General features: G+C 37.9%; 1 protein-coding gene and 2 pseudogenes across 3 annotated transcripts; 2 read left to right on the top strand and 1 right to left on the bottom strand.

Moving 5' to 3' along the window:
• The first annotated feature begins 6,731 nt into the window (after window positions 1–6,731).
• Window positions 6,732–34,916, top strand: RESF1 (retroelement silencing factor 1). 2 transcript variants are annotated; one of them, XM_019736816.3, is made up of 6 exons: window positions 6,732–7,324; window positions 8,641–8,730; window positions 14,901–14,957; window positions 24,578–29,528; window positions 30,779–30,856; window positions 34,168–34,916. In XM_019736816.3, the coding sequence occupies exons 4-6, from the start codon at window positions 24,635–24,637 to the stop codon at window positions 34,332–34,334; spliced, it is 5,139 nt and encodes a 1,712-aa protein (XP_019592375.2). In that variant the 5' UTR covers window positions 6,732–7,324; window positions 8,641–8,730; window positions 14,901–14,957; window positions 24,578–24,634; the 3' UTR covers window positions 34,335–34,916. The 2 variants fall into 2 exon arrangements, with proteins under 2 accessions (XP_019592375.2, XP_019592367.2); XM_019736808.3 differs by lacking the exon at window positions 14,901–14,957.
• Window positions 34,917–42,786: 7,870 nt separating this feature from the next.
• Window positions 42,787–43,219, bottom strand: LOC109449705 (large ribosomal subunit protein eL32 pseudogene; annotated as a pseudogene).
• Window positions 43,220–44,592: 1,373 nt separating this feature from the next.
• On the top strand, window positions 44,593–54,917 carry LOC109449699 (putative ATP-dependent RNA helicase DDX52 pseudogene; annotated as a pseudogene). The gene is made up of 2 exons (XR_016021372.1): window positions 44,593–44,826; window positions 53,113–54,917. The product of XR_016021372.1 is annotated as a putative ATP-dependent RNA helicase DDX52 pseudogene (transcript).
• Window positions 54,918–72,089: the final 17,172 nt, after the last annotated feature.

Here is a 72,089-nt window from a genome sequence, read left to right on the forward strand (position 1 = left end):
TTCCGCATAACCCCCTCCAAGCCACACCTTGAACCAATCACCAGACTACACCTACCCCTTCCCTGACTCAAGGAAGTCCCCAACCCATAAAAACCTGCTCAAAACCTTGCTAGAGGCTCAGTCTTTTGGGAAGGATCCCGCTGAGCCCGCCGGGGTAATAAAGCTGACTCTCCTAACTCTCTGAGTGCTGGTTGGGTTCTCTCCGGTCTTGGATTCTGCTACACTTCAACTGTTCTTCTTCAGGATTGTATCCAATGTTCTGGGTGTTACTGAACCCAAGTTTATGTGCTGACGCTTTGAAAGGCCAGAACTCAAAACATGAGGTTTTGGAGTAAGAAAAAGCTCATTGACTGAGAAGGCGCCAACTGAGAAGATGGGAAATCTAATAGTGCCTCAAATCCATCTTTCTCATTGGAATAGGTTAAGTGTTTTTAAAGCTTTTAGGGGGAACAGGTATGCCAAAGTGCTCGTGGGGCAAGTTTTAATTGGAGGACTTTAGAACTTGGCTATTTATGGTAAAGGAGGTCAGCATTCAATCTTCCTAGACAACCGACCCTTTGCTTCTGAAAGGTTTACAGTGTTCAAGTTCTGGTTATGTCCCAGTCCTTTGGTTGTGTGTGTGGGAGGTAGGGGGGTGAGGGGTGGTGCGGATGTGAGATTTTGGTTCCGAGTGCAGCTGGAGGTCAAAGTTTTCTGCTCTGAGCATGCTTTGGCTGCATGACATGCAGTTTTGGTCTGTTATCTCTGAAAAGCAACTCAGTATCTTGTTAAACAGGATAGGACCATTTTGAGCTGGTTCTGCCGTTACATTAGTCCGCTGTATTCCCAGGCTCCAGTCTCCAAATTATCCCCTTTTTGTCAAATCCAAAGGGTATTTTCAAGTTTACTCTTACCTGATCTTTAACAGGACTGAACATTTTTTGCTCATGTGAACTATTCTCTTTCCTTGCCTTCTGTGATACCATTCTTCTACTTTTTCTTCTGTCTTTTTGGATATTTCCTCCTTCCTTGCCATTAAACATTGGAGTTTTTCACAGCTTGGTCCTGTGTCTCTTGTCTTATTCTACACTTTGTATAAACTAATACTTTCATATTCAGAGCTTTAATCAACTTTTAAAAGATAGACATGTACTTCTTCTCTCAGTAATAGTCTAGCTGGTTCAGGCTTGAGGAGAGCTTGTCTTTTTAGATATTTCAGTATCTAGTTTCCTTCCATTTTGTTCCTTAAACATTCCCTTGGGCAGGTGTTATAATCTGGAATCCATTATATTAGTTTTCCATTGCTGATGAAGGGAACCAAAGTTTTGCCACCCTGAAGCTGCCTTTTGGGATATTGATTTAAGCTGGTTATTAAGAAACAAAATATTCAGAAAGAAATTTTGACCCTGTCTACTTTCTGCCCAAGAGGTCCTGATAGAAAAATCTGCTTCAGGAAGGCAATCTTAGGATGTTCGTCTTAGCCTAATTTGAGTTAAGTATTGTAAGTAGGAGGGCTTTAGGCAGTGGCTTGTTAGCTAGATACCCCCCAGCATCCCATTGATTCTGAGTTGCCTAGCAAGAATCTTACCATGTGTGTTCACTCTTCCTTAACTATCTGTAAATCACCCATTCTTACTTCTGAAATCTAAGAACCCCCCTCCTTTTCTCCTTTGTCTAAAATATCATTTATAACCAATGTTTCCTCACTGAATTTTGGAATTTTCATGCTTATGTGAATTCCCCATGTGCATGTATTAAAATTTGATTTTCTCCTGTTAATCTGATTATTATTTCAGCTAGAACTCTGAAGATGGGAGGAAAAGTACTAATTTTTTTTAGCCCCCACACTGACATGATACATTACCACAAACTGAGCTGCTTAAACAACATTTACTTATTATTTTACAGAGTTCATTTCCAAGCTCATTCAGGTTGTTGGTAGAATTCATTTCCTTCTTATGCTTTCTTTCCATTCAGGCCCCTCCACATTCAGGCCAGCACCATTGAGTCAAGCCCTTCTCATGCTTTCAATCTCAGACTTGCCCCTCTGCCCCATTGCTCTGGCTTCCTCTCCTATCTTTCTCTTCTGCTTTTAAGGGCTCCTATGTTTTCCTTGAGCTGAGTCCACCTAGATAATCCAGGCTAATCTGCCCATATTAAGGTCAGCTGATTACTAATCTTAGTTATCTCTGAAGTCGCTTGTATATTTAAATAACACAACCATGGACTAACACCAGGAGGTAAAGGTCACAGGGACCAAAATTCAGCCTACCACATCTATGGATCAAATTCAAGAATACTAGAATTTGGATGGCAAAACAATTAACTCTATTTTCACTAACATGTTACTGAAATGTACTACGGACTTCCTTCAATTATGGGTGTTGGCAATAAAGCCACAGTAACATAGCAGTATTAACAGTAAACTTTTCACCCTAAAAATCAAAGGTATTTTTATTATAAGTAATGTAGATAAGCTTGAAATATCATTTATGTCCATCAGTTTCAAAATCAAAGTTATTAGATCTGCTACTAGATCTTATTTATTGTGTTAATAAAGAAATAGATTTATTTAAAAAACATTTTGGAGGCTGGCCTAGTGGCTCAGGTGATTGGAGCGCCGTGGTCCTAAATATGAGGTCACGGGTTCGATTTCCACGTGGGCCAATGAGCTGCGCCCTCTACAGCTAAGATTATGAACAACAGCTGTCCCTGGAGCTGAGGGGCTATGAGCTGCTGTGGGCTGTTGTGTGCTGCCGTGTGCTGCCAGGAGCTGGCCAGCAGCCATTGTGAGCAGCCATTGTAAGCAGCAATCGTGAGCCGCTGTGAGCTGAGCAGCCAACTGACGACTTGTTACCAACTTCCTCGGCGGGGCTGGGTGGGGTGAGGGGGGAGGTGAAAGAAGGGGGGAATATTTCAATAACTTTCATAGTGAATTAACTTCCATTGTAATCTTACATATTTTATTCTAAGCATTCCAAAGCATTATTCTAAAAAGGGGTCTATTGGCTCCACCAAACTGTCCAAGAGATTTACGGCATAAAAAAAGGAAAGAATTATCTTGGAAATTATCTTCCTTGGTGTGGTTGAAATCAGGTGACTACCATTTCTGTTACCATGCTAAAGGTCTGGCTGCTCGCTGCAAAAAAGCCAAAACTCAAGAGGCGAGATTGATGGAAAGAAAAGCAGGTTTATTAAAAATGCCAGCATTCTGAGAGGATGGGGGACTCCTGTCCAAAGGCCAGCCCTCCCGCCCGCCCCCCAGCATGGCCAAAAGGTTTTATAGGCATGTAGGAAAGGCCGAACAAAAGAAAGGGGAAGTTGGTCAGACACTTCCTGGAAAAAGGCGCTTCCCAGAGGCTGGTTTGTTTCAGGGATAGGAGTGGATCTTATGCAGATGTAAAAACTTCTTTCAAGTCAGTGTCCTGGAGGTTTTCTTGAGGAACCACGGTCATTGGAGCCTGGTGTGCATACAGTCTGGAGTAAACAGAACCATTGAAACTGGTATGCATAGTAAATGTATAGTAAACAGAATCATTAAGGCTTGGCAGGAAAGGAGGGAAGCAAAGAAAAACACTTTCAAAAAGTTTTTGTTGAATCAAATTATATTAGAGGTTTAAATCTCAAAGTAGAAGATATAGTGTCACCATTACATTTCTACATTCCAATCCAAACAAGTGAAGAATGATAGAGGAATTTCAGGGTAAGGCATTCCCTAAGGCTGATGTTGCATACAATATTTCTTTCTGCTCATATGTCATTTTGAAAACTGAATCATGACAATACTTAGCTGCAAGGGAGGCTTGGGGAATCTACTCTCTGATGAGACAGGTAGAGTTAACAGGAGCGAGCTTGTGGGTTAGGAGGAACAAGCTTAAAAATTAACCTCTTGGCTCTGAATCCCCTAACTAGCTGTGGTAACAGAATGGTTCCCAGAAGTCAACTGTAACAATAATCCCCTGTAGGCTGACAAACACCATACGTCCTGCATAGAAAAATATGAAACTTCCATATTCCTTCTCATCAGTGCAACTGTCTACTCTAGACTCTGCCCCTGGCAAGTACTCTGAGAGTATTTCTCTTCTTAAATAAAATTTCTGACTTCTACCCCTTTGTGCCTTGTGAATTCTTTCATAACCCATGAGCGACCATGACAATCTCAAGTGACCTTGTCTCCAGCTAACTATTACTAACATGAAAGGGGAACAGAATATAGGGGATAATCAAGAAAAGAAAAGACTTCATTTACAACTTACAATTATTCATTTACAATGAATAATACGCATCTTTTGTAAGCCAGCATAATTTTGTTAAGTTATAAATAAAAGGTCAACATAAGAGATGACAAACATTCGAATCCAAAAGAATACCTCTTTGGGAAGCACTGATTCAGGAAGAAACTCAAACAAGTGTTCTGGCTAGGAAGGCAAAGGGTGTTTATGAAAAAGGGAAGGGGAACAATTGCATGAATAGAAGGAATTTCTGTAGGTATAGATAAGCTAACATAGTGATGCTAATTATAATGAATGTCTAATTTTCAGCCTGGTAGTCAGGGCTGCTTTCCTATTATCTTTGCAAACAGTTGTTTAGGCCCAATCCAAAGGTTATTTTGCCCAGTTCTAACATTCCAAATGTGTGAGGAGTAAGACTTACAAGATAGTTCCTCTGGGATAGCGGTCCTGACTCCATTTTGAAGTGTCTCCATGTTATTTTTCAGTTTCTTACTATAGCTATGCTAATAATATCATGCACTTTTCTAAACATGTTTGTTTTATAAGTTTCAGAGTTAACAAGCCTTAAGCTACCGAGTTTCCCCCAAAATAAGACCTAGCGGGACCATCAGCTCTAATGCGTCTTTTGGAGCAAAAATTAATATAAGACCTTATATCATATTATATTAATTATATATATTATATTATATTATATTATATTATATTATATTATATTATATTATATTATATTATATTACCCTGCTGTTCGGATGACGAAGGTTCTTTGTCACACTGAGTTGTAAATGCCAGAATGAGAAGGCAATGTAAAGCCCAGCCATTGATTAAACTTACTCCGGGATACTGTGTCCGCCCTTTGCAAGTCTCCTTGCTGGTGACTCCTCAAGGCTTCTATATTGACGAATGTGTTAATGGAAGAATGTCCAAACCCGTTGAGAATTTTTGTTTATTTCAGCCAACCTGATGACACATTAAATGCTCCAGAGAATGAGAGCTTTGCAGTTCTTTTTATACATTTGGAATTAAGGAGGGAATGTAAGTACAATTACAGGAACGTGGGAGAAAGTATGGCAGGGAAATCTCTGTAATTGAACTACAGGACAGTTAAGATCATCTGCTCCCTGGAGGGTGGTTACAAGAATGTCTGGAAAAGAGGATTACTTTTGGCATTTCAAAGGTATGTTAACCTAGATGCACAAGAGCAATGGCCAGGGCTTGCTTACGGCAAAGATAAACCTTCTATAAGCCTGGGGGGTGACTACGTACCATGACCTGTCCAATTAGGAATTTAGGATCATATCATCCTGTGAGGTTACTTCCAGTCACTGAATTTGTCAGATTTATTACATAGCCTCTTTTCATTCACAAATGTCAGTAGCATGTTAAGATTGGTGAAAAGACCAAAAACTTTTGGAACACCAGACAAGCTTTACTTATCTAAAGGAGACAGGAGAAAGTCAGCACAAACACAAACAAAGATACATGGTAGAGAGATCAGCAACATTATTCCAAATAGACTTGAAGTTTCCTGGGCATTAAATCTTACTAGGCATTAAGCCTTCCTAAGGCTCTATAGGAGTGGGGTCCCTATCAAACTTTCTGGCAGCAAAACTCCCTCTCCCTGGGGTTCATTTCTGCTTGCTGACCTGTGTGGCTTAGGTTCTGGAAAAACTCATATCTGAGCCAAGTGCACCAGCCCATGTTCCAGGATCTGCTCTAGGTTATATATCAATTCATTTCACTATCTCAGCAATCATATGAGGTATTAGTGTTATTCTCATTTTACAGATAGGAAAACTGGGCAGATACAGATTGCTGTGAGTGGGATGTGACTATCAAAGTAGCAGTCTCACACACGTTTGTGTCTTTCCACAATGTCAGATTTTATTAGAATAAAGCCATGGATTTAGTCCTACTGACTCGGTTTACCACGGGCATTAACCAAGGTTCTGGCTAGAGGATTGCCTCCAATAGTGGAGGCAGAGTGGTTTCACACAAGAGGGTCACACAGGTTTGCAAGCAATAGGGGTAAGCAAGGTGAACAGAGTCTCAAGAAAGAAGGATGAGAGAGAAAGAGTCCGATGTTCAGAGAGAGTCCTGGTGGTGCTGGGGTACACAGTGTTGGGCCTCAGGCCTGGCGGGTGAGACCATCAGGAAGCAAAGGCTTCAAAGCGCTCCTTCTGGGAGGAACGCAGATGCAGCTGTAAGCTTCTCCGTTGAGGTCTGAGTCATGAGCTGTCAGAGAGCTCCGATTTTATGCTCAGGACTGGGTGCGGTACACCCATCTGCAGTCGATAAAGCCATCCAGCTGGTCAAACTCCACCCTGCTTTTAGTTATCTGGTTAGGGCGTTCGCTGGGTACACCTTTCACGTGATGCTCTGGCATGATTGTCACTTTGTGACTGACGTAACTATCAGTCATAATTAATGCTCTAGGCACAGGTTAAGTAATTTTCCCAAGGTTGTATGTCTAGTGAATGGCAGAGCCAAGAACTGAACCTCAAGGGCAAAGGAATATCCTGCCCTCCCTATGGCAAGAACCAAACATCTCTCTTTTTTCTCATTCTTAATCACTCGTACAGGATTCTCTTGTTACTTCCTCCTATGAAAACCCTCTTGTAAGAAAGGCCTATTTTTTTTGAGAAGGTTCCTCTGCTGAATGGACGTTCTCCCTACTGAATTTGGATCTATTGAATCGATAATTTTGCAGGCAGGCGGTGGTGCTTTTCAATCCCTTTTTAACAAGCCACGCGCGCTCGCGCGTCCCGCAGGGCGCCACCCGGAGCTCGGCTGGCCTATCCCGATGCAAGTTAAAGGCAGAGAATCACTCACTGCTCGAGAAGTTTTCTCCATTGGTTTAGTGAAGGTGTTTTGCAAACAACGGCATGATCCACTGGGGGGCGAGCCTGGCTGCAGCGACTACTTATCCGGCCCGCACTAGGACCGCGGCAGCGCAGGCCTCGGAGCGGCCGCTGGGGCGGGGCCCAGCTGTTCCGGGAGCCCGGGTCTCGCAGCTGGACCCGCCCCTGAAGGCGGACCGGAGTTGACTTAAACTCTGGGGCCCGGGAGGCCGGCTGGTCCTCCTCTCTTACCCCGCCCGGGTTTCGCGCCTGTGGGTAAGTGTAGGACTGGATACCCCGCTGTCCTCATTCGCCTCCTCGGGTCTCCGGCGGAGTGGTGGGTGCGGGCAATCCAGGTGCCCGCGGGCAGGGGCAGGGCGCGCGCCCGACGAGCGCTTTTGTTCTGAGGCGGGGACGGAGTCGCGCGGGCTGCGGGCGCTGGGGCGGCTCCGGGCCTGGATCCCCGCGCGCTCGCGCGTCCCGCAGGCCGCCACCCGGAGATCGGCTGGCCTGTCCCGTGCGCTGCCTTGCTCGCGCTGCGAGGACCGGCTCCGGCCAGCCCCGGACGCCGAGCTGGAGCCCGAGGGCGCCGCCTCACCGGGTGTTTTCCTTAAATTGCCTTACCTTACTGTGGAGGTCGCGGGTGGCGTCAGCGAGGACACATTTTGTTAAACTACGGGTCGCTTGGTTAGGCGGTTGGGTGTAAAAGTAGCTTCTGTTTTTAATTATTTCCTGTCGCTGGCGTGAAGAAAAAAAAAATCTTTGTTTTGCATTTAGTGTTTGTCAAGCGTTCCCTTCCTCCCCGCCCCCATTATGCTGTTCCTCCCCGAAACAAATACTCGGCTTGCATCTCTTAAGTGGCCCGCGAACGCCTTGGTACCAGAGACGTTTTCTGTTCCTCAGCAATAGTTCGTTCCTAGAGGCGTTTTTAAATGCACAAATGCGTACCGGTTTTAGGTGTTCTTGAGGGACGCAGATTCCCTAAATACGTGTCCTTAGGGTCCTGAGTTCAGCTGCAAGCTTTTGGAGAATCAGTGAAGCCAATTTATTTGCAATACTTTTCAGTGCCTGTCTTCAAAATAAAGAGAACAGCAGGGGATATTGTATGAGCTTGGGGTGCGTTTTAATGGGCAGGTCGCATAGCTTGTTTGCGGATTTTCTGCTTAATGTGTTAGCTGTAAATCTTTTCAGTTTTATTCAGCGTTAACATGCACGAATGTTACTTTTTTTTCCTGTATAGTTGGATTCACTTACTAATCTTAACAAAATTGCCAAAGTAAAATATTTTTGTTTAGGATGAAAGAACAATAGTGGATCTGGAGGAGGTCACATTAATTGGAATTCTAAGTTGAAAAATGAATGGTATTTTAGGCCAGATCTAGTTTCTATTTTTGTTACTTTGCACACTTAAGAATTCAGTAAACTTAGTATGTTTTTGGTGCAACCAGAAGTAACAGTTTTGCACAGCATTGCCATACCAAGTAAACAGATTAGCATGTACTTTTATTATAAATTTAATATAAATAAAAGTGACGTAAACTTTATGTTAAATAATTATTACATAATGTTTCAATATTCCTTGCTGTCCTTAGGACCAAAGAAGTAAACATTGGAGGGACACTGACGTGTTTGGAGGGAAAGGGAACATATACAATAATGAAAGAGTAACTTCTTATTTAAAGGTAAGTATGTCTGTCACCTCTCTAAGTAGCCTACTCCAATTTATCTATTATGGAACAAAATTATTAAGTGAATCAGCATTGATTAAAAATTAAACTGTAGGACACAATGGATTTGATGACAGTTTAGGGAGACATAATGTGACTGGTTTAGCATGGAGTATTCTAGTTCATCTTTGCAAGATTCAGAAGAGGAGATTTTTCATGGCGATGTAACTGGGGTCCAAGTTACCAAGGCAGAGGTCTACTTAAGATTATTCTCTACATGCTCTGTTTCTTGTTTGATTGTTTTTATTTTAGTATTTCTGGCACATGGTGTTGGGGGGAGGCAGCACAGCACAACTCTGGAAGAACCATTCCTGTGATACCAACCTGTAACGCCAAAGTGATCATCTCCAGGGCTACCATCTTATAAACACTAAGTGTTAGGAAACTTTATGTAATGATTAAGAGCATGGTCTGTGCAATCAGACTGCTGATCTTCAGATCTTGGCTCTATCACTTACTGTCTATACAAACTTGGGGAAATACTTAACCTCTCTGCCTTAGTTACCTCGTCTGTAAAAAGGAGATAACAGTAGTACCTACCTCATAGGATTGTCGTAGTAATATAGCACGTTTGGAACAGCTCCTGGCACATAGTAAGTGCTCAATAAATTTTGACTATTGTCATATTACAGGAAATATATTTTATAGCCTAAGACAACACTATGTCTTACACGAAATTCAGTGTGCTAATTAGTGCTCTAAATCAACTTACCAATTTTGTATTGATTAAACTTTCCTGTAGATCCTGTTGTAGGTTCTGTTTTTGTAAGGAAATACCAGACACGACTCTAGTTTTTACCTGCAGTCTTATTTGAAATCAAGAATGCCACCATTTAATTCTCTACCCAGGGCAAATTTTCCTCAAAGCTTTGCTTTTCCATATTACTTCTGTGATGCGCTAGAAGCTCTCTTCCGTTTAGGTTATCAAGGTCTTGGACACAATTGGAGCATAAATGTTTAGAGAATTAATCTAGCTTATTGTTTAAAAGTGTTATAAAGGTGAATTTCAAGAAGATTTTTTTTCTAGCCAGGTCTTCTCCACTCACCTCCATCCTCCCACTGGAGGCATACTCTGCAAAATAGACAAAGTATGAGATAAAGAGGCAGCAATTTACCAACCATGTTTATAGAAATGCAACTTAAAATTTAATTTGTAATAAGCTTTGTAAAGAAAGACTCTTGTGGACCTTGAAGAATTCTAAATGCTTTGTTGGGAGGCAGCTATGTAGTATGTGTATTCTTAATATCCTAAGTGTTGCTTGTAAATTGAAGAGCAATGTTGGAGGCAGGCCTGTTGAAGGAAATGTCTCAAGTGAGACATTTGCTCAGTTACAATAATTGCAGAGATTTAATGACAATCACTAAGATTCTCTCAAGATAAATTACAAGACTTAATTTGTAAATTAACTTGTGGTTAAAATTGCAAACTGTAATAAAAACTTACATTGTCCACCTAAGTTTTAAGAAGTGGAAATCATAAGCAGATCATTATTTTTTTAAGGCCCAAAGAATTTATTTCCTCATATAATTCAAAAGTTCATGTAGCTTGACTGGGTCCAGCTTTAGCTGGATCCAGCATCTGAAAGAAAGTCTGAAAGACGTGAGACACTATCTTTGAGCTCTGATTTTAGCATTTGACTTCATTCTCAGGCACACCTCCCTTCATTGGGTGGTCCTAGTATCTCTAGGTATATTATCTGTTGACATGAAAACATCCAAACCTATTAAAATTTTTATGAGTTTATTAGAATTTATTTGAGCCAAATTGAGGAGATGCTTGGAAGCAAGGTCTCAACAATGGACTGAGAAAATGCTCTGGAGAATGGCAATTTTCCAGTTCTTCTGCATTTGGAATCAAAAGAGGGAAAGTAAGGAGGATTACATGAAATCCATTGGTGTTAGATTATGGAAGCTGGAGAAAGCAAGGCAGGAAAATCACTGATTGGATAAAAAGTAAAATGGAGAGACACATACTTCTTTTATATTGGTGGGTACAGGATAGTTCACATTTACAGTAAGTAGGGATGGAATACGGGCAACAAGATCATGTGCTCCCTTGAGGGTGGTTACACCTCCCAGGGGTCTGGAAAAGATTACTCTGGGATTTCAAAGATTTGTTAACCTAGATGCACAAGAACAATCATGGACAAAGCTTGCTTAAGGCAAAGATAAACCTTTTGTTAAGGAAGTCATAGGCCTGGGGCGTGACTACCCACCTTGACCTGCTCAGTTAGGAATTTATGATGACATCATCCTGTGACAGTTACCTTGGTCACTGAGCCTGTCAGATTTATTACATGGGCCTTTTGTTCATTTATCTAATCAGTTTTAACTTGCATGCCTTTTTTCTGGTTGCTCTATCAAAAGTCTATAAATAAATTTCATTGGCTCTCAGTGAGTCATGACTGCTAATAACAGGGAAATGCTGTTTGGTTTTTTGATTTTCGTTTGGTGTTTTTAAACCAGCTTAAGAGATGTAATTCATATACCATATTCATGTAATTCAATTCACCCATTTACAATGTACAATGGTTTTAAGTATATTTACATATAGGTATATTTGTGCAACCATCACAATTTTAGAATATTTTCTTGGCCCTCAAAATGATGTAGGATATTCCTTAGTGTATGCCGGGTTCATAGTCTTGTGGAGCCAAAAAATGGATACACGGACCAAGGAGAGGCAAAGAGTTACAGGGAGACAGTTTTTTATAGCAAGCAAAGACTTACAGCTCCAGAACGGGCAGGGGTACCTGAAGCTGGATGCCCATTAGCTAAGGCAAAAAGCTTGTGTTTATATACCTTTATTTCTACCTGGGAGGGGGATGCTGGAATGTTTGTGCTTATGGATAGTGCTTCTAAGACTTGCTGTACTGCTCAGCCTGGGGGAGACCTTTATAAAATCTAGTTGCCCCAGAGCATGACTGATGATGTTTTTGCTCTGGTGTGGTTGCCCTGGTACAGTTGCCCTGGTACGGGTAAGTTATTCAGTGTTCTGTGTTTGCTCAGTCTACCAAGGAATTTCTAACTGCCTGATTCAATACTAACTAACCTGCCTCAAAACGAATCTCCGTACTCATGTGCAGTCACTCCCCATTATCTCCCAACCCACCCATCCACAGGCAACTATTAATGTAGTTTCTGTCTCTTCCAGATGTGTGTATTCTGAATATTTTGTGTAGATGAAGTCATGTGTATGGTCTTTTGTTGCTCTCCTCTCACCTAGCACAATGTTTTCAAGGTTCATCCATGTTGAAGTATATATGTACATCACCCCTTTTTATTGTCAAGTAATACAGGTATTGTGCAGAGATGCCACGTTTTGTTTTATCCTTTCATAAGTTAGCACACATTTGTATTGTTTCTACTTTTTGGTGCTGTGAATATTCAGGTACAAGTGTTTGTATGAACATACATTTTCAGTTCTCTTGTATACATACCTAGGAGCGGAACTGTTCTATCATGATATTTGACCTTTAAGAAACTATCAGACTGTTACTCAGAGTAGGTGAGCCATTTATATTCCAGCAGCAATGCATGAGTTCTGTTTTGTCCACATCCATACCAACACTTGTCTTTTTTATTATAGCTGTCAAAGTGATGTGACTGAAGTGGTATCTCACTGTGGTTTTGATTGCATTTCCCTGAGAATTAATGATGTGAAATATCTTTCATGTGCATATTTGCTATTTGTATATCTATTTTGGAAAATGTCTATTAAAAACCTTTATAGACTTTAAATTTGAGTTGTCTTTATTGTTGAGTTGTAAGAGTTATTTATATTTTCTGGATTCTGATTCCTTACTAGTGACCATAAATGTGAGGGTTTGTTTCGTTTTCTATCACATTGATAAAGGTCTATCCTGTATCAATACCACATGGTATTGTTTACTGTAGTTTTATAGTATTAAAAAGTAAAATTAAACAGTAAATTTGAAGATCTAATTGGATTTATTGAACGATTCATGAATCAGGTAGCATCCCGTTTAGTAAATAGAGAGGTGCTCCAAGAAGTTATGCCAAATTAATATAATAGTGTTATATGTCAGCTATAAATGAAAAATTAAAGAAGTGCAAAATGGAAGGATTTTATAGCAAACTGGGGGGAGGGTGGCAGTGGTCTTATCAGGCAAATTACCTCACTAACTTTGATCAGGAAATTCCAGCTTAAATTTTACTCCTAGGAGGGGCTGAAAATGCAGTTAATTCTTGGTTTGCTCTCTTGGGGACAAGTGATCTCACCTTTGGCCTGTTTTTCTTTTAACTACTAGTCAGTTTTAAAATTGGGAAGTATGAGTCCTCTAATTTTACTCTTTTTCAAAATGAATTTTAGGATCTGGTTCTCAATTTATGCAAAAAAATATGAGATTTTGGTAAGGATTACACTGAATCTTTAGATCAATTTGGGGAATATTGCTACCTTAACAGTAGTAACTAAATTTCCAATCCATGGATGGGTTTTCTTCCCCCCAGTTTTTCAGCTCTTCAATTTCTTTTAGCAATGTTTTGTAGTAGTATTCACAGTAAAAAATTTACACTTTTGTTAAATTTATTCAGTTTTTATTGATGTTACTATAAATGAAATTTTTTTTCTAGATTAAATGTTTTAGAGAAATACATTTGGTTTTTGTATATTGAGCTTTGTATTAGGCAACTTAGCCAAATTAGTTTGTTAGTTCAATTAGTTTTTTAGTGGATTCTTTACAATTTTTTTATATACAAGATGATGTCATCTCCAAGTAGAGATAGTTTTACTTCTTCATTTCCAGTCTGGATGTCTTTTCTTTTTTCTTTTTTGCCTAACTGCCATAGCTAGAACTTCTAGTATAGTGTGAATAGAAGTGGCAAGAACAGACATCCTTGTCTTTTTCCTAATCTTAGAGGGAAAGCATTCAGTCTCACCATTAAGTATGATGTAAGCTGTGGGGTGTTTTGTGTGTTTTTTTATAGATGCCTTTTTATCCAGTTGAAGTTTCCTTTTTCTAGTTTGAATGTTTTTATCATGAAAGGTACCGGATTTTAAGATACATTTAATTTCGGTCACATTACATCTTGACTTCACTGGCTGAGATGATCATGTGAGTTTTGCCCTTTAGTCTGTTGATATGTTCTATAACATTGACTTTTTTTTAAAAATGTTGGACCAATTTTGCATTGCTGAAATACATCCCACTTGGTCATGGCATACAATTTTTATTTGGTTGCTAGTATTTTGTTGAGGATTTTTACATCTATATTCATAACAAGTTGATCTGTAGTTTTATTGTGATTTCTTTTCCGGTTTTGGTGTTACAGTAATATTGGCCTCGGAATTGAGTTGGGAAGTATTCCCTCTTCTTTTCTGTTTTTGAGGAGTTTGTAGAATTGGTTTTAAATCTTTAAATTTTTGGTATGATTCTCCAGAATGCCGTCTGGGCCTAACCATTTCTTTTTGGGTAGTTTTTGTTAATGCAATCTTTTTATAGGTCTATTTAGATTTCCTATATCTTCTTGAGTCAGTTTTGGTCAGTATGTCTTTGGGGGTGTCTTTTGGGGTTCTATACCCAATTCCAATGTGTGTGTACGGGGAAAAGAGGTTTACCCTCACACCAATAACAAGCAATTATTTGGGGACAGATTTCGTAGGTTAAGGGCTGAGTCCCACAAGGTTGCCCACCACACACACACTGTAGATGCCTGTGACACGACCATGTTGTTATTTGTGCTTTTGACATACCAACTGCAGATTGAAGGTCCCACAACCCGCTCCTCGGACTTCAGATGCTAGTCACAAGTTCAGGTTATTACCTGTACTTCCTGTCAACTGGCTATGGATGATGGTTTTCAAAACCCCGTCCTTGGATTTGATTAATTTGCTAGAGCAGCTCACAGAACTCAGAAACATTTTACTTAGTAGATTACTGGTTTATTGCTAAGGATAGAATCGACAGCCCGATGGAAGAGATGCATAGGGTAAGGTATGTGGGAAGGGACTTCCATGCCCTCTTCCAGCAAGCCATTCTCCTCAGATGTCCATGTGTTTAATCCTAAAGCTCTGAACCCTGTCCTTTTGGGTTTTTCTGGAGGTTTTATTATGTGATCAAGATTGATTAAATGAAGACACCTTTATTACTCTCATCACTTAGGAAAATACAAGGGTTTTAGAAGCTCTGTGCCAGAAACGGGGATGAAGATCAAATATGGTAAGTCCAAACTTAACGTCGATAGGGTGCTGCGACTTAAATGACTGTAATGAAACTGATTTTATCATAGGTTAATTGGTATAAACAACGTTAAGTTTCTAAGACACCTTATCAATGGTATAATGAAACGATGTTATTGGAGGACCTCCTGTATATATTTCTTACCAGTATCACAGGGGGTTTGCCCTTTTTATCCAAATTATTGAATATGTTGGCATACAGTTCATAATATTCTCTTTTTTTAATGTAAGCTTGGTATTAACGTCCCTATTTCATTGCAGATTTTAGTAACTTGACTCTTTTCTTGGAAGAAAAGGCGCTGTTGAGGTTCTTGCAACCCTCTCAACAGAACCTGGGACCACCAGAGTAAACCCTGGGATGTGGTCTGTAATAACGGGTAACTAACAGGGAATAACACTTTTATCAGATTTCTCTTCAGAGGCGTTTCAGTGTCTTTTATAGGAGCTGATCGGTTTTACTCAAGGAATGTTTTTCCTCTTAGGAAACACAGAATTGGCTCACTCTTTTAATAAGTGATACTTAAACTCCTAATACAGTTTGTGTTCTGACAGAATACTGCATATAGCTTATACTTTCCTGGTAAACATTAATCGTGTACTTGAGGCAGTTGTCAGAGATGTCTAGATGTTTGAGACCACCACCCCTCTAATGGGTCATGTTTCCTTGATGTGGGTACCTAAAGGGCTCTAAAATGAGTTGTTAGGCAGACCGCCAAGCGAGGATAACTGACTTCTTCATGTGTACTCTATGATCTTTAATTCCCACTTTAGGGAATAACACAACTAGAAAAGATGGTCTGAAATTTGTCTTGACACGTCTGGAAACACAACAAACCACAGTTGACCCGTGAACAACATGGCTCTGAACTGTGAGGGTCCACTTATACATGGATTTTAGGTTTTCAATAAATACATAGTACTGTAAATGTATTTTCTCCTGTTCATGATTTTCTTACCATTTCTCTAACTTTGTTGTAAGAATATAGTATGTATACAATAGAACATACAAAGTATGTGTTGTTTTATGTTATTAGTAAGGCTTTCCATCAACAAGTCGTTACGTTTTTAGAGAGTCGAAAGTTATGCTCAGGTTTTTGACTGAACGCGGGGGCTGGGAGGTCACTGCCCCTAACCCCTGCTTGTTTACGGGTCAACTGTAGTGTAAACTCTCTAGTGTCAGGATGGGATACATGGGATTACCAGCACCCCACGCTATACCTGGATTAATCAATCAGGAAAAACAGCATTTTATTTCCCACTACCCTGTTCTTCGTGGGGCTGTCACTGGTGATGCCATCTGGTACATACTTAGCTGGCTTCACACGGAAAGCCCGATTGTCGCCTGCCCTCCAAAAGGCCTGATCATCCTGCTGGGAGCACAGTCTAGTCACTCAGACCCGGTATTATCTAAGAGAAAGTACAATTTGATAGATTGGCCAGTGCTTCTGAATACATTTTGTAGCTGGATACATGAAAAGCAGGAGAATAGAGGTCTAGGTGAACAGCTTTACCATGGTCCCCTTCTCTCTTCTCATAGGCTGCAGTCAGTCTCAGTGTGACCCACACCCTGGCAGGACGCACTGCAAGTCCTCCTAGAACAAAAGTTGATAAACAGACTGGAGAGATAGCCACACGGCTTTTTTCTTGTCTGTCTTCCTGGTTTCAGTTGAGCACAGAACCTGACCACCTCCTCCCTTCCCTTTGGGGTGTAGCTGCAGGCTATACAATGGCGGTAGTCGGCTCCTTAGCAGCCTTGTCTTCTCCACCTCCATATCACCTCCTGGGACTAGGGACACCGATGGTTTTGCTGTTTGAGGAAGCAACACACTGAATCCGTTTCGTCTCGTCTCTTTTCTAACTATATGGCAAGTGTGCAGAACCAACATAACTGTGATGATAGGACTTCCAGCCCTGCTAGCCATGGTGCCGCCACTTAGGGAAGACTGCTTGACTTCATGAATTTGTCGTGATGGTTAAATGTGAGAATGTGTTTAGAGCATTCAGCATAGTTCTTGACATAGAGTGAATTCTCACATGTTAAGCTATCATTATTTATAGAGTTGTATTATAAATAATGAACTAGAGTTGTCTTATAATTAATGTACAATGTAGAATCTATTCTTGAAAGCCTATTTCAAGGACTATTAGCCTTATTTCTTCTATGACAGGATACAAAAAGCCAGAGCTAGAATAGGTTCAATGAATCATAATACTTTTAGAATTACTGAAAAGTGGCTTTTACAATGAGGTGTTGGTGTTTGTGGTTTTGTTGTTGTTTTTTTAATAGAAATATCTATAGCTTTTTCCAATACGAATGAGTTTTCAAATGAAAAATGCTGGCATTCCTCAATTTAACCACATCTGTAGACACGCTCTAAATAAACTTTGGCTTGTGGAACACATTAGAGGTGGAACTTATAAAGCCATAGGGAAAGGTCCAATTAAAAATGCCAAAGCAGGTTTGTTTTTGTTTTTTTTCAGGTATGAGAAGAGTGTTATTCATACATAAGTGTATATGTCTGTGTATATGTATATATATGAGTTTTTAAAGAAGTCTTGCATTTTTGAGGTACTAAAATGCTTAGGTGAAATTACATAATGTCCATAGCTGGCATAGATGTGAAGAAGGATGAAGCAGGACTTTTTCCCATCTATAAGTTTAAATAAGGACTTCTCTTTAATTTGGTGTTCAGCAATTACAGATAATGTTTATTCATTCAACAAACATTTATTGAAACCTGCGAGATATTGTCTAGGTACAGATCTTCGGGTTGTCTCAAGACAGTCTTTTTTTATGCCTATTATTTTGGCTATTTATAGCACTATCTTTCACTCTAATAATGTTCCAGTTTCTTTGGTAAAATAACGGTCACACTTGTATATAAAACAATTCTTGATATGGCAGTTTTTCCTTTCATGTTCTGTTTCTTACTATTTCATTTTGCCTATAGAAGGCCTGGCCATTGCCAGCCATAATATAATAGGTCCATTTTCATAGAGTTCTTTCTGTTCATGGATATATATACTCATGCATGTGTATTTAAGATACTAGTGTTGATTATTCCTCAAAGGTATGATTTTAGGTGATTTTTGGTTTTGTAATTTTTGTAGTAAGGCTGACTTATAAATAAAGGAAGCTGCTGGGTTGACAAGTTTTCAGTTAAAGTACATTCTTTGCATTATATGGCTATAGAATACTTTTACTTATTTATTTTTATTTTTATTTTTTTATTTGGGAATAGTGTGTTTTTCCAGGACCCATCAGCTCCAAGTCAAGTTGTTTTCAATCTAGTTGTGGATGGCACAACTCACTGGCCCATGTGGGAATTAGAATCGGCAGCGTTGGTCTTATGAGTACTGTGCTCTAACGAACTGAGCCAACCGGCCGCCCTAGAATACTTTCAAATGAAAAAAGTGACACAAGTATTTTCTTAACCATAGTGAGGTCTTTATGAAATTTTTATGTGAAATCCGCATGCACTCTTAGATTTATAGTAGATTTATAGCCTCCTGCAGCCATTCACTTCCTTTGTTTCCCCTCTGCTTCACAAATTAATTTGATTTTTGCATTTCACAACTTGTTACTCACAACTTCCCATACTTTGGATTTTTAGTGACTTGCTTTATTCCCAGTTTTCTCATAGGAGTAAGAGTAATAATATCATACAATATTAAAAGCCTGAAACAGTCAGACCTAAAAATAAACCCTGTCTGTCTCCAGGATGCAAGATGTTTTCCTAAATTCAAAATTTAAAAAGACTTTTCATGATGACTCACAGGAAACCTACATGGATTCTCTCTTTGGAAAGGAGTATATATGAATTATGTCTCTGAATTCCCCCAGTTTGGGCCACAGCACTTTATCAATGTCAACACACAAGGAGAGCTGCTTGCCTGCCAGTGAAGACTACCACGTTATTACCATGCACATATTAGTATTGTCTCTTCAGTGAACTGTAAAACCTACAGACAGATAGATGATGTCAGAGTAGAGCCAAACTTTGTGTGAACGACCGTGTTTCCCCGAAAATAAGACCTAGCCGGACCATCAGCTCTAATGCGTCTTTTGGAGCAAAATTAATGTAAAAATAAGACCGGGTCTTATATTAATTTTTGCTCCAGAAGATGCATTAGAGCTGATGGTCCAGCTAGGTCTTATTTTTGGGGAAACACAGTATATCTAGGATCACTATTTAGCGTTTGCTAATTTACCTATAGCCAGTTATAGCAAGGATGTTCCTAGGAGAATTCCCCACAACAGAATATAAGAATCCAGTCCTGGGGCCGGCCCAGTGGCTCAGGCGGTTAGAGTTCCATGCTCCTAACTCCGAAGGCTGCTCGTTCGATTCCCACATGGGCCAGTGGGCTCTCAACCACAAGGTTGCCAGTTCAATTCCTCGACTCCCACAAGCGATGGTGGGCAGCGCCCCCTGCAACTAAAACTGAACACGGCACCTTGAGCTGAGCTGCCACTGAGCCCCCAGATGGCTCAGTTGTTTGGAGCGCATCCTCTCAACCACAAGGTTGCCGGTTCGACTCCCGCAGGGGATGGTGGGCTGTGCCCCCTGGAACTAGCAATGGCAACGACCTGGAGCTGAGCTGCGCCCTCCACAACTAAGACTGAAAGAACAACTTGAAGCTGAACAGCGCCCTCCACAACTGAGATTGAAAGGACAACAATTTGACTTGGAAAAAAAAGGCCTGGAAGTACAGTGTTCCCCAATAAAGTCCTGTTCCCCTTCCCCAATAAAATATTTAAAAAAAAAAAAAATCCATTCCTTTGATGGTTTGGTGGTATCTGCTCGCATTACTGGGGTGCTTGCTGACCCTTTCACTATTTCACAAAAGTACTGGGACTATTAGATCCAGCTCACAGTAACTGCCGGAGAGGATAGAGCCATAAACCTACAAGGCAACCAATGGACAATTCACTGACCTACAAGTTAAGGTACTCCAATTCGTCTTCTTTAACCCCACTGGAAATGAATGTGAGAGTGTATAATTTGTTCAAAGCTTCTATTTGTTGATTTTTCTGTCAGTTCTATTCATTATTGAAAGTGGGGAATTGAAGTCTTGATGAAATGTCTGTTTCTCCCTTATGTTTTTGTTTCTTGTATTTTGATGTTCTTTTAGGTGCATATATGTTTATAATTATTGTGTTCTCTTGGTAGATTGACCCGTGTATGGGTCCTTCTTTAGCTTTAGTAACATTTTTTTTGTTTAATTCTTTTTTGTCTGATAATTAGTGTAGTCACTCTACCTTTTCTTTTTTTTTTTTTTTTTTGGTCACTCTCTCTTTTGGCTGCGTTTTGCATATCTTTTTCTGTCTTTACTTTCAATCTGTTTGTATCGTTGGAACCAGAGTGTGTCTGTTGGAGACAGCATATAGTTAGATAGCTTTTTAAAATCTAGTCTGATGTCCACTGTCTTTTGGACTGTTTAATCCTTTCAGATTTAATGTTATTATTGACATAGTTGGATTTACATCTGCTGTTTTTACTTTTTGTTTTCTCTTTCTCATGTGTATGTTTCTCCCTTACTCTTTTGCAGTAAGTGAATATTTTCTAATGTAGCATTTTAATTTTTTTAATGATTTTTTCACTGTATATTTTTTACTTTATGGAAGCACAAATAATTTTAAAAATAATTTTTATTTCTACATTTAAAGGTGTTAAGCATTTAAAATTTGATTTATTATACTTTGTGATTTTTAACCAACTTAAAAGACTATCACTGGTGTGGGGTGAAGAGGTGAAGAATGTGGGGCCAGTGAGATTATTTGCTTTTTTTTTTTTTCAATACCTGCAACCCTAGAATCTGTATATGTGCATACCCATGTGTGTGAATGACCTAATTCAACAGAGAGGTTGGTACTAGTAATAAAGGGAAGGGAAATAAGAATTTTTAATTTAGAGATTTGATAGGAGGAAGATCAGCTCTGTCACTGTAAATGCAGATTACATTTACAAGGATACATGTTTCTCCTGAGGTCTCTCTCCTTGGCTTGCAGACAGCCACCTTCACTATGTGACCTCACATCATTTTTGTTACGTGTGCATAACATCCCGTGTTTCTCTTATAAGGACACCAGTCCTGTTGGGTTTGGGACCCACCTTTATGACTTCATGTAACCTTAATTGCCACCCCAAAAGTCCCCATCTCCAAATGCAGTCACATTGGGGGTTAGGGCTCAGTCATAAGATTTTGGGACAGGCACAGTTCAATCCATAACAGCCTCCCAGCCTCAAGTTCACATAAAGGGGTATTTTTTAGGCATTAACTCTTTAGAAGTGCTGATTTTTCACTTTGTATTATACTTCTACCTGATCAATCAGTTGTCTTATTAAGGAGCTTTCCTGGGAGAAGGTCTCTGAGGAATAGATAGATCTTTCTCCTTAGGACTTGTTTTTAATTTTAAAAAGTACATGACTTCAATCTTGTTTTTCTTGTGTTAGTGAATATACTACAACTTATTCTGCCATCTAGCCTGTCCTAATTCACATGTTCACACATGCAAAAGTTTGTGTCTTATTCTTGCTTATTTTGCATTTCCATGTAAATTTTAGAATCAGCTTATAAATTTCTGCCAAAAAAAAAAACAACTCTCAAGATTTTTACTTGGATTACATTGCATTTATAGATAAATTTTGAGATAATCAATACTCCTAATTGTCTTTAAATATTTGAAGATGGCATATCCTTACACTTTGTTCATTTTAATCAGAGGTCTTGCACATTTTTCATTTTCTAAGTATTTGATTTTTTTATAGTAGTGAAAATCGTATTTTTTCCTAATTGCTGCTGGTGTTTTCTTGTATACTGACCTTGTTTTCAGGGATTTTTTTTTTTTTTTTTTTTTTTTATTGGGGAATATTGGGGAACTGTGTGTTTTTCCAGGACCCATCAGCTCCAAGTCAAGGCGTGGTTTTCAGTCTAGTTATGGAGGGCACAGCTCACTGGCTCATGAGGGAATCAAACTGGTGACCTTGGTGTTATGAGCACTGCACTCTAACCACTGAGCCAACCGGCTGCCCCAGGGATTTTAATAAATTACAACTTTATAGGCTAAAAGATCTATAGATTGTTTTGCGTTTTCTACATAAATAACCTCTATGAGAAGTCAGTTTTATGTTTTCCTTCCCAGTTATTATTTTCTAGTCTCTCTGATACAATGATGGGTAATAGTGGCATTTTAATCTTATTGTCAGTCTAAATTTTTGAAATTACCATTTATCAAAATTAAGAAAATATCTAGGTTTGATGCAGTTCTTTTAATGAATGGATATAGAATTTTATCAAAGTTCTTCCATCTATTGAGATGATCACATGACTTTTAAAAAAATTATTGTATGTAATTACTTTGGTTAATTTTCAAATGGCAAACCTATAATGAACCTAATTTGATCATGACGTATTATACTTTCATATATCACCCTACTTGGTTTGCTAACATTTTGTGTAGGATTTTTTGCATCTCTTTCTGATTAAGATTGGCTTCTTAATTTTCCTTCTTTTCAGCTTTTGTTATGCTAGACTCAGTAAATGAGCTGTGAAGTATCCCCTTTTTTATCCTTCAAAAGAAGTTGTTTTGGATTATTTCTTCCATAAATGATTCGTAGACTACTCCATAAAGTCATATGGGCCTGGTGTTGTCTTTATGAAAAAGTACTTAATTATAGATGTAATTTCTCCAAAAGAGATGTAGTATTCTTATGTCAGTCTTGGTTAGGTGTGATTTTCTAGGAACTTCTTCATTCCACCTAAATTTTAAATGTACTGGGATAAAGTTACTCAATACTTATTATTTTAATATCTATAGGGTCTAGTGATAGCTTCCTTTCCTAATATATATATTTTCATGATTAATGTTGTCAGAGTCTTAATGACTTTTATTGTTTTTAAGGAGCCAATTTGTGGCTTGTGGAATCTCTATATTGTTGTGCATTATTTTGTGTGTGTTTTTTCCACTGTCTATTTCTTTCATTTCTGTGGCTTAACTTATTCTCATTTGTGATGAATGTGGAGATTGTTTCCCAGTCTTTTTTTAATAAGTCTATTTAATGCCATAAATTATTTTCAAGTTATATGTGAACATGGGGTTGGGAACCTTTTACGGGCTGGATTGTGTGACCACCGCCACCCCATGCCGCAGTTTATATGTTGAAGCTTTTACCAACAATGTGACTGACTATATTTGGGGATAGGACCTTTAGAGAGGTAATTAATGTTAAATGAAGTCATAAGGGTACGTCGCTAATTCAGTAGGACTCGTGTCATAAGTAGAGAAGAGACACCAGAGATCTTTTTCTTTAAAGTGCATTCCCTATTTCCCAGTTATTTTACAATTTTGTACTTACCTTTTCCCTGTAATTTCTAGATTAATTCCACTGTGAATTATCTGAATTATTTTAATCCCTTGAAATTTGAGATTTGTTTATGGTCCAGCCATGTGGTCAATATTGGCAAAAATCGATGTACTTGGAAAGAATGTATATTCTGAAGTTGTTGGGTGTATTATTAATATGTTTAAATCACATTTGTTTATTCTGTCTCCTGTCATTTACTATGGTTATGAATTTGTCCATTGTTAGACTTGTCAATATACTGTTGGTGAGTGTAATTTATTTCATCCTTTTTGGAAGTCAGTTTTTCACTGCTTATGAAAATAATTTTAATGTCCTTTAACACATTGTTTTCTAGGAATTTCCAGAAACAGTTAGCAGAAATATAAAAGCATAAATACACAAATACTTAGTTTAGTTTATAAATGCAAATACTTTAGAAAACCAAATACAGGCATACCTCTGTGATATTGTCGGTTCAGTTACAGACCACTGCAATAAAGTATCACCATAAAATGAGTTGTAATCTTTTTACTTGTGGAGCTTCTTGCCTTTGATTTATAAAAAAATGTAACATTTGTGAGGCTCAACAAAGCAAAATGCAATACATTTACAAGGTGTGCTCATTTTCAGATAATAGAGGACTGGTTAAAGGGTGATATTCCCAAAAAGTGGAATGCTATGCAGACAATGAGGTAGCTATATGTCTAGTAAAATGATAAGATATACTAGGTATAAAAATGAAAGACCGGCAAACTGTAGACAATGTTTTATAGGATTCCATTTGTTTAAACGATGAGGTTTTATTTATGTATTAGCATTTTTTATGTATAGAAATCTTCTGAAAGAGACGGTAACAGTAGATACCCTTAGGGAGTATATAGACACTGGGAATGGACACTAATACGTTTGAACATTTTTTTTTTTTTTTAATAGGGAGCATGGGTTACTTTTAAAGAGCTAGTTACAATAATAAAAATAGAAAGTACTCACCACTTAAACGTAACAAACAAAATGCTAACTGTGTTATGTAGAATGGATTTCTGTTAAACACCCTGGAAATTTTATTTACATTTGCCATATTTATTGCTGCATCCTCCTTTGCTATTCCTCTTTACCAAATCAAAGATGAGGATTTGTCTAGTGAGGTTTTAGGAATTACAGATATAGTCAGCATTAGTGTTAAGGTAAACTAATTTTTTTCGAAGTTCTATCTGGGCAAAACGACTTTGTAATAAAAGATCTTTATTTCCTACAGATTCCTGACATTCAAAAGAACTGACTTTTAACACACTGCTACTACATCAAATCAACCATGAATTGGAATGCAAAACCAGAGAGTGTCGCCTTACCCCCAATATATCCTAAAAACCCGTCATCTTTTTTGGAGCCGACTTTAATAAACACACCATCTCAAAGTTCTTTAAACTATCCTGGAACTAACCAAGAAGCATGCATGTTTCTCAGTAATTCAAATCCAGTCTCACAGCCACTCCTCAACTTCAGAAATTATAAAACTCCTCAACAAATCTCTGTATCTGATATGCATAGTGGGACATTTGTGGCCTCACAAACTTCAGTAGACAGAGTAACATATTCAAATGTTAAAGGACGCAAACAACTGAATCACAATTTGCAAATGTCTCCAGGAGTTGCACAAAACGTATGGTTGAAGTCACCAGTGAGGAATTCTATGCCTTCTCATACAGGGGCAACTATACCTCAACAAACTGGTTTTGGAACTAATACACCCAAGGTACACGTACCACAGAATCAATTTGTAACACCAGATACCTATTCTGTGCAAGTACATATGATCCCTTCTAATCCTGCAAGAGTTCCTGTAACTTATCAAGGAAACCGGGGACTAAATTCATCTTTATCAGAGCGACAGGGTGACTGGGCACAACAGTATGCATCCAACGGAATGACTCATCAAGATTACAGACTACCAAAGCAATACATTTATTCACAAAACCTTTTGCAAGATCCTACTCTTCAGAAACAAAATCCTGTGCCACCGATATCATTACAAGTTAAAAATAGTCATCCTCCAAATTCTGCACTGACTTTACAGCCAAAGCAGACTGCAACTGTACAGTCCTTTCAATATGCAGTTACTCAAACTGACAAAAGACTTCCTCCTCCTTATGACTGTAGATATGCAAGCCAGCCTTTGCAAAATACTCAGCATGAAGTTCCTCAGAATCAAGAAACACACGTACCTGAAATGAGGAAGGACTTTTGCAGAGGCTTTCAACAGCAGTGGCAAAACCTTAATGAAAATGTCAGCACAGTTGGAAATTTCAGTAACTTGAAAGTAAATACTAATGTCAGTCAGCCTTTTAATGAACCCATTAGATCTTCTATGGATGGTGTTCAGATACTTGCTCAAACTAACCAAGAGGAAAGAGTGGATTCTTGCAATCTAACTTCAAATCAAGCACTGGACACAAGTGCCACAAAAGAAAAGTTAGCGAGGGATATTAAAACATTAGTAGAAATGAAGAAGAAATTTTCTGAACTGGCAAGGAAAGTTAAAATTAATAAAGATCTTTTGACAGCAGCAGGTTGTATTAAAACAACTAAAACCTCTTATAGTGAATCAGCTCAAAATTCTGGACTGTCTCTGAAACAAACTGCCAAAATCCAGTCTGGACCACAAGTAACCGTAGTTACTTCGAAGCCTGCAGAGGATAAACCACCAACAGTAATGGAAACTGCAGAAGAAACAAATACAACACACAGTACATTAAATTCCAACATTCAGGATACCAATTGCAGAAATTTTAACCAGGTCAATTCCATTTTATTAAATCCTGTGTGTTCGGAAAAGTTGCCAATGCCAGACAAATTACATGATTTGAAAGTTACAACTTCTTTGCAGACAGCAACTGATGGGAGAACCCATGCAATATTAAATAACACCCAGTTTTCATCAGGAAATTTTGTCAACATTGAAGAAAATGTGCCATCAAAGTCTGAAACAATTTCAGTTCCTCACTCTAAAGCCTTTGAGGAATGTGCTTCAAAATATCTAAATAAAAACAGGCTACTTCTTAGTCTCCTTGCACATGGAGATAAAATTGAGGAGAAATTATTAAAAGGTGTTCACGAAACTATTCAGGATTCTAAGCTACTTTGTTTTGAAATGAATCCCAACTCCCAAATCACTGGTAACCAACTGTACTTGGAAACTCCAAGTACTTGTAATATAAATGCCAAGATTTCGGACAGTTCTTTTTGTCTTGAGCGTGAGTCCTTAACACATGGAATATCTCCAAAAAGTGGCAGTCACTGTTCCTTGGAATTGCTAGCAACATGTCTTTCTCTGTGGAAGAAGCAACCTTTAGAACCTACAGAAAACAAACAGTGTAATGAGTCAAGAACCAACAGAACAGCAGTTGATGTTTCAAAGCCTGTGGATATCTCTGATAAGAGTCCATTTTCATTTGTAGGAAATTCTCAGAATAAGATAGTAAACAGCTCACAAACAACTTTGTCAATGGCAGTGCAGAATTATGAGTCACCAGGTGCCACTGTTACAAAGGGAGCAGAACTTCAGGTTGCTGTGGTATCACCCTTAATTCTTTCAGATGTGAAAACGTTGCCAGTCAAAGGGATAACATCTGAAGCTTTGTCTGAAACAATGTATCCAGTTATTAAAGAAGGCAGTGTTTGTAGCTTACAGAATCAATTGGCAGAAAATACAAGAATTACTACTTTGAAAGTTAATGAAGCAGTAGCAAGTATGACAAGTACCAAGATTTTTCCACTTATACAGAAGGACGAGCAAAATGAGTCCACTAATGGTAATTCAGAAGACGTACCTAATACCAATCAAGGAGAGCACATCAAATCAGAACCAGATATTCACTATCCTGTGAGTGATCAGCAAATGAGTAGTGATATGTTACAGATTGACAGTATTTGTTCTCTTGTGGAAGGTGATCTATCTTATAATTCCCAAATAGCAAAGATATTCAACTCACCCCCTGTGAAAAAGGTTGAGCCACAGAAATCTCTACTCAATCACCAAGTGATTAGTAGTAAACAACAAGAACAATTAGACAGTGTCACTGTAAAGAAAGACTTTGGTTTTCAAAAAGATAATTTTGTTCAGTGCACAGACATTTCACTTAAAATACCTGATCAGTCAAAGTCACTGCAACCTCCAGAATCAAACAGTGAAATTCTGGAGGAAAACGATTTGGAGCATATCACTAAGAAAGAAAACACTGTGAGAGGCATGTGTTCATCAGCTGCTATTCACCAAGATAGTAACTCTCAGGACATTGATGTGTACTGCAGTTACACTGCCGAGGATCCTGCAAGAAATGAGATTCTCGGTAAGACATCCATCTTATACTTACACGATCAGCTGTCGGAACTTTTAAAAGAGTTTCCCTATGGTATTGAACCTGTGAACACACATGAAGGTTCTGTAGCACAACAATTAACAGATCAAATCTCAAAAGATCAGACTTGTGATAAAACCAACTGTGATTCCAAAGACTCACCAGACCAAATACAAATTACAATATTAAACTCGGAGCAAATGAAAGAATTATTTCCTGAACAGGACAATAAATCCTGTGAGGTAGACCAATTGACAGAACCTCAGAAAGCAAAGCCTATCACAAAAGAAGGAAGCCAGTGTGACCTACAAGTGCGTACAGATGGAGAAGGTTGTAATTCTGTAGTGGATTTGGAGAAAGATGATGTCGGTTGCTGTGCCTTGGGGTGGCTTTCTATGGTTTATGAAGGAGTACCCCAATGCCAGTGTAATTCCATCAAGAACTCTGCTTCAAACGAAGAAAAAGGGAAAGATCAGTGTTCTCCTTTGGAGACCAACAGTTGTAAGCAAGGAGAGTGTACCTCTGATAGAGATGTTCTGACTGGATTTAGTCCTCCAAATAACAATCCGAAGATTGCTCTGACTTTTCCAGATGGGAGAAACGATTTTCCTGAAATAGAACAAAGCAAGACTGCAAAAGATACATACAAAAGAAAACATAACAGCCCACTAAGGATGCAACAAGAATTATCTGGTCAACCTTTATCTAAAGGTGATAAAAACCTAGATTCCTCGCAGAGTCGCAAAAGAAAAAGAAAACTGAAATTTCATGAGGTAATTTTCCACTCTAGCAATAAAACAAAGTTTTCTCCAGAGAGTCTGCAGAGGAAGCCCATAGCACAAAACTCATATCCACTAAAAGCGAAGACGGGTTTTTTGACAAACAAAAGTAAAGATCTGCATATGAAGAAGGGTTCCTTGGTACAATCAATGCCAGAAAAGAGAAAATTGAAAGTAGGTGAAGCTGAACAAAAAGTTTCAGAAAAAAGGAAGTCAGACAAAGCGAGTATAGTTCATTCAGAGATAAAGAGGATGAAATATGATAAACAAGAGCAGAATAAAAATGGAGGTGGTACATTTAAAATATGTAATTTTTTGTCAACACCAAGTGAAAGAGCCAGAGTTAAAGAAAAGATAGTATCAAACAAGTCCTCAGGCTCTAAGGGTAGTTCATCTAAAATTAATAGAGTTCTATCACAGAAGGAGTATTTACAAAGGAAGAAGCATAAAGAAGCAATGAGTGGCAAAGCGTCAAAGAAAAACATACCACGTGATTCTCAATACATGAGGTCCAGTAAACTTTCTCTGCAAGTAGGGAGTTGTGGGAAATCAAACGAGAGACACAGTAGCAGTGTACAGACTTCTAAAGAAGCAAATATTTGTATAAGCCATGGTATAAAACTTAAAATCCACCATTCTGAGGAGTCTAAAACACACATTTCGAGGAATGTTAAAGGAACAATTGGTGGAAAACAACCTGGTAAAATATCGCTTGATAACATCAATTTAGCGGAAAATGTAAACAATATAAATAATGAAACTGAATTCACCCAGATATCTCCCCAAGCAAAGGCGCAAAGAAAACAATATCTGAACAGAGTTGCATTTAAATGCACTGAAGAGGCGAGCATTCGTCTTACATGTTTTGAGAACTTACCCATGAAGTTCAATAAAGAGAAGAGACTGGAAGTTGAAACTAAGAGCGTTTTACCTATGAAAGATTCCACAGAGAAACGAAGCATGCTTCAGTTTAAATTATGTCCAGATGGACTGATTAATAAAAGTACAAACTCCGCTCAAGACCAGAAGGATCTGCAGCCTTGTCCTCGAAAGGAGCAAGCCCCCTTGCAAGGTCCAGTATGGGTTTTTTTTTTTTATGGTGTCTGCAACATTGTAAAGCATTGTAGGTTAAGTGGGTTAGCAGCACCTCATGCCATCTGGGTAGCTAGGAAAGACTTGAATGCATTTTGCCATTGTTTTTCTCAGAAAATCAGTGGTTCATTGGGCAGTATTTAAGATTATGCCCCGTATTGTAAATTGTACTAAATTTGTACAACTGACGAGGCATAAAATTGTAAGGTCTGCCAAACAAAGATTCCCTTCTGTACCAAGATGCCTATAATGTGAAAAATATTTATTGTGTCATGTATACATTATTTCAAGAGTATTACTTTTTGTTGATTCCCCTTTTCAAAGCCCTTTGCCATTTCAAAGCCCTGTGAATTTGAAATTTTGGTCTAAATGTTAGGAGATATGTAATGATTATTAGTCATATATTTTTATACTATGTTAAATGGTTTACTTTATTAACCATCTTTGAAGCAGTTGGTGACTCATCACTAAAGTGGTAGTCGTGTCCTGTCTACGCATGAAAGGGAGGACCATGAAAGTAGTATTGTTAGGTCACTAAACCCAGAATGGCAAGCTTGACTATTGATTAGCTGAAGGATAAGAGTTCTCAATGTAGTATAGGAGGGAACGACAAAATAGATGACTAGTTATTTGTGGTAGTAAGGAAACATTTAGGTGTTGTGGATATTATATATAAATCATTGTGCTGAGAAACCCATATTGGAAAACTAAAGGATTTGAATGGAAATCTTAGTTTCTCCTGTACTTTTCGGAGAGTCTTTGTTTGGGTGCATAAAGTTACACCATAAATAAGGTACATTTTCTTGGAAGGCGATAGGGATCTGTGGTTAAGTGGAATATAAAATTCATTTTGTAAACTATTGGTGATGTCACTTGGTGCTTATAACTAGATGCTTAGGCATGGATGTAATGGGAGCACTGAAAGTGGGTCGGGGCAATGTGAATGTCATAGTCTATCATGTGCCCTTAAATACCTTGAGATGTTCACTCCAAGTGGGTGAGACATAACTACATAGTGAAGATGAACTTTTAAAGCAACTCATTTTTCTAATGGGAGGTATTTAGGCACCTCAAATGAGAGAAGGCGTTTTTCCAGACCATTTTTAGAATTATGCTATGTAAATATTCCTTCTAAAATTATTTTAGGGTTATCTGATTTTCCTTCATTACAGTACTAAAAGTGAGTATCAATGTCTAGAGATCTCAAAATGAATATTTAAATGGTTTCAGGAATAAAAAGTACAAAAGAAGACTGGTTAAAAGGTACATCTGAGGAGAAAAGGATTCCAGAAGCCAACCAAGAAATAGGTAAAATTATCATCTATTTAATTTTTTATTTTACTTCTGTTACTCTGTCATGTATAAACTGGATTATACTTAGGAAACTATTGTGAAGTTTTAATTTTTATTCATATTCATTTCTATTTATTTTATTTTTTCCTCCCCCTTTCTTCCACTTCCCCCCACCACTCCAGTTCAGGCCATTGTTTCTCAGTCTAGTTGTAGGACTAAGCTCCCTGGCCCATGCTGGTATTATGAGCTTTGCGCTCTCCCCCCCCCCCCCCCCCCATGAGGCAGTTGGACGCCAGTCATTGGTCGGCCGCTCACAGCAGCTCCCGGCTGCTCACGATGGCTACCAGCCACTCACCCCTGCTGCCCGCCACTCACAGCGACACACAGTAGCCCACGGCAGCACACAGCAGCTTACACCAATCTCTGGCTGCTCATGGCAGCCCAGCTCCAGGGAGAGCTGCTGTTCACAATCTTAGCTGTAGAGAGCGCAGCTCACTGGCCCTTGTGGGAATTGAACCAGCAGCCTTCGGCGTTAGGACCATGGAGCTTCAACTGCCTGAGCCACTGAGCCGGCCCCCATATTCATTTTTAAATGATTCAGTGTTTGTGTATGAGTGGTAGAAAGACATTCTCTCCTATTTTCTCTCATGCTACGGCGAGGGAAGCAGTGATATCTTTCCTTTTAACAAGAAAATAATTCTCACCACAGAGTTAGATAAGGGGAGGCATACTTTTTCTCTGTAGGGCTAGACAGTAGATACTAGGTTTTGCAGATCATAGGGTCTCTCCTAAATACTCAGCTCTGATATTGGAGTGAGAAAATGGCCATATAATAATAAATGAATGACTGTGGGCTCTGTTGCAATTAAACTTTATTTACTAAAACTGGCTATAAGCTGGCTTTGGCCTGCGTGCAATAACCTATTTGCCAAGCCCTGGATTAGATGATTTGCAAAGTAATTAATTTAATCCTCAAAACCGAGTAGGCAAGGATGTTCCCATTTTATCAATGACACAGGTTAGATCATTTGACTAAAGTTACATAACTAGCAACTGAATATCAGGGATTTGAACCGGTTTTTTGTTTGTTTGTTTTTTAATATTAAGTGTGGAAAAGAGTTATTTTGATGAGAGACTGATATTCCTAGGGTTTTGTTTGTTTGTTTTTGCTAAGGAGTGATTTGGCTTGAAGACCAACCAGAAAAACCAGAGCTTTTAGTGTCCAATTTAATTTAGTGGAACGAATGTAGTTTGTTTTTAGGATTTTGCATTGAGAACTAGAAGCTAGGGTTCAAGAGTTTTTTCTTAGTTTTGGTTATGAATATGTAAAGACAAGGGTTGAGAGTCGCTTGAAAATGGAAAGAAACAATTTCACCATGAGTAACAATAAAGAGAAACATATTTTTTAAAAGCGCAATATGACAGGTTGAGAGACGAGCTGAAAGCACAAATGCAAGTGGAAATGGAGTCATACACATTGAAAATGCATATAGGAAAAAACTTAAGTTGACTCAAAGGAGGAGAAATGCACTGTTAATCAGAACAGAAAAACAACCAGAAAATGGGATCTGAGAGTATAAAAAACACTTAAAGTTGGAATACAGTCAGAAATGAGAAAGATGGAAATGGGCATGTAGATTGGAGCAAGAAAGATATGAATGTAGCCCCATAGAGGTGGTAGAGAGACATAAATATTACCCCACGGAGAAGGTGAGAGGCATAATTGGAATCTGATATGAAAACATTCAGAGGACAGATGCATGCGCAGGTTGACCACAGTGGCTCAGAGATGAGCATGAGCTAAATGACAGAGGCATAAAACCAATCACAAACAGGATGAGCGATAAACAGTGAAGGTGGGACATTGATACTTAGAAGCATGAAAAAAAGACCACACACCAGGGTATAAGCACAGAGATCAGCAGCATGAGCAAACCAAGGTACAAGTCTCAGCTCTGTCAAAGTCTCATGCGACTCAGAGCAAGCGTGAAAGATAAAACATACACCAAGATGAAGAAACTGGAGAGTGTGAAACTGTGTGAAGCGGGATGAAAACAAATGTCATGAACTTCCAAACAGCTATACAGAAACATTTTAATTAAGTATGCATCTAAATTTGGTAGCAAAGTTTGGAGTGTGGATGGAGTAAGTTATAAAACTATCAGTCAGGATAAGGTATAATAGAAGAGGAAGTAACGGAATCCAATGGAAAGCAACATAGAGACCTATCTCAGGTATTAGCATTACTGATGTTATGAAAGAAAGATAATGAACGTGTAGAAGAATTTGAAAGTCTAGAAATGCACAGAAGTATGAAAATACGGGCCCATTAAAAGAAGGAATAGTGAGGCTAATGCGCACAGAACCAGTCTAATGAAACAAGTACGGGCATGTCTTAGAATAACGCATAGCAAGGCCAGAGTTTTAAAACTATCCATTCACTGTTTGCAACTGGCTGATGTTTGTGCTCTTCACATTGCTAGTTTTAAATTGTTAGGAAGGTCACATTTATTATAGTGTGCAAATGATAAATGACGTTTTTATTGAGCAAGGAAAAAGGTAGAGCAGAACAGGCGTGGGCAGTAAAGACAGGAATAAAAGTAGAAAACAGTTCCCAAAGAAGAGGTATGAGTCCTGTGTGTGTAGTTTATAATTTTGATCAGAAAAGAGAGATAGTTTGTTAAACTTAACTCTGCCCTGATTTTTTTATCCCAGGGTTAGGGTTAGGGTTATGTGTGTTTTCCCTTTCTCTCTCTCTCTCTCTTTTTTTTTTTGCAAAACTGAATGATTTTTGCCATTCACTTGGTGCTAGTGAATGATATATTGACTTATATTACTATTACTAAGAATTTTGAAAAGTTCAAGTAGAGAAAGTTTTTGAAAATCATTGAAATACATTTTTTAAAAGGTAGATGAAATTAAGTTGGTTTTGTGGCAGGCAGAATTAGAAGGTCAGAATGGTTTCTAGTGTTGTCCAGACCATTTTGAGGCCATGTCTATAATATACAATGTATATATACTTCCATTTGTAAACAGCGTCAGTAAGAATAAATCCATTTTCAGGTGGCTCCTTAGCTCAGTTGGTTAGAGTTCGGTGCTCATAACACCAAGGTTGCCGGTTCGATCCCCACATGGGCCACTGTGAGCTGTGCCCTCCTAAGTCCTCTGCTTAGGGCTTCATAAAATTGTACAGCCCTCAGATCTTACCAGAGGCTCAGCTGGGGTAGCGTCTGCTTCCAATCCCCCTCTCTATTTTAATTGATTATATATTGGTTATTAACATTAACAGTAATAATAAAGTAAATAAATGAAATTTGTTTCCTTAGATGATAATGTTTCGACTAATTCAAGAATCACCAAGAGAAGCTTCAGTGCAGATGGATGTGAGACACTACAAAACCCAGTAAAAGATTCAAAAGCAATGTTTCAAACCTATAAAAAGATGTACATGGAGAAGAGAAGCAGAAGCCTTGGTAGCAGTCCTTTAAAATAATTTTGAGACTTTAGTTCTTCTGATGGTTCTGTAATTGCCACGAGAAAACTTCTGTCATTTTCTATTCAGAATATTTTGTTGGAAATACTCAGAATTGCTATGATAAAATGTCTTAGAGAGTTTGGTTACCACTTAGGTTATGTATGTCAGTGACATGAAATTAGTTAAAATGGCCTGAGAACCTTATTTGTGGGTAACAGATGTAGATGGTATTTGTCAAAGAAACCATAAGGTATTGAGTTTCAAAATTATTGAGCCAAGTTTATCATGTTTTAAAACAAATTCTTAAATGTTATTTTGAAATGTTATCCATTCTGAGGGAGGATATTCCTCAGTTAAGGACTTTTTTATTTTAGCTGGGACTGCAAATGTATTTTTGTTTTTGAAACTTACTAGCAAACTTAGTTTTCTTTCAAAAGTGCTTACTGTGAATGTCAAAATATATTCCTAAGTATTTTATACCTAATTGTAAACTTTTTGTCAAAAGTCTTGTTTTATACTTGTTAAACTGAACAGAATTTTGGATAATGTTTAAACATTACTTTTCATACTTGAAATAAACATTTATTTTTTAAAAAAATATATTTGAAATCATAATGGATTGATTTGTGTTTGATTTCCTACCCTCATGACAGGATACATTTTAGAAAGGTGTTTTTATTTTACTTTTTAAATTTGTCAAGGTAACATTGGTTAATAACATAAATTACAGGTGTACAATATATTTTGACATCTGTACTCTTGCATACTCACCTCCCAAGATGTAGCTGCCATTACCATATATTTGACCCCCTTGACTCACTTTGCCTTCCCTTCTGGTGGCCACATTTCTTTTTGTATCTTTGAGTTTGTTTTTGTTTGTTTTGTTCATTTGTTACTTTTTGTTTCATATTTCATGTGAGTGAAATATAGTGTTTGTCTTTTTCCATCTGATTTATTTCAGTTAACAATACTCAAAATCCAGCAATGTCACAAATGTCACTATTTAATCTTTTTTATGGCTGAGTAGTATTACATTGTGTATATGTAGTTTGTGTGTGTGTCTGTCTCACATCTTTATCCAGTAATCCGTCCATGGACACTTAGGTTGTTTCCATGTCTTGGCTATTGTAAATAATGCAGTGAATATAGGGGTACATACTTCTTTATGAATTAGTGTTTTCATATTTTTTTGGTAAACATCCAGAAGAGGAATTGCTGAAGCATATGGCAGTTCTATTTTTAGATTTTTGTTTTTCATTCCATTCTGTTTTTCATATTTACAATCTCACCAATAATGTGCAAGAGTTTCCTTTTCTCCATATCCTCTCCAATACTTGTTATTTCTTATCTTTTTGATAATAGCCATTCTAACGTATGAGGTGATATCTCATTGTGGTTTTCATTTGCGTTTCCCGTATACCTAGTGGTGTTGAAGGTCTTTTCATGTTTGTTGGCCATCTATATGTCTTACTTGGAAAAATGCCTATTCAGGTGTTTTGCCCATTTTTAAATTGGATTGTTTTGTTTTGGTTGTTTTTGAGTTCTTTACATATTTTGGATATTAGCCCCTTACCAGAAATATCCTTTGCAAGTATCTTCTCCCATTCAGTAGGTTGCATTTTTGTTTTCTTGATGGTTTCTCTTGCTGTGTAGAAGCTTTTATGTAGTCCCATTCATTTATTTTTGCTTTCGTTTTCCTTGCCTTTGGAGTCACAAAAACACCTCCGCGACCAGTGTCCATAAGCTGAGTGTCTGTTTTCTTGTATGCATTTTATTGTTTCAGATCTTCAATCCACTTTGAGTTAGTTTTTACTCTTATGTACAGTGTAAGGTAGTCTAATTTCATTGTTTTACATACGGCTGTTCAGATTCCCAACCATTTATTGAAGAGACTTTCTGCATGCTATATTCTTGGCTCCTTTGTCGAGAATAGGTTGCCCGTATATGTATGAGTTTATTTCTGGGTTCTTAAGTCTGTTCCATTGGATTGCGTGTCTGTTTTTCTGCCAATACCGTACTGTTTTGATTAGCTTTGTAGTATAGTATTATTTGAAGTCAGAGTGTGATACTTCCAGATTTGTTCTTTTTCTTCTAATGAGTGCAATGGCTATTCAGGGAATTTTGTGATTCCGTACAAAGTTGGGAAGTTTCTGTTCTATTTCTGTGAAGAATGCCATTGGAATATTGACAGAGATTGCTCTGAATCTGTAGATTGCTGCAGGTAATATATTTGGACACTTTAACAACATTAATTCCTCCAATACATGAACATGGAATATCTTTCCATTTCTTTGTTTTTTCAACTTCTTTCAAGAATGTCTTGTAGTTTTTAGTGTATAGGTCCTTCACCTCCTTTGCTAAGTTTTTTTGTAGGTATTTTATTCCTTTTGGTGTGCTCATAAATGGGATTGTTTTCATTTCTCATTCTAATATTTTATTGTTAGCATACAGAAATGCAACAGATTTTTGTATATTGATTTTGTCTGTATTTGTTCATTGTTTTCTAATAGTTTCTTTGTGGAGTCTTTAGGGTTTTCTATATATGAATTCATGTCATCTGCAAATAGTGGCAGTTTACGTCTTTCTTTCCAATTTGGATGCCTTTTATTTCTCCTTTTTGCCTAATTATTCCTGTTAAGACTTTCAGTATTGTGTCGAATAACAGTGAGAGGGTGTCCTTTTCTTGTTCCTGATGTTGGAGGAAAAGCTTTCAGTTGTTCACCGTTGAGTATGATGTTAGCTTGTTACAGATACCAGGACCGGAAAGAACCCAAGCAGCACTCAGAGAGTTAGGAGGGTCAGCTTTATTACGCCGGGCGTCTCAGCGGAATCCTTCGCAAAGACTGAGCCCCAGCAAGGTTTTGAGCAGGTTTTTATGGGTTGGGGACTTCCTTGAGTTGGGGAAGGGGTAGGTGTCATCTGGTGATTGGCTCTGGGTGTAGCTTGGAGGGGGCTATGCGGAAGTGGGCTGGGGCTTAGGCTGGGGACTTCTCTCTCCGCATTGGCCACCATTTCAGTTCAGTTCCACGTGGCGGAACCATTTTAGGTCAGTTGCTCCATCAAACTGAGGGTTTTTCACATATGGCCTTTACGTTGCGGTACCTTCCTTCTATATCCGGTTTATTCAGACTTTTTATCATAAACAGATGTTGTGTCTTGTTAAATGCTTTTTCTACATTTATTGACATGATCATACATTTTTATCTTTTGTTAATGTTTATCACATTAATTGATTTGCAGCTGTTGAACCATCCTTGCATTCCTAGAATGAATCCCGCTTGATTGTGCTATAGCCTTTTAATGTATTTGTTGTATTTAATGTGTTAGTATTTTGTTGAATATTTTTTTCAAGATTGTTGAGGATTTTTATATCTGTTTATTAGAGAAATTGGCCTGTAGTTTTCTTTTTCTGTGATATCCTTGCCTGTTTGGTATCAGGGTAATGTTGGCTTGTAAAATGAGTTAGGAGCATTCCCTTCTCCAATTTCTTTGGAAGAGTGTGAGAAAGAAGTATTGAATTTTCTTTGAATATTTGGTAGAATTCACCAGTGAAGACATTTGTCGAAAATAGGTTGTCCGTACATGTATGAGTTTATTTCTGGGTTCTTAATTCTGTTCCATTTGGTTATGGAATTTTGTTTTTTGGGAGATTTTTGATTACAGTTTCAATTTCCTTACTAGTGATTGTATGAGTTAAGTTTTCCAATTCTTCATGATTCAGACTAGGAAGGCTGTGCTTCTAAGAATTTGTCCATATCTTCTAAGTTGTCCTATTTGGTGGCATATAGCCTTTCATACTATTCTTGTATAATCTGTATAATCCTTTGTGTTTCTGTGATGTCAGTTGTAACTTCTCTTGCATTTCTTATTTTGAGTCTTCTTTTCCCTCAGTGAATCTAGCTAGAGGTTTGTCATTTATGTTTTTCTTTTTAAAGAACCAGCTCTTTGTTTAATTTTTTCTATTGTCTTTTTGTTTAATTATTTCCACTCTAATTTTTTATTTCCTTATTTTCTTGACTTTTGGCTTTATTTGTTGTTCTTTTTCTAGTTCTTTAAAATGTAGTCTTAGATTGCTTATTTGAGATTTTTCTTGTTACTTGAAGTAGGCCTGTATTGCTATAATCTTTCCTCTTAGTACCATTTTGCTGCATCTGGATGGCTCGGTTGGTTAGAGCGCGAGTTGTTAACAACAAGGTTGCCGGTTCAATTCCTGCATGATGGAATGGTGGCCTGCGCCACCCGCAACTAGATTGGAAACGACTAGACTTGGAGCTGAGCTACACCCTCCACAACTGGATTGAAGGACGACAACTTGGCTTGAAGCTGATGGATACTGGAAAAACACACTGCTCCCCAACATTCTCCAATAAAATTTTCTTTAAAGTTTTGGAATGACATTGTCATTTACTATATATTTTTTGATCTCTTATTTCTTCTTTGAGCCAGTAGTTCCGTAACATGTTTAATCTGTACATTCCAGCTTCTTGTAGTTGATTTCCACTTTTATACCATTGTGGTCAGAAAATATGCTTGGTATGATTTCAATCTTTTAAAATTTATTGGGACTTGTTTTTTCCTCCCTTTTTCCGCATTCCCCCTCCACCCCCCACACTCCGGTTCAAGCCGGTTTTTTCTCAGTCTAGTTGTGTAGGGCACAGCTCCCTGGCCTATGCTGGTATGAGCCTTGCGCTCCCCCTAGCAGTTCGTCACCAGTCATTGGTTGGTCACTAACAGCAGCTCACGGCAGCTCTCGCAGGCTGCCAGCTGCTAATGGCAGCACACAGTAGCCTATGGCTGCTCACACTGGCTGCTGGCCGCTCACACCACCAGCTGCTCATGGCGGCACATGGTATCCCACGGCAACACTCAGCAGTCCACGCCAACCTCCAGCTGCTCACGGCAGCCCAGCTCCAGGGAGAGCAATTATTTACAATTTTAGCTATAGAGGGTGCAGCTCACTTGCCCATGTGGGAATCAAACAGGCGGCCTTTGGCATTAGGAGCACGGTGCTCCAATCGCCTGAGCCACTGGGCTGGCCCTGAGACTTATTTTGTGTCACAACAAATGTTCTGTCCTTGGGAATGTTTGATGTGCACTTGAGAAGAAGTATTCTGTCGTTTGGGGATGGAAAGTTCCCTAAATACCAATTAAGTCTATCTGGTCTAATGTGTCATTTAAGGTTGTATTTCCTTGTTGACTTTCTGGATTATCTAGTTGTGTAAGTGCAGTATTAATGTTCCCTACAATTGTATAATTGTCATTCTCCCTTTACGTCTATTAATTGCTTTTTTTTTTTTTTTTTTTTTTTTTTTGTGCTTCCAGTTGGGTGCATACATAGTAATAAGTGATGGGTTGTCTCCCTTATCATTATAAAATGCCCATCTTTGTCACTTGTTACCTTTTTTGTCTTGAAATCTATTTTGTCTGATAATCTGTTAAGTCTGGCTACACCCACTTTTCCCTGGATGTCATTTTCCTGTAATGTCATTTTCTACCCCTTCACTTTAAGCCTAAGTTTGTCTTTGGTGCTAAGATAGGTCTCCGAGGCAATAGTTGAATCTTGGTTTTTAATCCATTCTGCTACTTTGCCATTTGATTGGTAAGTTCAGCCCATATACATGAGGGTGATTATTGATATATGAGGACTTACTGTTAGGTTGGTGCAAAAGTAATTGTGGTTTAAAAGTTTTAAAATAATTGCAAAAACCGCAATTTTGTACCAACCTAATTAACCACTTTATCTTTTGTTTTCTGGTTGTGTTTAATACCCTCGTCTGAATTAGAGTGTAGTTTCCTGCTTCTGTCTGTTATCTTAAAGTTTTGTATGCTTTTGTCTTTTTTTCTTTTAAAGATTTTTTTTTTTTTTTTATTGGGGAAGGGGAACAGGACTTCATTGGGGAACAGTGTGTACTTCCATGACTTTTTTCCAAGTCAAGTTGTTGTCCTTTCAGTCTTAGTTGTGGAGGGTGCTGTTCAGCTTCAAGTTGTCCTTTTCGTGTCTTTTTTTTTAAGGTCAAAGAGCTCCTCTAAATATTACTTGTAGTGCAGGTATTATGGAGGTAAGTTCCTTTAGCTTTTTTTGTCTGGTAAAGCCTTTATTTCTCCTTCATATTCTAAAGCATAACTTTGCTGGATATATTATTCTTGGCTGGTGGTTTTCCTCTTTTTGATATTTTGAATACATATAATTCTACTGGTTTTTAGGGTTTCTACTGAAAAATCTGATTATAATCTGATGTAGTTTCCTTTGTAGGTTACTGTTACTTTTCCCCTTGGCTTCCTTGGGATTTCTGTCTTTGTCATTAACTTTTGACAGTTTTAATATAATGGTTTTTAGAGAAAATCTTGTAGTTGAATGTCTAGCTCCTTCCACAGGTTTGGGAAGTTGTGATCAATAAGTTATTTGAATAGGTTCTCTGTTCCCATCTCCCTCTCTTCATTTGGTATTCCCATTATCTTTATATGGCTTTTTCTAATGAGGTCAGATAGTTTTTGTAGAGTATTTTCATCGTCTAAAAATTCTTAATTGTCTCTCCTTCCACCTGAAATATTTCTAGGTTTCTATCTTTGAGCTTGCTAATTCTCTATTCCATCTAGTCTGTTCTATTTCCACTGTTCTTTAATACACTCTTCATCTCATTTGAGTTTTTCAGTTCCAGAATTTCTGTTAGTTCTTTTTATGGTTTCAGTCTCTTTTGTAAAGTACTCTTTTTGTTTATTAATTTTATTCCTGAGCTCATTGAACTGTGCTTTTGAGTTTTTTTTGTGTGTGTGTCTTGTTGAGTTTCTTCATAACTGCAGTTGTCAATTCTCTATCTTTTAAATCAGTCTTTCATGACTTGAGTTTGGTCTCTGGTGCCTTTGTTTTCTTTCTTTGCTACCATGTTACCTTATTTCTTCATCGTACTTGATGGATTGTTTCTCTGCCTGCACATTTGAGGTAGTGAACTCTTGTTTAAATAGTGTTTTGCTCTTAATTCAGCAGGTTGATAAGTAGAGTTCTTTTATTTTCCAGTAGATGGTGCTATAGTGCAAGTTTTTGTTTTATCTGTACTAGTGCCTCTCAGATTGAAGTGGGGCTGCGTTGCTTCTGTTGTGGAAATTTCCATGTACCCACCAGGTTGGTAGGTGTCCCCTCTATATCTGGATTGCCTTGGTCTTGGGCACCACCACCGTGGTGGGGAGATGTAGTGGGTGTTGGGGAACCAGGTTTGCAGGCTCCCAGTGCTGCCTCATTGTTACTAATGGTCTCTGATCCTGCTGTGCCATGTCTCTGCTGTTTCTACTGGGTTCTGCCAAGATGGATGTGGAAAGGAATGCATGTTAATGAGTCTGTAGCACTAACTCCTTATTAGTAATGTCGGTTGGCACCACTGTGCTATTTAATGCGTCTCAGCTACTGCTACCAGGTTCTGCCACAATGGGATGTGGGGGGAGCACGTCAGCTTCATAGGCAGGGATGGTGGTTCTGTGCTTCTTACCCTCCGGGCTGTATATATTAATATGTGCATACACAGTCCAGCTCCTCCACTGCTATACAGTTAGATGGGGCTGTGGAAGGTGCTGAACTGCATCTGTAGCCACCATCCCTGTCATCCACCTCCCCCCCGACCCCTACTCATTCTAATATGCTCTCCTTCAGATGTACCAATGTATGGATCTCTGAGGCATGTTTGTGTGTTGAGCAGAGGAACCTCTTGAATTACAGATGTCTGATTTCTAATTTTAAGGAGAGATATAAAGGGGTCCTCTTTCTCTGCCATGATGCTGATGTCCGTGTTTTTAAAAGGAGAAATGTTAATTAAGCTGTCACAAGTAAATATTTTCAGGTTTCATTCAGGAGAGCAGCAAAATTTTTACTAAGTTCAGGAAATTGCAAGAAAGCACAGAAGGCGAAATATAACTTCTTTTGAGGTTTTACTTTGTGACTACTAGAAAAGTGTTACTTTTATAAAATCTTGAATACTCACTTAACTACATTTCTGGGAGTCGGAAGAGATTGGAAGTTGTTCAGTTGGTATATAATTTCAGTTTTGCTAGTGATAACATTCTTAACTACTGAACTGTACACTTCAAAATCCTTAAAATGGTAACTTAATGTGTATTTTATTACAATTAAAAAAATATATTTTGAAGACTTAAGACTGGGCTTCTCACAAAATATTATGCAGCATGCTTCCATAGGAAAGGCAGCTGTGCTCATCTTGAGTATTTGGTGGTTTAATATCAGTAAAATATTTGGTTAGAAAAGCAGTGATTAAAACTGCTGGCGCCATAGGACCAGTCAAGGCAATAGCTCCAAACTATTAGTAGTCATTGTATTAGCCATTGTGTTTTTTACTGTAGGGAGCTCTCAGAATTCAAACAAAACAAAACAAAACAAAAACAACTCTCACTTCAGAATATCTTTTTTTTTTTTTTTTGGAAGAATTTTATGGTTTTATTAAAACACAATTTGCACACGAGCAGACTATTCATTTTCTTCACTGCACAGCTGGCCATTGGGGTTGGTGAGTGATGGCCAGCTGGGCTGCTCTTTCCACAACAGCTTTGTGGTTCTTTGAGGAGACGTTGTGAGCAATCTCAGCACAGTAAGGTTTGTTGCACATCAGCAGCTCTTCAAGCTCCTTGACATTGTGGAACTTTTGAAACCCACTGGACAGCATGTGCTTTGTTTTCTTGTTACTCCCATGACTAGTGTTGGGCATCACGATCTGGCCCTTGAATCTTCTGCCCACCATATTGTCAATGCCTTGGAGATTTCTGCCACTTACACTTAAATTTGACATACTGGTCTGACTGGTGCCCTATAAACTTCTTGGTCCTCTTTTTGACGATCTCGGGCTTCATGAGTGGTCTGAGGGCAGCCATGATACCGTGTAGGAGATGAGTGCCACCTTCGTAGGCAGCGCAGAGGAAGAGAGGGGAAAGTGGTGCGCAAGGGCTGATGGGATCAGAATATCTTTGATGAAGCAGTGAAAGTTGTTGACGTTATTAAATCTCAGCTCTTGAGTACGTGTGTTTTAAATATTCTGTGATGAAATAGCAAGTACACATAAAGAACTGCTGCATGCATTCAAGCTGCATTTGAAGCAGAGCAACAGAAGCAATGATGTGTGATGCTCATCAAGCAAAATCACATGGAAATGTTTGACTTGTAAACTGAGATAGTCTCATGAAACATCAGTTTTACTTGAATGAATCATTGACATTTTCGCAAACTAATTCATCCTGACATTTCAAGGAAAATACAAGTACTTATTGCCAATGATAAAATTTGAGGTTTCCAAGAAAAATTAGGATTTTGGAAAACTTGTATCTAGAGATCCTGAGCTTGATAGCATCCCACTATGTTGGGATGTGTGCTAAAATATGTCAATATTTGGAAGATCTGCATAATTTAATGAACCAATACTTTCTGATGATCAATGCAAGGCAATAAGAAATCTATTCAAAAAGAAGAAGAAGAAGATCCATTCAAAAAGCCAGGCACACCAATGGATTTTAATAGAACAATATGAAAATTTCCTTGTTGTTTAGCTTCCATATTGCAACTAACTTGTAAGAAACAACTGCTTGTCAGCTTTTGGTGTAGTATCAAAGAATATGTATGACTATCTGAAAAGGCTATTAAGAGCACTTGCTTTATACATATAAAAAGCTGTGTTATGTATTTGACATTGTATTTTCTTAATGTATTTCAAGCAAGACAACATAGCTCAACAATAGAACACAGGTAGGTATGAGCATTTAGCTGTCCTATAAGAAGTCAGGCATTAAAAGATTTGTGAAAATACAAAACAACACTAGACTTTTTTTCAAACTTTTTGTTGTGATAATTATTTTTCATAAAAATGTTATTTACATAACCATGTAATGGGTTAATTTTTAAATGAAAAATACTTTAAAATTTGTTTAAATTTCTCATGGAATAAATATTGATAAACATTTGGAAATTCCTCAGTTTTTAAGATTGAAAAAAAATATCTCTTAGAGTGGTTACAATGGTGATTCTGGAACAAACACAATTAAATGGATATGTTCAGTCTTGCATTATTGCCAAAAAGTCAACATTAATTTTCAAATACTTTTCTTAAATCATATAAAGCATTTAGAGATGCATATAAATGCTTAACAATGTTGAATTGGCTGCTATCATTCTTAATTGTTTAATAATTAATGTTTTCACGTTAGGTGTGACTTTTACATGTTAAGGCTAGAACCTATAGGTACCAATGAATATTTTTGACATTTTATTTCAAAGGTTAACTTCAGGCAAGAAGGAGAGAAAACTATGTATATCCTTCCAAGGAGGTGACTACAGAAAGAAAGCAATAATAAATGAAGGCTAATTTTAGAGCGAAAATACAGAATGAAAAATCCATCTGAATGGTAACATTGATTGGCATGTTACATATGCCTTATTTCCTGGAATAAAATTTGCACATGTTAAAGACCTATAATGTAAGAAGCTTATGGAAAACACGCTGCTACTGTAGAAGCCACAAAGGTGAGTAAAAACAAGTTCTTCCTCGCCTTAGGAAACTGCAATCTAGAAGAGGTGAGAAAACAAGTGTCCAGATGTCAGTTGATATTTGTTAGAGACATAAATGTTATGGGCAGTTAAATGAGAGATGAAAAAGAATGACATGCTTGAGACGTTTTCTTATTGACACTGGGATGCCTTATATTACCTTACCACAGCCAGGTTAATGCCTCTTCTTGCCTATCTTTATCTAGATGAAAGTGGTCAACTCTACTGGTCTTACCAACTAATTTATTTTGAGGTTCTCTTCAACAGGAGAGTCTAGAGATAGAAGCACAAATAATACTGCTTTGTTATTACAATCTACACTTGTACATGTCTCAAGTAAGGCATTCAAAGTTGATTCCCTTCTAACTCTAGATGTTTACAAGTAAAACTTGGAGAAGTAGTTAAAGCTCCTCTATGTTATGTGTAGATTGTGGAGTAGAGATTATGGAGTATGAGTCAGGATTTCACCTAAACTATATACTTAAATGAAGATGGTCACATCAAAAACAGTCATGAGGCCATCAGGACCCAAAAAGCCTCAGATTTATGAAGGAAACTTGGGAGTGAACATCAGATTCTGACTTCAAGATGGGAAGGTGCCCTATTAAGGGAATGGATACACTTTTAAGAAAGAATTGCTAGGGAAGATTAAGAATGATGCAAACTGATAGCATTTTGGTAGCCCTGTAATCATAGTAAACATACTATAACACAAGTTACCAAAAAGTAATTAACTAGAGCTTAACTGTCCAATATGGTAGCCAACAGCCATATGTGGCTATTGAGAACTTGAAATGGGAGTTGGTCCAAGTTAAGATGTGCTATAAGTAAAATGCACTGGACAGTTTTAACCTATGTTCTGGGGGCGGGGGGGGGGTGGAGAACGCCAATAGGACTCAATGGTTAGGTGGATGAGGGAGAAGAAGAAGGAGAAATCTTGTTTCTGGGTTATGCCACTGAGAGGGTTGAGAGAGCTGCCTTGCCTGTGCGATTTAGGGAGTCTTCAGGCTGACTGGTGATTGATTACCTTACGCATGTAGCTCCAAGTTTCCATGGAGCTTTGTAAGGGCCGACTCCTTTTCCTGGAGGCCAGCCTGTAAGCCAACACTCTCGAACAAGTTAACCCACACCTCTTAGAGGTTGAGTCAATCCTACATAGATTCTAGAGAGGAGTGGAGTCATGAATTTGTACGCAGGCCACCATCTTTTCAGACAGATCATTATTTTCAGAGCTGGTATTTCAGGGTAAATTTTAATGAAATAAATGTCTGAGGTTTAATTTGGTATCCTCATTAATTTGTCATACCTTTTGCTTTGCCTAAGTAGGATGAATTTGTCTATGATATAATAGATTTTTTTTTTTTAGTAGTAACAGAAATCTAGATTGTTGACACAAATTGAAAGAGTTGGAAGGGGTAGGAAAGGAAATTTAGCATTTCCTTTGCTAAGTCCTTTCAGTTTGCTTTCTCCCTCTCTCCTACTCTCTGATCTCTGTGTAACTACAAGTTAATAATTTGCTTGGGATTCCAGGCTACTGTAATTGTGGGGACCAAATGATCAGGGAACTGATACTGTCACTGTGGCAGCATTTTAGATATGTTAAAGCCCATTGGTCATTGGGAAGTTGCCTGCTCTGCTTTGAATTACATATCTAAAATGTGGCTCTTACCTTGTGGTATTGTAAGTTCCTAATTATTTTTAAGACGTTAAAATATCAAATATAAATCACATACTACTTATAATATGGCTGCATGGGCTGAGCAAAGCATTAAGTTGTTATGCATTGGGGGAATTATCTTAATTTAGTTCCTCTTGGATGCTTCAGAGAATCTTGTGAAAGCAAAGTTTCTGGATAGGTATGTGGTTGTGCTCAGGTTCAAGTACACCCTTTATTAATTGACCTTTACTCATTGTCTCACATTATTCACAATAAACCAGTCAATTCTATTGTCCTTTTTTTACATAAAAGAAAACTGAGTTACAGAGAAATAACTTAAGGTCAAATAGCTTTTAAGCAATAAAAGTGCACCTAAGAATGAATATAATTATCACACTACTTCACATTTGATCCAAAACACTAGAATCTGCAATTACAATCCATTTCTTACCAAGGAACATTTCCATTACATGATTCGAAGTAGTGGACCAAGTGGCCAGAATATGCCTGCTGAGGAATCCCAGCGTGCACTCACCCAGACTGTCCTTCAGCTTCCACCTGTCTTTGGCTTTGCACTTAGAATTTCTAGTGGCCTTGTGCTTTTCCTTCTAACCTAACTTTTCCTCTCTGGGTCAGCATGACCTTAACTTATTTAAGGCCTCCCTTACTGCCTCCCTGTTCGTTTTGTGATTTAATACCACAAACCAATTTCAAGAAGCATTCAGCAAAATTATCAGCAGATTTTTGGCACCTATTTTTGTGTTGGTATTTGTGGAACCAAGTTTGGGAACTTAGAATTTGTTTACAAGGAACCTGAAATAACCAAACTTGCAGAGCTTATCTCACAGATTAGAGGGATTTTATGGAGAAAGATTTGGAGAGGATGTGGTTGAACTAATCAAGAATTCTAATCCTGTAAATAAGTATAAAGTAGATTATAACGTGATGATGTCCATGGGAAACTTCATGAACAATTCAAGTGGAAGACCATGCTGAATATTTCTCATGTTTCTCCTTATATTAAGACAAGGGTCGATGTCACTCACAAAGAGGAGATAACACCAATTGAATTTGCTATTGAAGACATGCAGGAAAAGACACAGGAGCTGGCATGTGTATCACATTAGGATCCTGCGGGTCCCAAAATGCTTCAGATAGTACTCCAGGGATCTGTAGGCACAGCAGTGAATCAGAGGCCTTTGGAAGTTGCACAGGTTTTCCTGTCTGAAATACTCAGACCCAAAACTCTTCAGACATCATAATAAACTGCAACTCTGCTTCAAGATTTTACTGAAAGCTGTGAGGATGCCTTAAAAAAATAATAAATAAAGACTTAATTGGGCCAAATCAAAAGGAGTATCAAAGGGAGCTGAAAACTACCATCGCCTTATAGAGGCTCTACAGCCTCTGCTAAACAGAAAGATCCCTCAGTTACACAGGCAGTATTACCTGTCACCTGCCACAGAGATCCTTCAGTCGAATGAGCCTGCACAAAATGGATCTCTAAAACAAACATACATGTTTTATTCAGTTGAAAGGAGCCACGTATTTAACACCGAGTGTGAAAAGATCTACTGAAAAATAAGACTTGGGACTTAATTCTGGAAATTATGAAATTAATTTATTCATTGAAGAATGCAGTGCCAAAACAATATCAAAAGTAGATTGTTGAAGTTTGAGAATCATGGCTATGGCTTCTAATGTTCTGGCAATATGCTGGGTTTTGTGTGGTTTTTTTTTGACATTTCAATAACAGGTACACTGCACATTTACCATTATTTATACCATAGCTAATATTACATTTATTTAAGTTTGTATACTTTAATTTATATTACCATCTACAGATGTACTTTTGGAACCATTTTAAATGTAGTGATGTTTATTTTAAAGTTACTATTAAATATGTGAACGTTTACTCTAAAGCAAACCAACCAACCCATAAACCAGCTTCATATATTTGGAACACTCGTGCTATCCTCATGCGCTTCTTTTGCAGAATGAAGCTCATTGTTAGTGTTCTGCATCAGTTATTGTCACTGTGTAAGGCTTAAAATAACAAACATTTATCACGTCACAGTTCCTGTGGGTCAGAAACCTGGTTGTGGCTTAGCTGGGTGCCTCCTCACAAGACTGCAATCAAGGTGTTTGCTAGGACTGTACTCTCATCTGAAAGTGTGACATTCGCTTCCAAGCTCACATGACTGTTGGCCTCACAGGCTGTTAAATGGAGGGCCTCAGTTCCTTACCAGCATTGGCCAGGGGTCTCCTTCAATTCCTTGCCATGCTGGTCTCTTCATAAGGTAGCCTACAACATGGCAGCTGACTTTCCTCAAAGCAATCGAACATGAGTGTGAGAAAGAGCACCAGGCGAAAGTCACAGTCCTTTTGTAACTTAATCTCAGAGGTGACATCTTACTGTTTTTGCTATCTTCTGTTTGTTAGAAGTGAGTCACAAAGTTTCAGCTCACACTCAAGGTGAGGGCGTTATCCCAGGGTGTAAATATTTATCAGGTAGGGACCAACCTAGCGGCTGCCTACCACACTTCTTTCCTAAGTTAACCCCTAAATTGTTCCTTTTTTGTATGGGAATGGAAGCATGACCTTTCTGTTAGATTCTAGTAGCTCTATGCTTTCTCCAGGGAAGCCTGGAAGTCTGGCTCCTTGGCCAAGATGAGAATAGACAATGATGCACCTTGTTAAGCTTCATAGCCTGCTTTTAGCTACTTGGTACAGAGTCATAAAGACCCCTCAATAAACTCATGCTTCAGCATCCCTGAGACTCCAGTATCTCACTACGTTGGTGGTTCACACTCTGAAGACAAAGTGGGACTGACAGAGGGCCCTGGGAGCTGTGCCCAGTAGCCTCAAGTCTGTCTCTCTCTGCCTTGCTTTCTTTGTCCTGCTGTACTGTGTCTTTCACTTTTATTAAAACCCTACCTAAGTATACCCTGGTAAGCCCCGTTAGTGATCAGTCCCATGTAATTGCTGCAATTGGGAAGTACAGCAGGTCCTCGAATAACGTCGTTTTGGTCAACGGTCAATGCTGTTATAACATTGATGAGATGCTGTAGGAACCTACTTTTGTTTGTATCAATTAGCCTCTGGTAAAGCTGGTTTCATTATAAGTTCTTTTACCGCACTTCCAGGAGCCTATCGATGTCGTTAAGTGAAAACTTACTGTACTATCACCACTCTGTGTGCACTGCAGATAGAGACACTGTGTCTACATTCCAACCGCATTCAAGTAGCTTTAGAAACGCTCCCAGCATCAGTCAAGTAATCCACAGGGCTGCAAAGAACCTCATTCAACACCTTTCCTGCAGGTCCATTTTTCTTTGAGGGGAACGACCTCTTTCTGTCCTGTTCTCCATGTCACTCTTTCCCATTGTTCTTTTCTTTGTACAGTACCAGCTTGCTGATTGTTTATACTGATGTAAGAGTGCTGATCACATTATATTGTAATGAATCTCAATTCCTAGGCAAATTAGGAGCTCCTTGAGTGCAGAGATCCTGTCTTAGTTGTATTTGTATTCACAGTGCCTATTGTCTAGCTCAGTGTTCTCCAACAGAAATGAAATGTGAGCCATATATGTAATTTTAACTTTTCTAGCAATCACATTAAAACGAGTAAAAAGAAACTGGTAAATTAATTTTAATAATACGTTTTATCTAACCCCATATATTTAAAATATATTGTCAATGTGTAATTAATATGAAAATGAAGAAGATGTTTTACATTCCCTGTTTTTGGTACTGAGATTTTGAATTCTGGTGTGTATTTTACATGTACAGCACATCCTAATTTAGATTAGCATTTCAAATTCTCAATAGTTATATAGTCACAAAGTTGTGTGACCATCACCACTGTCTAATTCCAGAACACTGTCATCACCTCCAAAAGAAACCCCATACCCATAGCAGTCACCCCCCATTCCCCCTCCCACTAACCCTACGTAACCACTAATCTACTTTCAGCCTTTATGGATTTGCTTATTTGGGATATTTCATATGAATGAAATCATGTAATTTGTGGCCTTTTGAATCTGGCTCCTTTCATTTAGCCTGATGTTTTCAAGGTTCATCCATGTTGTGCATATATTAATACTTCAGTCCCTTTTATGGCTGGATAATATAGTCCGTTATATGGCCTTTTACTTTTAAACATAATAATCCACTTAAGGAAAATTTTCTTTGCATTCCATAATCATTGGGCTGAGTGGGTTTGAAGGTTCCAGTGCCAATGAAAGAATGTTCCACTAGTGAGCACTGACATGATTCTGTTAATTTAGAAGTTGATACTCCCTCTTACCATATTAGTTTCCTCATGCCACTGAAATAACAAGGGGAAAAGGGATCATTCATTGTACTGGCTGGGAGATGGATCTTGATTACCCAGGGAAAATTGGGTTGCTATTAGCTAATGGGCAAAGGCGGTCAGTCCAGGTCTGCAACCCATGGAATTAGGGAACAGATTTCAGAAATGTACAGGAGGAGGTTGTATTGCCAAGATGTAGGAATGGAGAACAACTAAGGACTCTTAATTTAGTGGTTTTTTAAGTCTATATCCTTTTTTTGTTGTTTGTTTTCTATTGTTCTATTAGTTACTAAGAGAGGAGTGAAAAAATAACCAATGACAATTGAAACATAGTCCAGTTCTCTCGGTGTTGTCACCTTCCCCCCCCCCCCATGTAACGGTATGTTTTGAAACTATTATTATTAAATACTTCTTATTAAGAGTTTTTACTTACGGTATTAACTGTAGTTCTTTGGTTTTCCACATTTTCTAATCATGGTTTTCAGAATATTATATGTCCTAATTAGCAGATGTTATCATCAAATAATAATAGTTTAATTATTCCTTTTTAGTACTGAGGAAAGAAAAATGAAAATTCATTGCTTAATTACAGCTTTGTGTTGTGTGAGTTTATTAACAAATAGCTATATATAGGTCATTCTTGGCAAACTAAGATCCCTGAAAAACTGAAATTTGATTTTTTAATATCCTGATTAATATATTGTTATTTTAGGCCCTTTTTATGTGCTTCACTTTGATAGAGTTAATCCATAAAATTGCTTTCTACTTCAGCTTATAGAATGAAGTATTGTTTTGTGTACTGGAGGCCAAAGGGTCAAACTTTTTCACAGGTTTTTGAAGATCCACTTGTCTTGTTTTGGTCAGAAGAACTGGTAATTCTGTTGGAGCCTTGTATTTACATGCCCAAAGCAATTAAATCTGTCTAGTTGCTGAAACCAAGTCTACTGCAACTTCAAGTGCTACACTATCCAAGTTTTAAATGAAAAGTGATATTGTAGAGTAATGAAATTTTGGTTTACTGTACCTTTTGATGTCAAGATAATATGCATGTTTGAAAAGTTGTTTTTTGTGTGTGTGGAATTTAACAACTTTCTGCTTTTAACCCTTCGCTTTCCTAGGAAACTAAATTAGAATCCAGAAAGTTCAAGGAATTGGGGAAACAGATGTCAAATCGTTTATACTTTGTACCTATAAATTACGTAACAAATTATTATACTAGTAAAAAAATATAATTTAAGGATTTGCATCTTTGGAATGGAGAAACTAGACTTTACTCTTACTTTCCCTCTGCTTTTGCATTTATAATACCCCTAGTTATTTTAATTTAATGTGATACTTTGTGAAAAAAGAATATGGTAGATTTGTTGCCCTTTGATGCTTCACATCTTCGGAGCGATGTCTGTAGAGTACAAGTATGATTATGTCAGCCTTCTATGTAAGATCTTTAGTGACTTTCTGTTTCTCCAAAGATAAGTTTTCAATATCCTTAATATGGATCAAAGGCACTGCATCCTCTGGCTCATGCCTGTGTCAATTTTCATGTCTCAGCGGTCCCCATCTCTCTCACGGTTTCCCATTACCCAAGCTTCCCTCTATTCTTGGAACACCCCAAATTCCTCTGACATTCAAGGTCTTCACACCTGCAGTTCCCTGTCCTGGGAAATTTCCCCCTTCCCTCCTTCTCCGTTTCTTTCTGCTCTTCTAAGCCTCATTGTTCAGATTTCAGCTTAAATGCCACTTCCTCGGATTCATCCCCACGCATCCCGATCTAGGTTAAGTCTTCCTTTCATAGTTTTCTTTGCATTCTGCCTTTTCCTTCCTGGCAGCTAGCTACCTCAGTGGTAAGTATATAATTATTTGTGTGTTTGTTCTGTGTTGTCTTTCCACTGGGCTCTCCGCTCCTCGAGGCATTTTGTTTACTGCACAGCACAGTGCCAGTGTCAGAGGAGGCACTCTCTAGATACTTGTGGAGTAGATGAATGGATTTCTAAAACTCACTTTTAACCTAGTTCTTTTCTTCGTAATCGTTCTCTCAATATAGGAACGTGTGTTAAATAAAATAACTTATTCCTTTTCTATGCTGGAGTCCTGATAAGTTTTAGACAAATTAGTTAATAGCTATAGGTCAGCTACGACTACATTTAGGTAGAATGACTTGGAGGAATTCTACTTTTCTTTTGTACAAGATCAAATTCCAAAGATCCTTTTGGGCAAGGAGATTCTTTGGTAGCTTCTTGCTTTCTTGGCTTATCACTTTTGATGACCTACTCTCCTAACCAATGTCCTCTAGGTGCCTGCATGCTGATTTATAAGAGAGTCCTGGAAAATTCGACGTGAGGCGCTTCTCGGCGGACGCAGCCCGATTCCAGGTAGGAAAAAGGAAATATGACTTTGATTCTCCAGAGGTGCTGCAGGGACTGGACTTTTTTGGAAACAAGAAGTCTGTCCCAGGTGAGTGTGGAGGATCAAGAACTCATCAAGAGCTCCAAGATGAAGAGAAAAAAGAAGAGAGCCTAACTGAAACGAAGAGGGAGCAGATCAAGAAAAAGAGAAAGAAGATGAGTTCAGAAATTACTTCAGAAGAAGAAGGTTCTACTATACAGTGGATATCATCTGTGGAAGCAAAAATTGAAGATAAAAAAGTTAAAAGAGAAAATAAACTAACTTCAGGAAAGTTGGAGCATCTCAGAAAAGAAAAGATAAATGTCTTCCGGAATAAACACAAAATTCACGTTCAAGGAACTGATCTTCCTGACCCAATTGCTACATTTCAGCAGCTTGAACAGGAACATAAAATCAATCCTCGACTGCTTCAGAACATTCTAGATTCAGGCTTCCAGATACCTACGCCAATCCAAATGCAATCCATTCCAGTTATGCTGCATGGTCGAGAACTTCTGTCTTCTGCTCCTACTGGATCTGGAAAGACTTTGGCTTTTAGCATTCCCATATTAATGCACCTGAAACAGCCCACAAACAAAGGCTTTAGAGACCTGATTACATCACCCACATGAGAACTTGCCAACCAGATTCACCGAGAGTTAGTAAAAATATCTGAGGGAACAGGATTCAGGATACACGTGATCCACAAAGCAGCAGTTGCAGCCAAGAAATTTGGACCAAAATCATCTAAGAAGTTTGATATTCTTGTGACTACTCCAAATTGACTAATCTATTTATTAAAACAGGATCCTCCAGGAATAGACTTAACAAGTGTTGAATGGCTGATAGTAGATGAATCAGATAAACTGTTTGAAGATGGCAAAACTGGGTTCAGGGACCAGCTGGCTTCCATTTTCCTGGCCTGCACATCCCTCAAGGTCAGAAGAGCAATGTTCAGTGCAACTTTTGCATATGACGTCGAGCAGTGGTGCAAACTTAACCTGGACAATGTCATCACCGTATCCATTGGAGCAAGGAATTCTGCAGTAGAGACTGTAGAACAAGAGCTTCTCTTTGTTGGGTCTGAGACTGGAAAACTTCTAGCAATGAGAGAACTTATTAAAAAGGGTTTCAATCCACCTGTTCTTGTTTTTGTTCAGTCCATTGAAAGGGCTAAAGAACTTTTTCATGAGCTCATATATGAAGGTATTAATGTGGATGTTATTCATGCAACAGAGAACACAGCAACAGAGAGATAGTACAGTCCACAGCTTCAGAGCAGGAAAAATCTGGGTCCTTATTTGTACAGCTTTGCTAGCCAGAGGAATTGATTTTAAAGGTGTGAACTTGGTAATTAATTATGACTTTCCAACCAGCTCAGGGGAATATATCCACAGGATAGGTCGAACTGGAAGAGCAGGGCATAAAGGGAAAGCTGTTACATTTTTCACTGAAGATGATAAACCATTATTAAGAAGCATTGCCAATGTTATACAACAGGCCGGATGTCCTGTACCAGAATACATAAAAGGTTTCCAGAAACTTCTAAGCAAACAAAAGAAAAAGATGATTAAGAAACCATTGGAAAGGGAGAGCATTAGTACAACTCCAAAATGTTTCTTAGAAAAAGCGAAGGATAAACGGAAAAAGGTCACTGGTCAGAACAGCAAGAAGAAAGTAGCTCTTGAAGACAAAAGTTAAAAATAGATTTTTTTTAAAGACTGTAATTTTATGATCCCAGCATGAACGTTATTTTCATGGAATACTTCATCTTAAAATCACCTGTACCAAACACTTGAAATGAATGACAAGAACCTGGGAACAGTGGAAAATGATCATAAACTTTCAGTGCATTATATCACATTTTAATTTGTAGGTGACTTTTAAATGATTACACAATGAAAATAATATTCATTGACATTTGTGGTTTGAATCCAGAGAGATACTTCTTATAGAAGAACAAAAGCTTATGCTAAAAATAAAAACATCCAAATATTAAAAAAAAAAAAAAAAAAGTGTCCTGGTACTGGATCAGTTAGCATCTTCAGGAAATGAATAAGCTTGTCAGTTTCATCATGCTGATGCCAGGACTCCCTGAAGTAGAAGTAAGCCAACCAGGATTTAAGCTTCTGCAACATCTGGACATATAAATTCTCTTCCTTTAGTTTCTTCAACTATAAAAACAGAACAACAACAAACAAAAAACCCAAAAAACAGAAGAGTTTGACTTCATAATTTTTAGTTTGTTTTATCCCCTAGTTCTAAAGAGATTAAGTCTGTAGAAGATTTGGAAAATTCAAAAGAAATTAAAAATTACTCAAAATCCTATCAATTACAGGTAAGTGATTAATTCCTGGGTTATTTCAAATAGCTTGTGTGTAGGGCCCCTTCCAGAGCCCTAAGATCCTGGTTTTGGATTCAGTGGACATCTGTATAAGTTTACTTTATTCCAGTCACACTAGTTTTTCTGTAGCTCCTCAAGTGTTCTAAGCACACTCTACCCCAGGACCTTTGCACTGACTGTTCTCTTTGCTTGAAACAATATCTGCCCAGAGAGCTACATGAGTTACTCCATCTTTTTACAAGAATACAAACACTCTAATGTTACTATGATAGGTAATTTTACATTATTTAATAGTTAACTGACATTAGTTAATTAAACATTTTTTCTGAGTGTATCTGTGAGGCTGTTTCCAAAAGAGATTAGCATTTGAATTGGTGAACTGAGTAAAGAAGATTTGCCTCCCCAATATGAAAAGAAATTATCCAACCCATTGAGGACCCAAATAGAACAAAAGGGCAGAGGGAGATTGAATTTGCTTTCTGCCTGACTGCATGAGTTAGGACATTGATATTCTGCCCTTGGTGCTCCTGGTTCTCAGGCCTTCAGACACAGATGGGAATCTATATCATTGACTCTCTGGTTCTCAGGCCTTTGAACTACACCACCGGCTTTGAACTGCACTACACTACTCTGAGTCTCCAGATTGCAGACATCAGGTCATGGGACTTCTCAGTCTCCATGATCGTTTAAGAGCCAATTATATCCACTGGTCCATCTCATCTAGGTTATACATTTTGTGAGCATAGCATTGATCACAGTATTCCTTTAGTATATTTTAATGTCCATAGGATATATAGTGATGTTCTCTCTTTTGTTTCTGACATTAATAATTTGTGTCCTCTTTCTTTTCTTAGTTAGCCTGGCTAGAGGCTTATCGATTTTATTGATCTTTTCAAAGAACCAACTTTTGATTTTTCTGTTTTAATTTTATTTTGATTTGTGCTCTAATTTTCATTATTTCTTTTTCTTCTGTTTTCTCTGCATTTAATTTTTTCTTCTTGTTCAAGTTTCCTAAGGTAGAAACTTAGGTTATTGATTTTGGATTTGTCCTCTTTTGTAATATATGCATTCAATGCTATAAGTTTACCTCTAAGCACTACTTTTACTGCCTCCCAGAAATCTGATAAGTTGCGTTTTCAGTTTCATTTAGTTCAAAACATTTTTAAATTTCTCTCGAGATTTCTTCTTCAACCAATATGTTATTTAGAAGTGTGTTGTTTAATCTCCACATATTTTGGTATTTTCCAGTTATCTTTCTGTGATTGGTTTCTAATTTAATTCCACTTTGGTCTGAGAGCAGACATTGTATGATTTCTGTTATTTTAAGCTTGTTAAAGTGTGTTTTATGACCCAGAATGTGGGTCTATCTTGGCAAATATTCCATATGAGTTTGAAAAGAATGTATATAAAGTGGGACAATTAAGTTTGTGAACTTGTTGCAACAATGTTGCTCACGTTTTTTTGATATCAGAGGGATTATTCATTATGAATTTGTACCAACTGGACAAACAGTTAACCAAGTTTACTATTTGGAAGTGCTGAAAAAGCTGCATGAAAAAGTTAGATGACCGGAACTTTTCGCCAACAATTCATGGCTCTTGCATCACGACAATGCACCAGCTCACACGGCTGGTCTGTGAGGGAGTTTTTAGCCAGTAAACAAGAACTGTGTTGGAACACCCTCCATACTCACCTGATCTGGTCCCCAATGACTTCTTTCTTTACCTGAAGATAAAGGAAGTATTGAAAGGAAGACATTTTGATGACATTCAACACATCAAGGATAATACAACAACAGCTCTTATGGCCATTCCAGAAAAAGAGTTCCAAAATTGCTTTGAAGGGTGGACTAGGCACTGGCGTCGGTGCATAGCCCCCCAAGGGAAGTACTTTGAAGGTGATTGTAGTGACATTCAGCAATGAGGTATGTAACACTTTCTAGGATGAGTTCGCGAACTTAATTGTCGAATCTCATATATCGAGAAGATGGATTGCTGGATAATATAGTAGTTTTATTTTTAGTTGTTTGAGGGGTAGGGAAGTTGGGGAAATGGGGACATGTTGATTAAGGGATGCAAAGTTATAGTCTGTAGTATGAGTAAGTCTAGAGATCTAGTATTATGACTATAATTAATAATATTTATTGAATACTGGAAATTTGCTAAGAGAGTAGATTTTAGGAGCTCTCCTCACAGACAAAAAATGGTAACTATGTGAAGAGATGATATTTTAATTAGCTTGACTATAGTAATCCTTTTACTATATATATGTATATTAAATCATTGTGTTGTACACCTTAAGTATATACAATTTTTATTAAAAAATGAAATAAAAAGAAAATGCCTCTTTTGTAATGAAAGATACAGAACATAAACAGTATCACTTCTCTATTGCCCAGCCAAGATTAAAAAGGGAACAATAGATGAAGTGCCTTGCAAAGAGGAACTCTTGCTGGGTCTACTATGGCTGTATTTTGCATAGTATACTGTGCCCTAAGTCTTGCTCTGAGCTGACAAAGAAGCTTGCCTCTCTCTGTGATCCAAAGAAATGTGGTCATCTGACTGATTGCAGTGCAGCAAAATCCTAAGTCACGTGAAAATTAGTCATGCTCTGAAGATGGGACCTCCCTAGGTCCCTGCTGGTTGCTGGCTCATCTCCCCGGCTCCCTTCCCCCAAGCCTCTGTGTTTCAGAAGGGGGAACCTTCCCATCCTTGAGCACAGGGTGCATGTGCAGCAGCAGTAAACAGCAATCAGAAGACTATGAGCAACAGATGCTGCAGACTTGTCATTTAGCAGCAGGGTGTTACTTTCATGTGAGGATATAACGACTTTCATGTGAGGATATATCATGTGAGGATATAAATCATGTGAGGAAAGACACCGGATTTCAAGACCAGAAAGACTAGGTTCTACGTCTGGCAACGCAACCATGTTCAATGGCATGCTTACTCTCTGCTCTCCTGATTTGTGTATCTCCTAATGCAGCAGTTCTTTCCAGTATACTCCAGACACCGTGGAGATCCCTGAAATCCTTTCAGGGGTTCCACTAGGTCAAAACTATTTTCAATATAACTCTAAGCCATTATTTGCTGTTTTCATTTTCTCATGAATGTAACATGGAGTTTTCCAGAGACTGTGTAGCATGTGGTATATCACAACAGATTGAATAGATAGCAGATATGAGAATCCAACTATCTTCTAGTTGGCTAGACAGCAAAGAGATTTGCCAAGTGTAAAACAATGACTCTCAGAGAAAATTGTTTTGGGATTTAAAAAAAATAAAAATGTGTTATTTGTGATTATTGTTGCTATTTAAAAAATGGATTAATGAATATTTTTAAGTCCTTAGTTTTAATTTACAATACAGTACCTATTGATACATATAAACTACATAAATAAAAGTTCTTTGGAATCCTCAATAATTTTTAAGAGAAGAAATGTGTCCCGAGCTGCTAAAACATTTGCTCGTTTGTTTAACTAATAATAAAACTCCCCCATCTACTATAAATGATAGGTTTCTGGTTGAGTTTTCTTCCATTCCATGAAAAGAGATTAGATTCTACTATCACATTATTTTGCTACTGATTTTGTATTTAACCATTTGCATTGAAATCTTTTACATCTAGTTTTGTGTTAATTCAGAAGCCTTAAATAATTGCATAGAGTGATACAACTTATTTATTATTAGAAAATGTTAATGAACTAGAGGTCTGTTCTTAAAATTATAAATGGCATTACCAATTTTTCCCTCTTTATTTTTCCAAAAGATATGTATCAGTGAAAATCTATGGGAGTGAGGGGGGTTTGTCTTCTCTCTGCAGCTGCTAGTTACTAGAATGAAGGTGATTTGGGTTATTTGTAAGTCTAACATTTTATTCACTTGAGTTCCCACTGAAGCAGACCCTGAGGAAAGAATTTGAAAGCAAGTAATTTATTTGGGAGATGATCCCAGGAAACACTGATAGGGGGATAGAGAAGTGAGACAAAGATGGAAAGCAAAGTAGTTAAGGAAAGAGTGAGATATCAAGCCGGCTACTACTGTGAGCATAATCCTGCTGGGGAACTCCAGCAGTCATTACAGAAAGCCTGCCCCCCAGTCGTTGCATAGAGGGGTGAGGGAGCTGGGGAATTTATACACCAACCGACTTCAGTCATTGGTTATAGATTGCTGGAGTGTTTAAACTCAGACAGTTAGAAATCAGCCAGGCACACACTATAGAATCAGGAGCATGGATGGGAGCATCCACTGTGGCAGCAGCAAACACACTGCAAAGCTTTTCATCATAAACAGTGTGATTTTGTATGTTTTGGGAGATTTAGATCGTTGGTATCAACTTATCATGAGAAGGTAAGAGTTGAAGAGGAAGACTTGAGGTGGTTCCAGATGGCAGATTGGACTAGACTGTGTGGAAATAAACAAAGACCACTCAAATGAGAACAAGTCAAAGACTATTTATTCAGAGCTTGCTATAGCAAGGGAGTCAGCCACTTGCATTTTAATTGATTTAAAGCAGGCAGAGGAGTGGGGGTGCTTGGTAGTGGAAAAAGGGAAGCCTTTGGGTATGCTCTGATTGGAGGGAACTGGCATGGAAAGTTGTAGGCTGGCTAACCAGAAATGGAACATCCGATGTGATTGGTTAGGGGAGCATATTTGGTTTTCTTTGGTTGGTCCTTAGTTGGAAGCCAGGGCAAAAATTAAGAAGGCTGGCAGTTATTGACCAAAGCAGGGATGTCAGAGCATACTTGAAGTCTTCCCTTTGTGCCTCTGTAAAGCTTTCCCACTCCGCCGCCTGCCTTTGAGTCTCCGCCAAAACAAAAGTGATGGTGTCTGACTCCCTTGCTGCAGCAAGCTCTGAAAAAAAATAGCCTTTGCCTGTTCTCACTTGGTTGACTGTTGTTTATTTCCACAGACCAAACTGTTTTTACTCTTACCCCCTTGCTCCTATCATATATTTTGTTTGTTCCAGTTGTGTTAAACTTCTCACTTCCCTCATATGAACACATGAGGCTCTGGCATGTAGGAGCTGCCGGCCCTTGCTCACGTTGTATGTCTCCTCTGCCTAGAAAATCCTTTTACTGATTCTCCAGCTGATGGAGCAAATCCTACTCATTCCACTCCAAAGCCCAGCTCAAATATCATCACCTCATCTGTTAAGCATTTCCTAACCATTCCAGGGAGAAGTAATTGAGCCCCACTTCTGAGATCCTATTTCACGTTACTCATGCTATTAGCGTAACCTTTCAAATCCTATTATAGCCATAGTTTTTCAGGCAGTATCTCTATCCCCTCAGGAAATGGGAACTCCTTTAGGCTAGAGAAGATTAGTTTACCTCTTTATATTGCTCTTCACACAGGAAATGCTCAGTAAATGTTTGTAAAATGAAGTTGAATTAAATTATTACTCTAAAACTCATTTTTGCTATATTCTATAAAACCAAAGGTGAAGGAGAGGATTGGTTGTTGTCTAATAAATTTTACTGGCTAAACAATTACTTTGTGCCTCAAAATATATTCAATTTAATTTAATTAGAAAAAAAAATTTTTTTTTTTTTTTTCAGATTTTATTGGGGAAGGGGAACAGGATTTTATTGGAAACAATGTGTACTTCCAGGTCTTTTTTTCCAAGTCAGTTTGTTGTCCTTTCAATCTTAGTTGTGGAGGGCGCAGCTCAGCTCCAGGTCCAGTTGCCGTTGCTAGTTGCAGGGGGTGCAGCCCACCATTCCTTGTGGGAGTCAAACCAGCAACCTTGTGGTTGAGAGGATGTGCTCCAACCAACTGAGCCATCTGGGAGCTCAGCGGCAGCTCAGCTCAAGGTGCCGTGTTCAATTTTAGTTGCAGGAGGCGCTGCCCACCATCCCTTGCGGGACTCGAGGAATCGAACTGGCAACCTTGTGGTTGAGAGCCCATTAGCCCATGTGGGAATTGAACCGGCAGCCTTCGGAGTTAGGAGCATGGAGCTCTTATCGCCTGAGCCACCGGGCCGGCCTATTTCATTTAATTTTTAATCTATGTCATTTGAAAACATCTTCAAGTTCAACAAATCTATCATTGCCATCTTCCCCTCTTTCAAGGTCCTTTTTCATTTGAAAAGAAGCTTCTGTTTGTGACTATTTTCTCCCATTCTGTTCATTGCCTTTTCCTTTTGTTGATTATTTCCTTTGCAGAAAGATTTTAATTTGATGTAGTCTCACTTGTTTATTTTTGCTTTTGTTGACTGTGCATTGGTGTAAAAACAAAAACAAACAAACAAACAAACAAAAAGAAACCATTGCCAAGATCAATGTCAAGGAACTCTTTCTCTATATTTTCTTCCAGGAGTTTTACAGATTCAGGTCTTACATTAAATTCTGTAATCCATTTTGAGTTGACTTTTGTGTATGGTGTGAGATAAGGATCCAATTTCATTCTTGCATGTGGGTATCCAGTTTTCCCAACACCATTATTAAAGAGACTATGCTTCCCCCATTGTGTATTATTGGTGCCTTTGTCAAAAAGTAGTTGTCTAGTATATGTGTGTGAGTTTATTTCTGGGCTCTCTATGCTGTTCAATCCATCTATGTGTTTTTATGCCAGTACCACACTGTTTTGGTTACTGTTGCTTTGTAATATAATTTGAAATCAGGAAGTGTGATGCCACCAGTTTTGTTCTTCTTGCTCAGGATTGTTTTGGCTACTTGGGTTTTTTTGTGGTTCCATATGAAATTTAGGATTATTTTTTTTCTATTTCTGTGAAAAATGCCATTAAAATTTTGATAAGGATTTCACTGAATCTACAGATTACTTTAGGTAGAATGGCCATCTGGTAGGGGGTTAATTTCCAAAATATATAAGGAACTCATACAACTCAATAGCAAAAAAACAAATAACACCAGTAAAAAATAGGAAGAGGAAGTGAATGGCATTTTCTTAAAGAAGATATACAAATGGCCAACAGGTACGTGAAAAAGTTCTCAAATTGCTAATCATCAGGAAAAAAACACAATGAGATGTCACCTTGTACCCATTAGAAAGGCTATTGTCAAAAAGACAGTAGATTACAAGCGCTGGCAAGGATATGGAGAATGGGGAACCCTAGTACACTGTTGGTGGGAATGTAAATTGGTTCAGCCACTATCCATACATCTGCCAGTATGGAGTCCTCAAAAAATTAAAATTGAACTAAAATATGATCCAGCAATTCCACTTCTGGTATGTAGCCAAAGAAAATGAAATAATTATCATGAAGACGTATCCGTACTCCTATGTTTAGTGCAGCATTATTCACAGTATCCAAGATATGGAAACAACTGAAGTGTACATCAACAGATAAATGGATAAAGAACATGTGAGATATATATATATATATATATATATATATATATATATATATATATATATATACTGGAATATTATTTAGCCTTAAAAAATAAGGAAACCCAGCCATTTGTGACAACTAGAGGATATTATGCTAAGTAAAATAAACCAGACAGACACGGAAAGACAAATATTTATGATCTCATTTACATGTGCAATCTAAAAAAAAAAGTTGAACTCAGTAACATAGAGTAGCATGGTGGTTACCAGAGACTGGAGGGTAGCGGAAAAGGGGAGCTATTGATCAAAGGGTACAAGCCTTAAACTATACGATGAATAAGTTCTGGATACCTAATGTACAGCATGATGACGATAGTTCGTAGTAATGTATTATATATTTGAAATTCGCTGAGCGATCTCAAGTGTTCTCAACACATAACAAAAAAATGGTAACATAATGGATATTGTAATTACTTTGATAGTTGGTGAGAGAAGTGGATGCTGCTACTGCTGACCACTTGATACATCTGCCAGTTGTGCCACGGCCCATGCTTCCATCCAAGAATTTCACAGATCCTCCAAGCCACCCAATAATAGGTGAGTTGTCTATGAAATAGGTAGGGAAAATAGGTAAGAGATCTTGCTACACTGTGTACAGAGTAGTCTGGTCACTATTGCTTTAATGCTTTTATTATATTGTTTAAAAATATATGTGCAAGTATATATGTATTACATATATAGATATATATGCATTGTATAAATATATAACCATTTGTTTATTATACTGTATGTTAATTTCCCCCCATAATCTCCATCAGCAAGAATAAGCTTTTAAAATATTCTCATAGAATGAAAAATTGTCTGAATTTTGGTTTCTGAAGAAAGTTAATGATGAATGTATAAATTACACAAAGTATTTATCTACATTTACCATGGCCAGTGGTGGCTGTAGTAATATCACTGACTACGTGAAAAGTAGAAGACCCAGGTTTGCTGAAGAAAAATGTCATCTACTTTCAGTGTTAGTAGTTCTTTTAAAAAGACTGTGCTTGAAGATGACTGTGTAACAGATGCAGAAATGTATTTACTGATCAGCCTGTGAAGCATGATTTCCATTTAGATCATATGATGTCTCTTCTAAATTAATTTTGCTCACTTTCCAGTCTAAGTTTTCTTGTGCACATGTGAAAACTAAAATGCTATCATAAATGTGTTGGTTCTCTTAGCAGAAAGAGAACTTTGAAGCCAGTTCAGTAATGTCCATTTTATATTGGTGTCATTGAATATTTAAGTTAATTGCAATAATAGTGTGATTTGTTTTTCTATCCAATTCATGGAACTGAGGCAAGCTTTTAGAAGCTCATTCTGTCAAAGGTAAAATATCTAACTTCATTGTGAATTGTAGTTTCAGTTAAAAAGTTCAGCATTGAAGTAAAATGATTTGGTTTACACTGACAATATAAATTTTGAGAAATGTAAATTTTGAGATGGTATAGTTTTATGGTACAACCATATTCTTGTTAAATTAAGAAACCCATGGATCAGAAATTTTCTTGGATTGGTTGAGATGTCCATATAATTCATAACTGTTTTAAAACTGCAATGATCTATCAGTGGCAATAGAAGCTATAAATGTAAAAATTTATGAAATTTTATATACACAGATTAATCAAAGTACAAAATTTTGGTGAGGCAATTTGAATTCAAATAAGAATTGTTATTAGTTAATTTTTAAAATATCTAAGCCTCATAAGAACTACTTTTTAAGGACACCCAAGTGTCCTATAATGGCACTGGACCTTTGGGTTAGAGAGTCCCGTTCAAGTGGCTTGTGTTTAAAATGAGATAGAAAAGTTTAATAAAAATATTTAAGAAATGAAGTGCCAAAAATCCCCCAAAATTCAGCTCCCAAAGCTCTTAGCAAATTGTAATTATTGAATACAAAACTTGCAAATAGGAAGATTTTAAAATTTATCCCTACAAAAGCAAGGAAAAATGGAAAGATCTTAACAGTGAGAAGTGAAATAAATTTAATTTTGAAATTCTATAATTTTATTTAAAATACCTTGACTTCTAAGAAGAATCTTTAACTGGAGCTCCTTCTTTCAACTGGATAAATGTATGTACTGTACCAAATAGAATGGAATTGAGAAGGCCGATAGTTTCACAACATCCAAATTTGTGGAAACAATAAAAATGGAAATAATCCAAATAATCATAAATAAAGATCACTTATTTGACATGTTTTGCTTTGTAAAAATATTGGTCTCAGAAGGGTAGGCTAAAGGGGGGCAAACAGACAGGGCCTGTGAAAAATTTTGGGTTCAAAAATTTGACACATTTCACTAAGAAAAACAATTGGATTTGAGAATATCCTTCATTTAGCATAAGTAGCTCTGTGCTTACCAGGTACCTCAGCACTTGATCTAGAAAGAGAAGTCAAAAATATCAGCAACTTCAGATTTATTAGCCTTGAAACACAACTTTGAAGATTGCAGACAATTTTATTAAAAAGCTTAAAAAATAATAATGTTATTCCAAAAATTTTGTTCAGAAAAATGCCAGTGACATGATATTTACTCAGATAAAGTTAAGAAAATGAGGATAAAGGACCCAAATAAACAGTTTTCAAAGAAGACGTACAAATGGCCAACTAGTACATGAAAAGATGTTCGACATCACTAATCATCAGGAAATGCACATAAAACTGCAATGAGATATTACCTCACACATCTTAGGATAGCTATTTTCCAAAAAATAAAAGCAAAGCAGATAATGAGTGTTGGCAAGAATGTGGAGAAAAAGGAATCCTTGTAAACTCTTGGTGGGAATATAAATTGGTACAGCCATTATGGAAAACAGTATGGAAGTTCCTCAAAAAATTAAAAACAAAACTACTGTGTGGCGCCAGCCCGGTGGCTCAGGTGGTTGGAGTGCTGTGTTCCTAATGCCGAGGTCACTGGTTTGATTCCCACATGGGCCAGTGAGCTGTACCCTTTACAGCGAAGATTGTGGACAATGGCTCTCCCTGGAGGTGGGCTGCTATGAGCAGCTGGAGGTTGGACCAGACTGCCTCAGTGGAGGGGGTGGGGGGGAGCGCAAGGCTCATAATACCAGCATGGGCCAGGGAGCCATGTTCTACTCAACTAGACTGAGAAACAACGGCTTGAACCAGAGTGCGGGGGGAGGTGGGTAAAGGGGGAAAGAAAAAGAAAAAGAAAAAAAAAACACACAAAAAAAACTGTGTGACCCAGCAATCCCACTTCATTATATAACTGAAGGAAACAAAATCAGTCAGTCAAAGAGAATCTGCACTCCCATGTTCATTTGTTCATTGCAGCATTATTTCACAGTAGCCAAGATATGGAAACAATCTAATTGCCCATCAACAGATGAATGAATAAAGAAGATATATATGCAATGGAATGTTATTTAGTCCTGAGAAAAGGAAATCTTGCCATTTGCAACAACATGGATGAATCTAGAGGGCATTATGCTAAGTGAAATTAGCCAGACAGAGATAGATAAATAGTGCATGATCTCGCTTATACATGGAATCTTAAAAAAAAATAAAAAGTAGAACTCACAGAAACAGAGTAGAATGATGGTTACCAGGGCCAGAGGATGGTGGGTGTGAGGGATGGGGGCATGGGGAGATGTTGGTCAAACGGTGTAAGCCTTCAATTATAAGATGAATAAGCTCTAATATACAGCATGATCATGACTATAGTAAAGAGTACTTTGCTATACTTTGCTATACTTTGCTATGTGCTTTCAGTTTGCTGAGAGTAGACCTTAAGTGTTTTTACCACAAAAGAAGGAGGGGGGGGACTATGTGAGGTAGTGGATGTGTTAATTAACCTGATTGTGGTAATTATTTCACAATGCATGTATATGTCAAATCAAGATGTACACTTTAAATATAAACAATTTTGTCAATTATGCCTCAACAAAGCTGAAAAAAGTGACTGATTATGTATGTGAATATGTACCTAAAATAATTACTTTGCTTCTGTTATTTTTAAATATTTGTATAATCAACATAAAGGTTTTAGGTTTGCTCTAATATATGCAGATATATCTTGCTTTTTATTTCCTTAGAAAGAATATTATTTTGAAAAAAGTTTGGAATTAACTTATTTTATAGATTTACCAAAATAATAAAACCAATCTGTTGGTCAGTAAACAAATATTTCAAAAATTATAGAATTATGATTATTTTTGGCATCTTTTGATCTCAAAATTGTACTGTTTGGAAGATAATATAAACATATGATAAGCCTCCCGACTCACAGATTCATGCTCTGGGGCTCCACCTAACTGACCCTTCACTCTGTCTGGCTCAGGATAAAGCACTGTAAATAGCATGGCCAAACATATTACCTCACAGGTTATTTAAAAAGATGTCTTATAGGGGAGGAGCAGGGAGGGTGAGAAAGGAGGGAGGAAGAGCAGGAGCAGGCTCTATTGCAACACAAACTTAATCACAGAATTTCAAGAGATCCTCTTCCCCAAATCATTCTTGGCCACAACCACATGCTAAGCTAAATCAGAGTATACCCCACTTTCTAGTAAATCTGTGAATATTGTGTCTTTCCTCAATTGTATTTAAAATCATTTTTCACTTTGGAATTTTACTGTTGTCTTGTGGCTTTTACAAAGTAATTGTCATTCAAAGAAGTTAGCATAGTTGTGTGCTAAGCTATCAACTAGGTGTGAGGAGTGTACCAAGGGGCTCCTCTGACATTAATCAGGAAGGCTGTGATCTAGAAGTCACTACAAAGCTTGAGTTATCTTTATTTCTGAAACCGCAGAGGCTTTACAATTGATCAAAATGAGTATTATAATAGAAATGGGTTTTTATGAAAGCAATTAGTGATATTCAAGAAATGTGGATTGGCTGAAATATTTTAAAAATGCTTCCACTCTTGCATGAACAGGGTGCAAGAATTCAGGGTTCTGGGAGCCTATAGCCCTAAGGATGGCACCCAGATCTTGATCCCTAAACATCCAGCCATTGGTTCAGAGGATTTGGGGTCCCTGAGGCTGACCGTTATTCTAATGAATTGAATTAACTTGTTAAGCTAGGTGTACTCTGAGCACTTAAAGGGACAGATAGCAGGTCTTTTGTCAAACCTACAGAGCAGGACTTCTGAACTTGTTTACAACTACAGTTCTGCTTGCTGCAGACTTGCCTTCACTGCAATCTGGTGGGAAAGTGCAGGGGAGTAGCTAACCCTCACCCACCTCTATTAGAGATGATTAATTCTAACATGCAGACCCCAGGCTAGCAGCACCATCTAGGAGCATGTTAGAAATGGAAATTCTCAAGACCCACCTCCAATCTGCTAAATCAGAAGCTCTGGATGCGGTTTTCACAAGTTTTCCAGGTTGATCCTTATGTATGAATATTAGAGAAGTACTGGATCAGATCACCTTTTGCCATCTATTTATCTTTTCTTGGTTGCCTTCCTTTTCTACTTCACTTATCCCATCAAATGTGCCTTATCTGAGATTCTTCACATTGCTCATTTTTCTTAGCATTATGTTTTGTTAAAGATTCTCTATAAATCAAGACCCATGTATAACTTCTAATCAGGATTCCTCACTAATCAAGTCTCCTCCAGAAAGACTCTTTATATTAAGTTGATTTTGTTAACAGCATAGTTTCGGAAATTCATCTTCCTGTGTGAGGCAGCAGTGATAGTACATTGATTATCAATCTCTGTTCCTTGGAACCCTAGACATGTCTCTGAGTCCTGTAAGGGAACACCTGGAAGGTTGGGAAAGGAGGAATAAGGCTTCCCATCCTTGGCTTTTTAAAAGCCACCATTTGTTGAGAACTTATGCGAGCCAGGCACAGTTCTGAGCACTTCACATGCTAAGGCATTCATTTAGGTGGTGTTCTGCCCACTTTTTTGATCACAGAATTTGTGCTCTCATGTAGTTTACTAACTGGGCTATACATATGCTTTCTTTTCAGGGAAGAGGATTGAAGCTAAAGACAAAGCAAGCTGCACCCTTTACTCACTAAGCTCCAAGTACTCAGGCCTTCTCTCCAGTCCTAAAATATACAGGGTCTTTCTTATCTCAAGTTTTCATAGGCTCTTCCCTATTCCTGAAGTTTCTCCCAACCAACCATAGCAGGCTCTTTCTCATCCTTTAGTTTTCTACTTAAATGTCACCTATTCTATGAGCGCTTTCTTAACCACCCAAGCTGTTTTAGGCAGTCCCCTTTTATTCTCTCAAAGCACCCTGTTATTTGTGCTTTATAACAGCATTTAATGCAGTTTACTATGACATATGTTCCTTGTTCAATTTTTGTGGTCTGTTTCCCTCCTGGACTGTAAGCTTGGCAAGGGCTGGGACCATGTCTGTCTTGTTCCTTCTGCCTACCCAGCACCTCATAGTGTCTGGCACAGAGTTGGTGCTGAATAAATAGTTGGTGAATCAATGACTAATGTGTAACGAGGCAACTTGAGTTCTCATTCAGGCTCTTTCATTAACTAAGAGTTTCATCCTTAAATGAAGGTTGGATGAGATGCTCTGTGAGAAGACTTCTGCTTCAGCATCATACGGTTCAAAATTAACTTTTTTTTAATTAATTTATTTTTTTTAATTAAAGTTTATTGGGGTGACGATTGTTAGTAAAGTTACGTAGATTTCAGGTGTACAATTCTGTATTACATCATCTATAAATCCCATTGTGTGTTCACCAACCAGAGTCAGTTCTCCTTTCATTACCACATATTTGTTCCAAAATTAACTTTTTAAAAACTTGAAATGTAATTGCCATATAACATTATAGTAGTTTAAGGTGCACAGCATAATGATTTGATATTTGTATATATTACAAAATGATCAGCACATTAAGTCTAGTTAACATTTGTCTCCACAAGACTTTTTTTTCTTATGATGAGAACTTAAGATTTAATCTCTAAGCATCTTTCAAATATGCAATACAGTATTATTAACTATAGTCACCATATTATATCCCCATGACTTATTAGTATCTGGAAGTTTGTACCTTTTGACCCCCTTTACTCATTTTGCCCACTCTCATGCCCACTCTAGTAACCACCAGTCTGTTCTCGGTATCTATGACTTGTTGGGTTTTTTTGCTTTTAGATTCCACCTACCGTTATAGGTGAGATCATATGGTTTTTGTTTTTCTCTGCCTAACTTATTTCCCATAGCATAATGTGCTCAAAGCCCATTCATGTTTTTGCATATGGCAAGATATCATCCTTTCTCATGGCTGAATAATATTCATATATATATATATATATATGTGTGTGTGTATATATATATATGTATATATATATATGTATATATATATATGTATATATATATATATATGTATATATATATATATATATATATGTATATATATAACATTTTCTTTATCCATTCATCCATGGATGGTGGACACTGAGGTTGTTTTCATATCTTGGCTATTGTAAATAATGCTGGAATGAACATAGGGGTGCAGATATCTTTTCTAACTAGTGTTTTTGTTTCAAATACCCAGAAGTGGCAGTTTTAATTTTAATTTTTGAGTAGTTTTATTTTTAATTATTTTGAGACAACTCCATACTATTGTTCATAGCGGCTGCACCAACTTACATTCCCAGCAGCAGCACAAGGGTTCCCTTTTCTCCGAGTCCTCACCAACACTTATCTTTGTCTTCTTGATGGTAGCTATCCTAATAGGTGTGAGGTGATAGCTCATTTTGGTTTTGATTTGCATTTCCTTGGTGATTAGTGATGTTGAGCACCTTTTCATGTACCTATTGTCCATCTGTGTATGGTTTTCTGCCTATTTTTTTTGTTTGTTTGTTTTAAAGATTTTTTGGGGAAGGGGAACAGGACTTTATTGGGGAACAGTGTATACTTCCAGGACTTTTTTCCAAGTCAAGTTGTTGATCTTTCAATCTTAGTTGTGGAGGGTGCCATTCAGCTTCACGTTGTTGTCCTTTTAGTCTTAGTTGTGGAAGGTGCAGCTCAGCTCCAGGTCCAGTTGTCATTGCTAGTTGCAAGGGGCACAGCCCACCATCCCTTGCAGGACTTGAGGAATTGAACTGGCAACCTTGTGTTTGAGAGGATGTGCTCCAACCAACTGAGCCATCCAGAAGCTCAGCGGCAGCTCAGCTCAAGGTGCCGTGTTCAATCTTAGTTGCAGGGGGTGGAGCCCACCATCCCTTGCAGGACTCGAGTAGTTGAACTGACAACCTTGTGGTTGAGAGCCCACTGGCCCAAGTGGGAATTGAATCGGCAGCCTTCGGAGTTAGGAGCATGGAGCTCTAACCGCCTGAGCCACCAGGCCGGCCCTCTGCCTATTTTTTAATCAGATTTTCTGGGGGGTTTTGTTGTTGTTGTTGTAATTGAGTTTTATGAGTTCTCTCTATATCTTGGATATTAACCCCTTATCAGAGATATGATTTGCAAATATTTTCTCCCATTCAGTAGGTTGTCTTTTCATTTTGTTGATGGTTTCCTTTGCTGTGCAGAAGCTTTTTAATTTGATGTTGTCGCACTTGTTTATTTTTGCTTTTGTTGCCTTTGTTTTTGGTGTCAGATCCAAATCATCATTGCCAAGTCTGATGTCAAGGAGCTTACAGCCTATGTTTTCTTCTAGGAGATTTATGGTTTCAGGTCTTACATTCAAGTCTAATCCATTTTGGGTTAATTCTTGTGTATGGTGTAAGATAGGGTTCCAGTTTTATTGTTTTGCATGTGGCTGTCCAGTTTTCCCAGTACCATTTATGGAGAGACTGTCCTTTCCCCACTGTATAATTTTGGCTCCTTGGTCATAAATCCATTGACCATGTGAAAGAAAAACAGCAAAATGAATTTGGTATTATCAAGAGACCAATTTAAAATAGGGCCGGGAGGCCTCCAGGAGAGCTAAGCTAACATGCCCCCTCCACGTGAAACTGAACTTTTGAACTGGGCTAAACCAAACGACTACATCATGATACATTTCCTGAAACTGGCACTGCATCATTGAACTTTGTTAAAAAATAAATTTTTCACCTAGCAATAGACATAGGCAATTAGTTATTTATAGCATGATATAGATCAGCTTGCCAACACCAATCACAGCTCTTTCAAAGCGACTTGTGTAACCCCTTTGGGAGCACCCCTTTTTTTCTGTCTTTATAAACTTTGTCTTTCTCTTTCCCCCTCAGAACACAGTTGGGTCTCTACCCAAATCTATGTCTCCCAAATTTGCAATTCCTAAGAA

Source organism: Rhinolophus sinicus, chromosome 1 (genome assembly GCF_057876585.1).
Source record: "Rhinolophus sinicus isolate RSI-liver-muscle chromosome 1, RSI-T2T, whole genome shotgun sequence".
NCBI lineage: Eukaryota > Metazoa > Chordata > Mammalia > Chiroptera > Rhinolophidae > Rhinolophus > Rhinolophus sinicus.

Excerpts from the sequence above, each read along its gene's own strand:
- RESF1 (XM_019736816.3), top strand. The coding sequence starts at position 24,635 with ATGAATTGGAATGCAAAACCAGAGAGTGTCGCCTTACCCCCAATATAT. Across the intron at positions 29,529-30,778 it reads GGAGCAAGCCCCCTTGCAAG|GAATAAAAAGTACAAAAGAA; the intron begins GTCCAGTATGGG and ends AAATGGTTTCAG. Across the intron at positions 30,857-34,167 it reads AGAAGCCAACCAAGAAATAG|ATGATAATGTTTCGACTAAT; the intron begins GTAAAATTATCA and ends TTGTTTCCTTAG.